We start from the raw sequence: 72,089 nt of genomic DNA on the forward strand, positions 1-72,089 counted from the left end.
ACTACTTCTTTTCCATTGTGCACAGTGGAGTTTTATCTCCTAAAATTGGCATTCCACCTGTTAAACTCCAAATTAAACAGTTGTTATTGCATATGAACTCCAGCCTTAACCAAAAAGAGGGCTGTCCACACCTGCTCACCAATAATATCAACCCTGGGATAGGACTGGTGCAATGCCACCACTTGGCCTGAAGCTCCCTGCTACCCAGTGGTTATAGTGACAAACTAGACCACTGCAAAAGGCAGCCAAAATTTTGTCCCAGTGAAACAAGAGCAGAGGCCACAAAGGATTCTTCTGTCTGCTTAGCACAGAAGGAGAAGATGCAGATACTGCAGAAGGAAGTAGAACTCAAGATCACTTTGCTGGATGTAAAGAGGTGCTGAGGCAGAAACCGCATGTGGTATCAGTAAAAAAAAAAACAACAAAAAAACCTACACAACTGCTTTAGCCAAGTACAGACAAGGACAACTCACAGACTTTTAGACTGCTCCAAAGGCATAGATCAGTGCGGAGTGTTAGACTTTGAGCAGCACTTCTTTCTTCTGTGGACAGCAGGGGCATCTGACTAAAACAAGATTGCCTACAGTTCACTCTTGGAAACTTTAGAAGCTGTAAGAGTCCTCTTTATTCCCAGAGAGCCTGGGATAACCATTTTAACAGATGACACGCTCATAGTAGACTATGGTCATGTGAAAAAAATGGCAGATTTCTTCCCCAGAAGTAGTTCAGAATCAAATGTCCCTTTCACTGACTCCACTATCCGAGCCATTTTAAATGTACTTGTCAGTTTTTGGTCAGCCATCCTTCTCAGAAGCCTTCCCGTTTCCCTAAACATAGGACTTTCAAGTGGCAGCCCTGTTTGTCTCCATCCCTTGAGTGGGATCAAATGGATTATCCTCTTATGACCCCTTCCCAGAGCTCCTCTCTGGAACAATCCTGGTTCTGATCAGGATACCAAAGGGGTCTCAGCACTCCAAATGGTTCGACCCCCTCAGAGCCTGTCAGTAAAACTGTGGAGACAAGAAACAGCACTTTCAAAAGACAAGTTTTAGCCCTTTGCCAAAGAATACACGATTTAGGAAAATAGGTCCAAAGCACAGAACAGCATTATCTAAATATTTCATTACCTCAGCGTAACCACTTTATTCCAAATGGAGAAGGATCCAGCTCATTCCTGCCTCTCCTGGAAGACACAGCTGTCTTCCTTACAGTGTTCTCCCTCTCTGCACGTGTCTGCCTGTTCAACCTGCTGACAAAGCCTTATTCTCTTTAATGTAAAGATTAGGATTGAGGCAAAATAAATCTAGTCCAGTTAAAAGATTTTTCTTAGGTCAGGTCGATATATGCCATAGGTATTCACGAATTAATATCTTCCCCATTGTGTACTCAAGGAGCATTAGTATTATCTAGGATGGATTCTTATCTGTGACTTTTTCTTGGCCCCTTTGTTTCTTTCAGAATCTCTTTAATTAGCTATGCTGGCTAATAGATAATCAAGAAGGTCTTTTATTAGTCAAAAGTAAAGCTTATGGCTCTCTTACACTCCTTAGAGCCATATTAGAGTTTAGGGTGTATTTCATTAATAACTTATAAACTGAATGCTTCACAGGCTACAAGTTTCACATACAGACACAAATGTCATACATTTGTCAAAGGTACACCCTACTAGAGAATAGATTTCTGCCTTGATTTTGGCGTGGAGCAGTAAAGTCATCATTCGTTTTCTATTTGCTTCTCTTGGCCACTGGATTGTATAAGCAAGAAAACCCCTTTTGCGTGGATTATTCTGACAGCAACTCACAAGAGCCCCTAAAGAGCTAAAAGGAAAACAAAGAGTTTTGGGTGTTCAGCGTGGGTGGCAAGTAGGACTGCACAGTGTCTTGCCCTACTCTACACCCTCCCAGCATAGTAGGGTATGGCCTACAGAACATATGTATAGCCAAATTATTCAGATCTCATACATGGGAAACATATGCACAACAGGAGTGGGAACCCTATATCTGAAGAGTAAGGAAAGAGACATTTATTTATCAGCACAGTGCACCAGAAAACACTTCCATCATTCATACTTTTCATGAAGTAGTGCTTGGAGTTAAGAGCTTGACAGGGAAAAAAGGGAGCTAGAGCAGCTCCCTCATGCCTGGGTTTGCATGTGATTGTTCAGATTAGAATTTGTCACGCATTTTACTCTCATGTAGGAGCTAAAGCAGAACAAACAGCTAGAAAAGATACAAAATGTCATCTACCCTGTGTCCTAGCAAGGGAACAATTGTCCTTAAAACATCTGTATTAGATACTTCTTTGTTCCTAAAGAGCTTTAACGGTGGGTATTCCATAGCCTCCTGATAGCTTATTCTAGTGATTTTCACACTACAACATCAACATCCCTCATTATTAGGAAGTTTTTAAAATATCTAACCCGCATCATCTTTAAACCTAGTCTGCCCTATTCTTCACAGATATGGAGAGCAACTAATTTCTTTTCTTTTTATAGCAGCTATTTCTTTACAGGTGCCTTAGTATGCTTACATGAACACACACACACAGACTTCAGTAGCATTTTATTTCGGCTAAATCACTCCTATTCCAACCAATCCTTACAGGTCACAACTTCTAAAAACTCTCACTACTCTGCTCTGGACCACCTCTGTTTGGTCCACAATTTATTTGAAGTAGATTGTCCAAAACTGGAAACAATAGTCCTGCTTAGACCTTGCTGCTGCTTAATATAGCATTTTTCCTCATGTTTATACCCTAGTGCATCGTTTGAAATTTTTGCAAGAGCTCACCAGTTTTTACTTGTTTCTGACCTGTGGCCCACTGTGACCACCAACACCATTTTCTCCAAAACTTATTTTGCCAGTACTCTCCAGGTAGTTTACATGTATTTGTAAACCCAATGTCTCACTCCCCATTGGGAAGTCTTCTTAGTTTGGTGGCATCTGCAATTTAATAACCTACTCTCTAGTCCATCAGTTAAGGCCATTAACGAAAGCAAAAATAATATCAGATCCAGAACAGAAACCTTTGGATGCTCACCCAACATATATTTTGGTAGCGAAACATTGTTACCTACTTGTTCTGTACATATCTATATATTTTACTGTCTTTCCAGCAATTGGAATAAAGCTGGGTGTTCTAGAAATTCCTCACTTTTCCCAATCTTTATACATAATTACTACATTTGCATTTTCTAGCATCTAGGTAACTTGTCTGTTCTTTGGAAGTTCCTCCAGATAACTCTTAAAGGCTCAGAGTTCATCAACGAGCCCATTAAATACCAAGGACAAAGTTCACCTGCTCAGCTAGCATGAAAACATTACATACTATGTAACCTGTTTCTTCTTTATTCATACCTGTTGGTGCTGATATTAGGTGCCCTTATTGCAGCTGACCTTTATATTGAAAGCTGACACAAAAGGCATGACGCTTCAGCCCTTCCACTGGCCTTCCCTCTCTCTTGAATAGCTTATACGATTTATATGCTTGCAGTTGGCCTTAGTGAGCTGACCTAGTTTCTACTTTGTGCAATCTTCCTTTTTACGTTTGAAGTATGTGAAGAGCTCTTGATTTAGCCAACTCGGGCTCTTACTGTGTTTCCTGTCTTTCTTCCTCAATGCATCATTTGCACTGCACCCTTAGTAGGGTGCACACCTTAAGGAACTGCTAGGTCCCTTCTTACTTTCTCACATAGACCAGCCTCCTAGCACCCCTGTCTCTACTGTGCATACAGTAGACATATTTAGATTAATATTATTATCAATAAGGACATCAAGGATCACAAAAAATCAGGTTTGTGCTGCTATGATTTCTTATTTCAGATGGTTACTGAACTGTTGGATAAACAGATTTTTCACTTCACCCAGCAGCGGCAAATTCATCTACACTCTTCCACATCTAAACAGCAGATTTTCTTTCAGCAATTTTAAACTGATTGATATGGAATTGATTTACAAATGAAAGATTCAAATAGTCACTAGTCATGACCTCCAGTAAAAATAATGTGCAGATACTTACAGGTGAAAGCTATGCAACTTATTTTTCTTCAGATGCTAGTCTAATGATTCCAGTCTCACTTTTCTTGGGTATCTTTGCCTCCAACCCAATTCAATCTGTTTCCTTGAAGTCATTGTGGTCAATATTGTAAGCTTCGGTAATACACTGTTCCCAAGATTTCTAAGCATCTGTAGCATCTTTTAGCATTGCTACACAAATAACAGCACAAAGAGCAAGAAACATGGTGTACTACAAAACTGGAGCATAAGTCAATCTCTTAGATCTGCATCCATTGAGTTCTGGGTTTTAGGGGCTTGTTACTGCTTTTGACATTTTCATTCAACTGCTTTTGATGGAGTTACCAAGGTTTGGACTCCCTTCACTTTGATGTGATCCCAAGCTCTTCACTTGAAGTGAGTGCAATTTCTTTTAGACCAAACATGAAAGTGTGAGAATTTTCAGTGCATAATACAAGCTGAGAAAAAAAATTCCCAAACTATCCAATAATAGTGATTTTAAGAGCAGGAGGGACCAAGGATTGATCCTTATGATCTATAAAGGTTATAATGAAAGAATAAGAAGAGAATTAAACCATCTCAACTTTTCAGGATAACCTAAGTAATTTAAGAGCGTCTATGCCATTGATTTATGCTCTTGTTATTTAGCCACCTTTTAAAATCCCTGTTCTGTACTACCAAATTATTAGTGCTCTCTGTCTCTAACATTACTGAAATAAAAGCATAGCTTGCCTGGAATTGAGCTGCTATTTATAATGCAAATTAGTAAGCATTTTTTCGCCCCATAAAAAATGATTAATTTACAATGTTTAGCAAGTTTACATTCTGGACCAGACAAGATAAATCGTTCACACAAAATTATACTGAAACCCAGTCAACATATCTTTGGTAAATATGCTTTGAAGTCAGAAATGAGAAAGCTGGCAATTTTTAATTCCTCCCCCCAAACTCTTAAAAGAACAATACCTGTATATACCAACTCTTCCAAAAATACCGTTTTCAAAGAGGTCACAGGGTAAACATATTTTAGAACACCTTGATCACAAGTGACACAAGCGATAGTTGAAAATGAGCTTTATACTAACAAAAATATTCAGTACTTCAACTATTCAGAGTTCAAGACCTGAAATTATTTCACCCAATTGACATTCTAACATCAAGGCAGAGCTAGAAAAGAGAAAAAGCTACAGATAGGAATGCAATTACTTTAAACCACTGCATAGGGATTGAAAAATATGGATTACCTTCATAAGACAAGCTACCATCTGGTTCATAATTTGCAGATGACCTAATAACGATGCAAATATCTGTATTTCTCACAAACCTATAGTTATGAAAAACTTTTCTTTTAATTATTTACAATCATATGCGTGTATTCAACTTATCTTGAGATGCAGCAGATATCCTCAATATGCTGTGCCATTCTGCAAATAGACGGTGGTACATATGTTTGATGGACCAATTTGTCCCAAATCTTATATTCTGTCCTGAAAGAGCAGCAACTCATAACCACACCTACTCAACACCCAAGAATCAACTGTGACTCAAAGCAACAGCTTATGTACCATTTTCTCATTCTTCTGTGGAGACAAGGGGGAAGGGGAGGGAAAATTTGACTTTAACACAAAAAAGTCCTGGTGAGCAGAGGGAATAGCACCTGCTTTACTTTTACTTGGTCTTATTTCATCCCCACAGAGAAAAAAAGAAGCCAATCCCATATATATTCTCCCTATAATTTGACTGATAATTTGATATGGGCAAGGGGAGAAAAAAAAAAAAAAAAAAAAAAAAGAGGGTACTCATTTACCCCCATTGCTAAGTGATACAGATAAAGGTGCATATTACCTTGCACAATGCATACATACACTGCACAATACTGTGTAAAGCAGTGATAACATTTTAACAGTGATGTGTCTAGTAAAACTAATCTGATGAACATTTGCATCATGTTCATTGTAAATTATCGAAGGTGATTAATAACCAGAGACACCAGACACTATACATAATGCAGCTTTTACATATTAAATCTAAAAATCTGTGTTCTTTACTAAGAACATAGGCAATGTGACTTTTCCTAGACTTCCTGCCATCACCAGGACAAGAGGCTTGGAGTTACTCTCTACTTATTCCTCTGGCCTCTTCTGGCCACCACTGGTCCAAGGGCTCAGCAACGACAGTGTGAGAAATGGCGTTAAGGGCAGGAGTTACAATAGCAATGCTGCAACATTTTCACAATGTAAATCTGGTAGTCCAGCCTACAGATGTTGAATTTGTCTTGGCAACTACTCTATCCTAAATGTGTTCTTCTGTTACTAGTATATAGCTATACACTGCACTGCAAAGAGAGGAGGAAGAGGGCTTTAGGCAGGGATGTGCTCCACACAGAAACCAGTGGCTTCTTTGGTGATCAGGGAACCCAGACCAGTCCCTTCTAGCCCTATTCCCATGCTATGTGCAGCACTGGGATAAACTACTGCAGCTCAATTTTAGAGCCTGGGCTGGCAATGGAAACTTTTTGGAAGGCTGTCTAAAGACTAGAGAAATCCATTATTTATTTACACAATTCATCACTTTAAAACTGGATTTTTCTTTCTGATTAATTTTATCGATAGAAGTAACTTGTATTATTCCCCCATAAAAGTTAATAAAGAGCAACACATGGTACTTGAATTCATGCCACTGGCAATACTACAAAATGTTAATTGAAACAGCAACAAGCCACTAGCTTATAGCAATGACTGGCAGACACACTGGACTTACTAAATTTGGTGAATTAATGTGCCCAGGAACGAACAGTACAGTAAGAAAAAATAAGGCCTGAAGCAGGATAGTTCAGAGTGCAGTGGGAGAGTTGATATTTTTCTTCTTTCTTGTGCAGAAAGTATTGGGATACTTGCTTATTAGACACAGATTATGCCACACTTAGGTGGTTTAGCTGTACATACCAGAAGAGGCAAAAGCTGAAAATGAATTCCTGCCAATTTCTTGCCTCTACCCACTCATTTATTCTGCAAAAAACATCCATAGATAAATCACCTGTTCCAGATCTTCTGGCCCTCAAAGCTTTAAAAGACTGTTGGTTATTCAGATCCATGAGTCACCTCTTCATCAGCAAATCCTGATGTAACTTGTTTTAAGAGCTAGATTCTGAGAACTTTCTCTAGCAGCAGTTACTCAGAGAACAATCTCCTTGACATTAACAGAAGAAATTCTTAAATAATCTATTTCTTGGTGTGAATAAAATCGAGCTCTTGATTATTAGTGGTAATCCTGCATGCTACACCACTTTCATACAGTTTAACAATCAATTTTGCAGGAGTCAGGCATCACTATTCCCTTCCAGATGTAATTCAGTCTTTACTGAAAAAAGGAAATGCATTGTGACTTTGTATGCAAATTCTGAGGGAAAAAAATTATAAACTATAAACCACATTTTTAAGGGCTAACCACATGAATTTGCTTTTATAAAAATCATCCAAATGAAACAAAACACAAGAGAACATCAGGAGGATTTCCTTTCATACCCTATTTTCAGGAAAATAACATTCAGAAATTAAATACTTGTCTATAAACCAGTTTTATTGAGAGATGATTTAAAAAAAAAATATGAGAGTTTGAATATCATCCTTGTTAATGCCATACCCTGTTTGTAAGCAAAAAAATCCTTCTTCTTGAGTTTACTTGTCAGATGAAGTCTTCGTGGATAGATGACTCGTATAGAACTAGATAAAGATGACATACTCTTTCAAAAAAGCAAATCTTTTCAGAATTTGCCAGGCACTGTTTCTATTCTTCATTTTTTGATTTATGATAATAAATGTTGGTTGTCTGCTTAATTGAGAACTGTCCTGGATAAGACCTACTTGACATTCTTAATCTTTTCTTCCTGAAGTCCCCAGAAAACGAGGCAGCGTCTTTTGCTGTCCCTTTGCCAAGCCTTACAACTCTGTATCTCTATACGGCATGAAAGACTCCAGATCTAAAGATACTCAAGACCACATGACTGAAGAGCGAGCCAATTGTATGCGGATCTAGAATCCAACACTGTAAGGTTAATGCCTCCTTGTTGAAAGCGTATAATCATTTTGAAGTACCTTCTTTGTTTTGTTTTGTGGTTTTGTTGGTTGGTTGTTTTTTTGGTTTGGTTTTTTCGAAGAATGACAAAAAAAAAGAAAAAGAAAAAACCCAAAACAAAACAAAACAAAAAACCCAGAGCCTAATTTTATGTGCCTGGGAGTAGCTATCTAAGCTTCAGGCAATACAAACGCTGCTATTACTGGGGAGTAAAAGCTCTGCATAATTAACAAACATCATCAGCCTTACAGTTCCTGTAGAATGTAGTAAGTTCCTTGCCTGAAGGCTGCTCTCAGCCTAGTAAGTCTGTTTACCCTGTCCAAGATTAGATTAGTTTAATTATTATGAAAAAGACTGCTAAGATCTTACAGCCTAATTATGCAAATGTTTCTAAATGTTCACAAAAGTAATTTATTTATTTGGAGATAAATGAATCTGTTTTGTCATAAACCAGATTGCAGTCCTGGCAATGTACAAGCAGGGTTATGTGCCCTTAGGCATATCTTTCACCACAAATATCAGTGGGACCCCTGGATTACAACATTTATAAATACATAAATGTTTTTTAGCAGGTTTTTATTGTTTTTGTAAATTATAGTAATCCCAGAAAGAACTATCACAGGTTTAATACTCACCAACCTTGTTATGAAAACAGGGTTTCTCAGCAGAAGCATTTAAAAGATGCTAACAGCTAAAACATTCCTGGTAGAGCTATTAAGATGCACCTGTTTTATTATGCTTTGGAACTGGTATCTTCAAAAGAGTTCCCCCTTCCTAGTAGAGACTTGCTGCTAAAAAACCCTGCATCAATAAAGTACTATTATTCTAAATAAGATGACTGTGTTCTTCTCAAGGCATACAGTGCTAACCTTAACTGGAAGCAACCCCTTTCACATTAGGAATTCTGTTGGTTTTCCTCATAAACCTCATTGCAGCTTAGAGATTTAATTCTTCATCTATTTGTAATTACATGACAACACATGAAATAGATGCAGAAAAACTGTTCTATATTTAGCTGCTGCTCTAGTTTCATTGCTATTATCATGGAGATAACCCCTAGGCAGCAGACTGCTGCCTTCTGTGAACTCATGCACATTCAAGACAGAGTATTTAAATTTTGGAATGTTAGACACTTAAAATGTGATCTTGACCAAAAAGAAAACTGAAAAGTTTAACATGCTGCATAGCTCTGGAAAATGAAGTGTGACATAAACCCAAAAGAAAACTGGCCTTTAAAGAGTTCAAATCTTTTCTTAATGAGACAACTCATCTGTAGGCAAGGGCTATTTTGTGCACTGCAGAGCATACATCCCTGACTCTCACAGGCATTAACTTCAGAGGGAACTAAACTACAGGTGCCTTTAAAATGAAAAACGTGAAAAGTTTGGCTGAACGTTGGTAGCAAAGCAAGTGAAACACAATTCGCGTTTCTATTAAACTGGGACATTTTGAGCCAAGTTCATTTAAACTATAATGTCAATTTGATGCTGTAATGCCTTCTGCCATCGTTTATTTTCTAGTTGAGACAATAGCATGACATTTTACCGGAAACATATTGCATTAAAATCAATGCAGAGTGACTTCTCGATCTGTTTATAAATTAACCACTCCTTAAATAAGCAGGGCAATAGCTCTGTATGGGAATTATACCCACAGTTCTCCTGTGTATTAAATAGAAAATGTGAGCGATGATTTTAACTGGCTGCTGACATCACCATTATCATGGATATTCAAGACATTAGAAGCTGCTTGCTGTCAGTTAAATGATCACATCTCAAGTGCACCTGCTTTATAATTATTCATTTGGAGCAGGATCATTAACATATTCCTTAAGTCATTTACAGGCAATTTGACTCTACAGTAATGATTTTTTCCCTCTTTGTAAGAAATTAATGAGATATATATAAATACGCGAGTACAAATGAAATTCACACAATTCATATCGTAATTAGTGTATACCAAAGGTCTAACTTGCATTTTTCCTGTGGTAAGCAGCTATTCTCCAGCCACTTAACAGCTACAGCATTATATATGATTCTTTCAGAAGAAAGATACCTGTCAATATACGTTCAATGGTGACAACAAGGTTAGTCGTCATGTTAGCTACTGGCACTTTGGAAGTAACATTTGTGGTCCAGGCTCAAGAGTTTAAATGCTGAAAGTCAAAAAGCAAAGAAGCTAGAGATTTATTATCTATTCAACTACATAAATAACAGTTACTTGTCCAGTATCACAAATGTAATGAACATGCACCAGTCTCAAATACGTACAGTTGCTGCCGGCTAGCCAGCTTTGAGAATCACATGGTTAATTGATAAGTGTGTACAAACACAAAGGAGCATGTCCACACATCTGCAATACATCTTAAATATTGGTAACTCGTTTTAGGATTTTCTGCGGTTTTCATGCTGACAGAACTTCCCTAAAACTGTAAAATCTCCGTCATTAGTGCAAGATAGTGCTGATCTCATCTTGGCTTGCATACAACGCTCTTTATAGAGGATATTACTGCTGGGGTGAAGGATGTTGCAAGACTGTCAGAAAACTGCAGTGCATACTCATTTTGGCCCAAAGAAACCTCTATCCTTTAACACCTGAGATTCAATAATTGCCTACTCTAGGCAATCTTTTCCTCACTCACAAGATGCAGTGGCCTGCAAAAATGCACAGCCGCATTTGCACAGATCATTCCTATGTACTGTTTCCCCTTAGCTTGTCATTAGTTGATATCATTGGATTTCTGCAGAGAGGCAGAGTGAGAAACAAGGGAATTAAATCAATTGTTTTACTTTATTGTAAAACAATTGCCTCAATCATATGCAAGAGAGAGGCAGAACGGCTTGGTGAACTATTGGGTTGAAATGTCTATACAGAGCAGGTCTACCTTGCCCCCAGCTGCCTCCAGCAGTCCCGTTTGTCACACTGACAATGTGCCAGCCAGCAGATGCTCTTTTGCAGGCACAGAGTGAAGAGAGACAGTGGGATGGGAGCATTTCTTTAGCTAACTGCCCCTCCCCCCTCCCAAAAAAAACCCCCAAAAAACCAAAAAAACCCCAACCCAAAAACCCCACCAAACAAAAAACCCCACCAACTTTGGTAAACACCTGCCATTTGGGGAATTTCTTCTCTTACAAAACTGCTCTTTAGGAGTGACTTGGGAGTATCTGGAGGCGGGTGTGGGGGTAAATGTTTCCACCTTTTTCGGCTTGATGGTGGAGGATCCTCAGGGTGCTAGAAAAGCCCTGAATGCGTCTGCAGCAGTGGTATCACCTCTGCCATGGCTGAGCAATCTCTTTTGGACAAGTTCATAAGAGGAACTAGAAGTGGCCTTGGAAAGAGCAGCTACACGTGAGCATACGGAGCTCTGAGGTAGCAGTTTATAATTCAAAGAATGAGACCAAGGCATTCTGGATTATACACATGACCCTGTATGACTAACAGATGCAGGAAGACTCCCAGATTTGTCTGCAATTATTTCTGTGCTAGGCTTCCATTCGGAAATCCTGGCTTTAAGACGACAGGATTTTTCCATTCACTTCTGCCACAGTCAAGATGTCAGACAGTGATGGTGAACCAATGGCATATGAGAAACTTATTAACGTGATGCAAATATCCCTGAGCTTTTGTGATCTGCTTCCCAATTATCCTGGGGAAATTGCAACACTCTTTATCGAATAAGAGCATTATAAAAATAACAGTTTGTTCAATAGTTATCAAATTCTCTGGTTACAATGCCAACATAACAGGTGCATAAAAAATTAAATTGACTTATTAATTTCATTGGTAGGTGAAGGCACTATCATTATTACAAATGTTACAGAAAGCTGAAGAATGTTACCTACAAAATGTCACACCAGTTATAAAAATCAAAGCACAAAGACACTGGAGTAGAAGCAAAAAGAAGCTGAATCTTCAGTATTTTGGGGGGATATAAGCTTCTCTTACTTAGATAATCTTAGAATATAACAATACCTACTGTGCAATATGTATCCTTCCCAAATATTAATTAGAAACAGAGATTCAAAAAGACTGCTTAGACCTTTGAATTTTACACTCAGTCTATCAGGGTAATTTACTGTTTTTAATATACAACTGAAATGCTACAGAAAACAAAATGTTGGATTATAATTTATTTTGCATTACTGAAAAGCACTCCCTCCAACAGTCTATTCCTCATCATTGAAAACTGAGCATTTGCCCTCCCTGTTCTCTTGGTGCAGCTCATGTCACCATTACTGGACCGTATGGCTCTGCTTCACAGTCCTTTCTCAGCATGATATTTACAACGTGGCACTGGCAAGGCCTTGGGGTTTTACCTCTCCCCAAATGAAAGCCGACAACTCACCAGCTCCCATATCAGCACGCTGGTTGCACATCCTTGCATTCTAGCCATGATCATCTATCCTCTAGCCAAGCAAGCCAGGACGGGCTTCACACAGGATTTATCCTGTGCTGCACCACAACAGCAACAATTTAAAGCAATTCACAAGCAAAAGAAAGCATTTGCTATTCTTTCACCCAGTGATGGAAAGCGTCAGTGTCATGATAGAAAGCCAAAGCAGAGTTCCGTACATATATTCTCCTGCTTGTCCAGCCTGGGATAAAACATCAAGCCCTCAGCCAGCGATGTCTTGGTGCCCTGATTCTTCTCAGGGTCTGTGCCACACTTTCTCTCTCCCCTCTTCTAACTTTAAAGAGCATTTTAAAGACTTCCTTGACATAAAGCTGCATTCACTCTGGCAGCAATGCACAAGTTTGAAGAAACCCACAATACGCATCAGAATAATGCAGAGAGCTCATCATGACTCATTCTTACTTTCTCCTTATTCACTGAAAGCGGTTTTACGTTTGTGAACTGCATGATACCACTGAACAGTACCTGAGTGCCTTCTCTGGGTGACAAAACTTACTACTGCCAATTTGCTGGACTTATATTCAGAGCAGAGCAGTATCCATCCAATTCTTTTCCCCAGGCCCACCCAGCACCAGTCCCCCATCCTCAGCCTCCAGGCAGCAGGCACCCCACCGAGCACTCCTTTCAACCTCCCTGAGCCCTCCTAGCCACCATCACTGGCTCACCACAGCATGCAGCCCCTTTTTTAAGATGACAAAAGGGAGGGAGACGGACCCTGTTTGCTCTGAATCATTGGGGTGTGCAAGTGAGGCAGAGACCCCTCTTAGCCTCCATCATTGCTATAGTTCTGCTTGGATCAACTACTAGTGTGTCAACTGAAAATATGTGCCACAGTAAAGCAGTTATCTTTAAGACATTAACATTTACCAGTAATTCAGGTACCTTGACATATGACAAAAAGTAAGGAAATATTATGGCATCTGTATGTCGCACAGGCAAATAACCAAACTTAAATCAAATGTTACACCATTTTTCATCTCTGACTATCCAAGTGAAAAATAAAATAAAGCAAAAGCAGGCTACACAGCATGTCACATTCAGAACAGAATTATTTCATGTTACTGAGGCTTTCTGTTCACTCATCACTGAGGTATCCAGAAAGAAAGTTTTGCTTATAAGAACAATAGTGGGTAAATTTCTCAACCTGAAATATTAATGAGAAATAGGTAACAACATTTACAGTTTAGCACACACACTTTGGGCTTCTAATGAAAGATCAGAAAAAGCCAGAGTGCAAAATAGCATGTTCCTTTTTTTTTTTTTTTGACTAATCTGGAAGAGTCATTCTACACAGAGAAACAGCTAGCAGAGTTGGGGTATTTCCAGTTACAGCAACTATCATCTGGGAGGAGACCTGTGGCTAAAGGACAGAGGTTCTATTAGCATTGCTGAGGAACTCTTACAGAGCAGTAGCCCATCAAGTAGAAGGGAATGTTGTTTCCAAAAACAATGCTACTGATGGAGCAGGTCTGCTCAGGGTTGACTTATCTATTATCATATATTGGTAAATAACCCTCCTTTCCACTTGATATAGGTTGTTTGGGTTTTTTTCAGTTTGACTTTTCTAAGAAAGGAAAATGTTATCATTTGGTAGAGAAAGTTTCTTTCAAATGAGTGGCTAATTTATGTTTTGAGATAGAAGAGTAATAGTCTGCCAGTGTTATGGCTGATTTAATTTTTACATCAACATTATCACATCGTTACAGATTTGCGATCTCTATGCAGCAATTATTCAGTTATTATTTCAGATTCCATACTTCTCAAACATATATTCTTGCTAATACTTACGCAATTCATTCTAGTTTCCCAAACCTTGGACACAGCATACCATAGATACACATCTTTCATATAGAATTGAGTATGCAAACACTAAAATACAACAAACTACTGGTGGGGAAAACCAAAAGATCAAAACCCCAAGCACTATGTTCATTTCTGCATCAGAATTAAAGGTATGCTGTGATTCTGAATGCCAAACAAAAATATCCCTTAATGTGTATTATTGATCTATCTAATGATCACATTAGACTGAATTTAAATTTGATCCCTCCCCATTTCACAGCTCATGAATCCTTTGCAAAATAAGGCAGAAAAAAATCTGACATCTCTAAGGAACTCTGCTAAATCAAAGCTAAGTTTCCCATTGGTAATGAAATCAAGCACATTGAAAAGGGATCAACAACTTTGATTAACAGGAATTTCAATACACTCAGAGCACCGGTTGACTACAGCATTTAAGGTACTAGCTAGTCTTGTGCTAATCACTGTTTAGATAGATGACTGACCAGAAGAACATGTAATAAGGTAACTTGCATACGTTCAACCTGCCCCCTCTGCTTTCACAAGGCATTTCAGTGACCCAGCACCACTCTTGTTGCCTCAAACAGGGGCAGAAAAGCATAGCTCATCCCCTTAACTTGGGAGGGGAAGCTAGAACGCTAGGCACCACTTTCATTTTCCCTTTTTTGAGATCTCAGACCTTCCTAGACCCACATATCTGCTCTTGCCAGAAAGATGCCCTCTGCTTTTTTTCTTCTGCTTGAAGCCGGAGCCTCTGTCTGCTACACAATCTTGTCACTCTGTTTTCACGTGGTTTGCAGCTTCATTAGGAGCATTTTGCACATCTCAGGCTGGAACCTGTAGATGAGAACAGCTTTTTAATGTTTGCTGTAGTCTGGAAGAATTGTGCATTTATTCAACTGAAAGCAGTAATGATGAAGGGAAAAATATTATTTTCAACTCTACTTCCACTGCACATTTCCAAGATGAGGCAGTGAAGCTTCATTTGCAGTCTGTTACAAAGCAAATCAAGACATATATTTAATATCTAAATTGTGCACAGCAGCAATATGGAAAGAAGAGAAGAAACTGCTGATTATGTAGTTCAAGATGGGGCGAAAGATATGTGTGAACAGCATGTTCAAGTGCCAGCAGCCAAATGCTGGAGCAGTATCATTCCCTGCTCACTTAACGTGCCTTTGTGCAGAAACTGACACATCTATATAAATATTACAGGATGCTCATTTGTAATTGAGGTCTCTCATCACAAAAATAAGGTCTACAGAATTAAGAGCTTCTGAAGTGCCTGGCATCTAAAACTGGAAGATATTAAAGCAGTCTTCCACAAGATGGCTCTCTCTCTCCCTCTCTCTTTCTATTACTGACTCAAACCTATGCAGAGAGAACATAACTAATATTCAGGACAAAAATGCGATTACAGTTTGGAGGAGTAAGAGTGCCTCCACATGGGAACAGAGATGCTTCACTGAATTAGGGCAGCCTATGCGACAGTGGAGAACCACACGCCATCCATTTTCTACAGACTGTAAAGTGGCCAGAGGGTTTTGCAGGGTGTTTTGAAATTATGTCTTCGAAAGGCACCTGCTTGCTCCACCTGCACTCCAAGCTGGTGGGTTCCAATGCAGTTTCATTTCATCAGCCACATACCTAAGGGTGAGCACCTAAACTAATAAGCCCTGCCTTTCAGGGCTAACAGCCATGCTCAGCTTCTGGACTCAATTTGAACAGATAGCTCCTGGCCTGCTATAAGCATGAGCAGCGACGCATCTTTGGAAATGTAAATTCATACTGGCACTTCAAACTTCAGAAAAAATGAAGGAAAAATAATAATACAAAAATTTCTACCAATATTTTTTTTAGACATAACTTCAAGTCCTCTCTTATATGAAAGCTATGGAAAAATCTTTGTGACATCTGAAAGCATGCAATTTTGTGAAGCTTTAAAACCTATTGGACACACAGAGCCCTTTTACCCATATTTATTCTGGACCATGATGTACCTTTATTTTCAGTGAAATGTAACATTACTGTACATTGTACTGTTTAATGTGCTTACTGGAGCCTTGGGAATCAGACTTATGCTTGGGAAAGTGTGTTACAGCTTTATTTATGAAGTGTTCATTTAGGTCTACAGAAAATTCAGAAATGAAGTAACAATGCAAAATACATTTGACTGAAAGAGAAATGCTAAGATCTCACCTAATTTCACCAATAACTTCACGTTAACCGATTATCTGTCTGTATAGATATTTGTCATTATAAAGTGTGCATTCCTCCTATGTCCAGTATTTGAAGTGGCTCGTCCTTAAGCAGCTCCATTAGGTGGATTCAGGACAGTTGCGTTATCAAACAACTGCCATACTGAGCAAGAGAGAAACAAACACACATCAAAATGGGAGAGTGGGAACATTTTTCACACTGTCATTTCCTTCATCGCCAAACAGTATGCTGGGGCAGGGACGGATGCAGGGAAAAACTCCCTATCCCCCAACCTCTATTTGCTGCAGAAAGCGGGAAAGGTCTGTGAAGGAAGTCTCCAGTTCTGTGGGATTCCTGGCACAGCTTGGAGGTGCTGCCATACCGCAGGTGATGTGTGAGCTTCCTTAAGTATATTGTGAGAAAAAGCTGGGACACCCTCACACCACATGGTTTATCTAAGGCAGCTTACAGCTTCAGGCTACCTCACTTTTTCCACAGCAGCAGAGTATATCACTGGCAGCTGCAGTAGGGCAGCTGGGACACTGAAATTACAGTATAGCTTACTCTCATGTGCCCATGCTCATTGCTCCTGGAATATAACATCCTCAGTTGGCCCCATTTTGACAGATGATATGTGCAGTGTGGTAGGCAGGGATCTTCTTTCTTCTCACATCATTGTTACATTGTCTCTGCAGAGCTGTAAGAGGGTACCAGAAGTGTAGACCCACATTTGGCTTGATAATAGCCAGCAGAGAGTTCTCCTACCACAGGGGGACTCCTCAGTGAGCATTTGCAGCTAGATTACATCTCTTCTTCATAGTCTGAGCACAGAAACTGCCTACAGGGTCCCCCAAGAATATGGTCTATTAAAATTAGCAAAACCAGGATTAGGTTTAATGCTTAAAAGGAATGAGAAAACAGCATTTCCTACACGTTACAAGTGAATGCTGCTTTTATGCAACTAGAACTGGCCATTGACCACCTGTTCCTTACCACACATGCTGAACCCCAGCTCATCAGCCAGCATCCTTGCATGCACACAATACCCTTTTCCAAAACTGTGGTTGCCTTTGTATCATTTTCCCAGCAAGAGAAAGGACCTCTGCTCTCTGTTTTATCCCACACGCACTAAGTAAATCACATTTTGGTCCGTATTACAAGATGATGGAGAAATCTGTGCTCCAAGAGCTGCTGCTACTCTCTTGTAGCTACTACCTGTCACAAGTAGGGCATGTAGCTAAGAGATACCAAGGAAAATGACAGACATACCCAAACTCCAGTCCTTGCTTATGACGCCACTTACACTAGCTTTCCACTGAGGCAACTCCACTGTTTTCTGCGTGGTTAAGATAATATTTGCCAGCAGAACACAATTACATTCACATGCATGCACAACTATGTTCAGCACATCACAGGATCTCATCACCAGTTCTGTCTCCATCTCCCATCATAAATGGTGATCATACCTTAGGGTTTATAGCAAGCTTCTGGCACTCATTTCATACACAGCCTTAAAATTAAGCAAAAAGGAAAAAGATTTATTTTCTTCTAAGTTCTGGTAAGATATGCCAGTCATTAGTTTTACTTGCTTCTTCATAACTGCATCGCTTCCTAGACACATTAGACAAAGTCGGCCCACAGTGCTACCTCACAGCCCGGGTAATGACCATCTCCTTTGAAACACTGGCCGCCCCCTCAGAAAACATTCCTGCTTTCAAGTCATGAACATAGGTGGCAGCACTAGTGAATGGAGTCCGATTATGACTTGGTAAGCTGTACACAGTAAAGTAGCTGCTTCTTCTGTCGGGATAGGAAAAAAAAAAAAAAAAAAAAAAAGGTGGTTGTAATTCACAATGAATATAAAGGCTGTCCTGGCAGCAATATGACTTATCTGCATGCTGACAAAAAGTAAGGAAGATTTTTGGAAAGAAACACAATGATATATCCCTCACAGGCGTTCAGCCTGTGTTAATTAAGTTATTTAGTTTTACTGTCAGTGAAGTTTAGGCATGTTACTGAAACCTCTAAGATCCAATTCTGACGCCATACTGACTTGAATCACTTGTAATAATCTTATTTTATAGAAACAAACACAAGGTATTCTGAAAAGAAGAGGAAAAATGAACTAACATTTTTTGCTTGCAGCCTTGTAATTTCCTTGAATCATGCTGTGTTGTTGACTTTTAACCAAAGTATTGAAATCCACTGGAAGTTGTGTTCAAGAACTGGTGGCAAGATATGGGCCATTGACTTCAGTATAATTACTCCAAGTTGTACTGCAGAAGTCTGAGAAACAAGTCCTGAGTCTTTCACATAAGCTTAAGCATCCTTAAGATACATTTTAAAAATAATAGACATTGAACAGAGAAAACATATACAGGAGTCCTGTGGAACCTGTATGGACCTCTTTTCTTTTGGCTTTGCTTCTGTGAAGATAGACTCAATGTAAAGGCAGCTCATTTTCCTTGCATATAAAGGTTTACATGAAAATTTCTGTCATTGCATTACAGATTACTTTATACCTTTTTTAATTTTTATGATGTTTTAGAAGAATGCCTGCCTCTTTATCATTGTCAAAATTATTTAAGAAATTGCATTAAAATCCCAAGAAGGTCACTGAAATGTAAATAGAATTGTTTAATTTTCCTCAGCTAGGATGTTTCAATATTTTGGCAATATTTTATGTCCCCAGAGACCCAAAAGGCAAGTCATTTGAAAAGCAGTGTGTATACAGAAAATTATCATAATGCCTTGTGGGACCAGTCTGAGCCCATCAAAATCCACTGGAGTCTGTCTACTGACTTCAGAGAGTTTCAGCAATAGTCCCCAATGCACGTTTTCTAAATCTGAAGAATCATTAGGCCTTCCAAAGCCCCTTTGGTTACCACCCGCACTTTAACAGATTCAAGAAACTCCCAGAACAACATAGAACTAAAGGCGGATGCTGTACTGCCCCATGGACTGTCCAATCCTACTTTCTTTCCATGCTGCTGACCATGAGAGGTGCCGTACATATGCACTGCAGCAACAGAATAAATTGCAGAGACCGAGAAGTGTTGAGTGCTGACAAGTTGAAGACCTGAGGGCAGCCACCACCCTAAAAGGAGATTCGTTACTGTGAAATAACGCCAAAGGCAGGTTTAGCCAACAAAGAGAAGTATTTAGTACTTATAAAGTGGTGTTTGACACTTGGAATGCAGACCAGCAATACTTCAGGAATTTTCACTGAATACCAAAAAGTTTCCAGAATGCTAACAGTCTGTGCAACCAAGGCCCCCAGGTTAGGGACTCAACACCTGAAATCAGACTGCCACAGGTGAGATCCATAGAAATCACCATTGCAGGAATTACACTGAAATGAAAAATAAAGAGACTGCTAAAATGAATTCTAAAATCCATGGAGAATGTACTTGGTTTCCCTGGAGTCTGGAGCTCTTTATGCCCTGAGCAAAGCAGCAAAACCCACTTTCCTACCAAGCAGTATCAGCATTGTTTTAGCATCCAATGTATATTTACTCTGCTATAAGGAAAATCAGTTGCATGTTTTTGCATAATTTGTATTAAGCTTGTTCATATAGGCATTGCTGTAAAAATTTTTTTAAAAAACAGAAAACATTAGGTAGAAGTACCACATGATCCGAAAACTGACCTACTGTTTCGGCTGTTAGTTAATACAGTTTTACACTTACATCTGTTTTTGGTGCAGATGAATGCTGGACAAACTCTGTATTTGAATAGTAAAAAATGTAAATTGCTTAACTATATTACTGACTCCTATAAAAATTGAGCATACATAATTTTATTCATGAGGTCTTCTAAAGGTAGGATGCATTGTGAATACCTGTGCAAATACTCGTTAATGTTACGGCTGCACACAAGTGGTTTACCAAGCTGTATTTAGAGTGGCCAAACATCTTTCTCAGCTGAGACCAGGGAATCTCACACCGAGGCAGAGGTACCACGAGGACATACACCTCCCTTGGGCACAGCAGCAAAGCTAGGTGCACACGGTCTGGAGAAGTTAACCACGTGTTTGCAGGTACGCTCACCGCCAGAAGCTGCTGCTTGCACAGCTGAGGTTACATGAGCAAACGGGGCTTGAGAACCCATCCTGGGTCTTGTGTATACTGAACAACTACCCTTACCCAAGAAGCACAAGCCAAGCTGTTGCCTTACAACAAAATCAATTTATGTAGTTTGGAAATTGAACCTAGGTGTTCCAATCTCAGTATTAAGTATTTGGAAAGCTTTTATCTGTACACCTGTAGTGTACACTTTGAAAGAGAAGAACATTTCTCATCTGAAATAAAGGAATCCATTTAGATCTCAGTCAAACTATTTACATTTTCTCAGTTAACTTTAGGTCAAGATTCCCTTTTCCTTATCTAATTCTTTCTATTTTCTATCTGTTAAGGAATTACACATGTTCCCACTCCAATTTTTCCCCACCCACCCAAACAAGAATATGAGAAAACTGGTAATACTTGTGAAAAGTATGAAAACCCTTTTATACAATAAGAAACCTCCCCAAGTGCTTGGAGTTCCTGTAAAGTATTTCTTCCTGGAGCATGGATGCAGGAAGATGGCTTTGACCCTTTATACAAAAGTCTGACAATATTCTTAACAAATATCTCCAAGCTATAGCTGCTGTAGCAGCTAACACATATTTATGTGTGAGATGGCTCAGAATAATTGATTAGGTTTGCTAAGGTTCCAGTTAAGAAACTGCAACTACAATCTCTTCCCCCGCATCCCTTACTGTTTTCCTGCATAACATTTTTTTCCTTATCATTGCTTATTTTCATGCAGAGCATGTTTGATTATTTGCTATGGTCAATAGACACTTTATTTTAATTACTTCAAAGGTAAACACATTTGAAGAGATTTGGCTTTCATTCCAGGTAAGAAAAAATAATTAATATAATGGTTTTAGAACTGCATAGGAAAAATTGTCAAAAATATGAGCTGCCAACACCCAAAAAACCATATACGTTAATAAATACACTGTTTGCTTTGCCTTTGCCTAAACCTTTTTCTAATGAACATAGTAGTGGCAGCAAGTTAACTTATTTGCTACCTAAGTCTTATCAAAGGTTACTGTGTGGTTATTTATCAACTGCAAACCTACAACTTCATTACTATAATTATGTAGTAACCATCCAATTAACTCCTGGGGTAAATGCATGTTGCTCTTCCTGCTCCAATACACATTTAGCTTTAAATTTCTGTTGTTACTGTATGTGTGACACTGTAGCACTTACAAGACTGTTTAGAGATCAGATTCCCACTGTTATTGACACTGGGCCATCAAATAACGTAAGAAATGCATGCACAGCTTTAAGAAGTTGTTGTTGCTATGCACGAGATACATTTGTTGTAAAACAAAATCAAAGCAAGGCAGAGAACTCCTATATGCTGTAGACTTTCCCTGCCCATTCCAAGATGGACAGCAGGAACTAGATCATAAGCTAGCATCAATCACTGTCATTTCATTTAAATCCACTAAGTATCACCAACCCACAATAAAACCACCTCTCTTTCCATAACACATGATGTAGATTAAAAAAAAGTGGAACCTCAATAAGGAAAGTAATAGGAGAGGGATACTGATATAGTCTATCCATACAGGTACAGATGCTGTTCTATTTTGACAGATGCAAAATTCACTATGGTCCAAAACAACTGCTACAGATATTTTACATAAAATTGAATCAATAGCTCAGTAAATTGAGGCACTAAACAGCTGAATCACTTCTGAGCATCTCTACCTCCAAAGAGACACCAGCACTGAGCCTCCTAACTTCAGCTCCTGATGGACAGCATGCAGACGATGCTCCCTGCACCCCCAGGGCCAGCACGCAGAGCCGCACGGCCGTGCTGCCACACAACACGGCCAGTCTGCAGGCACAGCCAGTGTTCCAGATGCAGTTCAAGCACAGAAAGAGAAACTTCGCTATTCAGCCTTGTAATAACATCCTTTTTATTATGGAAATGTGAATAAATTGGATAGAAATTCCTTTCCAGACACAGGTCAAAGAGAAACACTTTTGAGAAATGTGCAAAAGATGTAACAGGGTCCCTCCTGATGATTCGCAGCCAATAGTATTGTCCTGAATTCCAGCACAGATGAGTCTGTTCCTTCCCTCAAAACCACTTCTGGGAATACATTTATTGCCCTCATCCTCTCTCAGATTCCCCAGTCTCTTCAAGGGCATGTGAAAAGAATTGCTCGGCAAATAGAATTTAATTGCATTAAATAGCAAATTAATCTTTTCCCCCTAGATATCCTACATTGTCTCGCCACACCAGAAAACAACTGAAAATATAGCCACGCACTGACTGGAGTCTCATTGTAAAAAGTTATTCCAGGATATTGGCTTCTATCCAAAAGGTAAGAGTAACGGAGGTAATTTAAATATGCTTGAACACAGGAACAAATGCCTAAGCTCTGTTGCTCTCTTTGTCAAAACCCATTCTTTCAGAAAATCATTTTCTTTACCCATTGGACAACAAAATGCATTGTCAAGAAATTTTATAGCAATAATTATAAAAGATGTCCATTTGAACCCATTGAGGTCTTACTGATTTTATAACACCCAGCAGACCTCCCTGCAGGAGAACGCTATATTTATGTTAGCAATATATGCGAGAATTGAGATCGTAAAATTAAATGACCACATAGAATTGTCATTTATATGATGAGCGCCTACATATGTGAAGGCTGGTTTATCTTACAAGATAGGGTAATACTAAATGGTCCACTCTCAGTGAATGCTTTTAATCACGCATTTCTTCACTGTTTCTGCAATATTACACTTGAAGGACTGGTAAGCAGTTTGCTATGAAATGTTAAATGGCTACTGGCAGTACAAGCCCGATGGAAGTGCTCACTAAAATAGAAGTACAGTACATATTGTATGCAATTGTTTTATGAGACACATTATGGTTACTAGAATAACATTTCACCATTACCCACTGCTGAGAGAAAAGTCATTAAGATATTTGGCAAGCCAGTGTAATTTTTCAGCAGAACTACAGTACAAGACCTCAGAATAGCTTCTGTACAAAAAGGCTAGCTGTCTCAAGAAAACAACTTAAGTTTTTGGTGTCATTTTATGAATAGGGGTTTATTTTCAGATTTCAATGAGAAAGTTATTGCTGCCAGAGAGTGAACAATTGAGCCTTAACCCTTATAACAACGGTGCAATTTCAGAACCACTATAATAAATCTTGCGGCAGCGTTTCCATTAAAAATCTCTTTTCTAAAGAGCTTTTATGGTGTGCAGTTTCATTCAGAGACTTTTATGAGAGATTTCTTTAAATTATGATTTTAAAACTATAGAGAGATTAACCAAGTGTTTAAGTGTTGTTAAATGCCGAGATCGAAACAAACGAAGCTCATCACTGTTGTGACCTCAGCCTCCTCGTATGTTTTTGCAAATAGTGCAGCAGTAATGAAAATTCATGCCCTTCACAAAAATAGCAGGGTCCATGCTGGACAGAGCCCCCCTCACCACCTTATCAACAAAGCCAACAACTACACATTTTTCATATTGCCATAAACATATTAAAGACTGACTCAAATGCACACATGTCATTCCATCCCGATCGTTTCAAGTAAATATGCTTTTCCTCTTTCTAGAACTGTACTTTAATGATGTGACGAGGCATTGCAGCTTCAAGGTGCAAACATTTTCAACAGAAACAGCCACTATGCATCACCTGACTAAATCCTTTTCTCTATAACAAGAACAGTAATGACCTATTACAGTATTATCACAAGGTAACAAAACATAAGTAATGAGGCCCAGTGCAACCAAACACTTCTACTTGTCAATGTTTCCAATGGAAACAATGACTTCTGGTTAATGTGAGCTGACAGGAGATCTCATGAAAGCCCTGTAAACGATGCAGGCCAGCATTAAACAAGCTGCTATTTATTCCTGTTTCTTTCTGCAAGTCTGACCATGACAATCTCTAAATGGTGAGTGGTTTCAACAGGATTTGCTATTTATCTGATTTGGAAGAAGGCAATTCTTTTGATTTATTTTTTTTTTTTTTAAATCTGATACTGTATACTTCCCACATACATATTTAACAACAGAAATTAAAATACACCAACTAGATTCAAGCTTAAAGAAACATTTATTGGCTGATCCATTAACAGAAAAACAGGTGAGTAGAAGCTCTATCAAATGCAGTGCAATTATTTGATATTACAGAAGAAAGGAATTGCACTGAGGAATACTAGTCCACAAAACTTGTACAAACGCCTGTATCCTGCAGTGTCTACAGAAGAAAGCAGCTCACATGAACAGAAGTTTTCCAGTTATTCATTGTTGTCACCTGAGTTCAGAGAACTCTATTCTAAAAAAGCCCATTCTAATCTGATAGCTCCCACATTCTGAATAGCAGTAAAGTATGGTAGTTCCCATGTCTGCAGCTTTCAATAACAACTAAACACCTTACTGCAGAAACGAAAATTCAATAGAAACTTGGTTGGTTACTTGCCTGTATCTCAGATCATCTCTGACTCAGTCCCTCCCTCCTGTAAGGGTTCATGTACATGTACAGGTACCTGGAATACTCCCAAGGGCAGTAGCTTGCTGAAGTTCTCTGAAACTAACTGTTGCCAAGACTAAAACAGGGCAGAATGAAAAATCCTAGTTTATTTGATAATTGTGAGAGGTAAACCCAGAAAGGAAATATGCATCAAAGAAAGCGATGGTGGAAATTAACTTAATCTCCAGCAAAACCACACGAATGCCATCTGAATTACAATTTCTGGCCAAAGTCATTCTGTTCAGAAAGACAGGGCTCCCGTTCCTAAATGCATTTCTAAACTTGCATCATTGAAGTTCTGATTTTGCAAAAAAAATCATATTGAATTTGATTTTGCCATTATGAGTAATTCCTACTGGTCTTGCCCTAGAACAGAGATAACTCCCAAAAGTGTGCACTCACCTGAAGAGGTGCTTAAGTTACTTTCAGTTTTCATGCTCATGTCCACCACTTCTTTCTGCACATATTAGGACAACTCCTCATGATTACCAAGTGATTTCTGATCAACTGTAGTTCATTCATGCATTAAATTTATGGCAGGTATTGATAGCAGGGCAAAAATTTTAGAAGTATGGACCTAGACTTCTAGAGCCACCACAGGAAGTAAAAGGAATTTAAAGACTGGAAAGGTAAAAATATTTTCTAGAACTCAACCGCTGATCTCCACAACTCTAATGTTATTAACATAGGGTTTTTTTAATAACACATTTAAAAAGCAAACTTCTTTTTCTTACAAATAACAGCCAAGAACTCCAAGTAACTGCCATTGTATCGTGAAATTACTCCTCGTTCATCAGAAAACTAATTTTCAGAACTTTATTCTGCAAATTAGCTGCAACTGTATACACAGAAGTGTCAACCTCTGTATTTAATTCTCATATTCATTTAAATGCCACAAAATTAATAACTGCACTTATTAAAGATATATTTTTACTTTCCTGTCTCCTAATTTAACGACTTTGCTTGTGTTAGAACCAGACAACCAAATCAGATTATAGATCCATGCACTGAAAAGAAGTGTTTTCCCTTTGGTCTTAACAATGAATAAATTTTGCCTCTATTTTGAAATTAATTTAACTTTTTTTTCATGAAAAAAATCATTCTTTTTCTTAAGACTTTAAGAATAATTGTGAACATACACACAGATAAACACAAACAAATGTTTTATCTTTAAAGCTCATCTGTTCTGCCAGAAGGATGTGCTCTTCATCAATTTAGAATGTTAATTCTACAGAATGTGAGAATTTAGACATAGCTCTTCACAGTCTCTATTCCCATTAGAGTTCCCTTTGAAAAGTTAATAACATTAACAGTTTTTCTATTCATTTAATTTGACTTTTCACTGGTTTTTTTTAGGGCCCCACAATAAAGGAAAAATTCCTAAACTTACAAGATTTATATAGAAGTTCCTAAAATTTAGCTCATTAAACCGAAAATAACAGAGCAACTAAAGGCTTTACCAGGTTTCTAAAAATTCGCCATCATTTCAATATCACTTAGCTAAAAAATTATGAAATTAGGCCTAAAACCTAATGGCGCAGATTTATATAAATGAATCTAACTTCAGACACAAGTAGTTCCATTAGCTGTCCCACTGTTTGTATTTAGAACTGCAGTTCTTTCTTATTTTCTTATGCAACTTCCAGTGCAAGTGCCCCAGTTATTAACACCTTTATCATTTAAAAACTTTAAAATTTTCAAATGAAATATGAAGGAAGACAGTGTTGGCTCCTACACCATTTACAGATTTTTCTCTATAAAGATACTCTTGTTGTAGCTGTAAAATCTGGAGTGTAGTTCTTCAAACTGGCCACATAATACTACTTTTTTTTTTCTTTCTTTTTTATGAAAGCAGTTCTTAGTATAATTATAATGCTGAATAGCACTAGTGCAATAGAATTTAAGAAAATATACACTTCAGCCCAAAAGTGGAGCTGGAATAATCTGATGAGTAAACAGGATTACTTGTTTAAGCAGTCAAAGTTTGCCAGGCATGCATACCCTAAGGAAAACTTAATTAAAATCAATAAAGAGGAAGGGAAAGCACAGAAAAATTAAGTAATAAAATCTGTGCAAAGCAAAATATGAACTGATCAGTTATCAGTGCCTGTGGGATAGTTTTGCAAATGTAAGTCTTCAGCCTACAGCATGCTGGGATGGATTCTGAGCCTTCTGTGCTTATCACATACAGACCCCACTTAAGCCAATAAAGTTCTGCTGGATTTATGGTGCTAAAACTGAGGCAGGATTTTGCCTATTTGAACAAAGCAATGATTTCTGCCATACCCTCCTGAAGACTTAAAAGAAAAAAATGAATCTTCTGCAGATTCATTTCAGTTATGCAGAATTTAGCTATTATGAAGATCTGGGACTCTATTCTACTCTTTGCTCTAGAAATGCAATGCTGATGAAAGTGCCTATAAGTCCACTGATAAGCAGTGAATATTTATTGATACATAATGTGTCATAATCAGGTTCTTAACTTATCAACTCATTTTCTTGTTATATTTCTTCTTTATGTTATGTACTTTCGAGCATCACTCAGCCAACATTCAAAAGCTTTCAGGTATTGCCAGATATTTATCAACAACCTAGCAGAGACTGAAAGGGCTTTTCTGACACGAATTCTCTAGACTCTGAGAAGCTTTCTGTAAAAATGGGAAAAGACAGACACAGATGCTCAGCATTTTCTATAAAAACTGCAGCAAGCAGCAGCAGTCTCTCCTCCCTGTCAGTCCCTCTTATGAGCCATCAGGTCAGCATCCCTCCTTTGGAAACTACAAAGCCTCTGTGGAGCTATGGAAATTTCACAGCTTTTTACCTCTGCAGATAGGCACTCTTGTATAGGGAAAATAAAAATCTATATTCCTTTCAACAATCTATTGCTGTAGTAATCCAGTTGTGCACTCAGCCACTTGCTGCAACTTTGCTGCTCTAACTTTATTGCTGACTCCTGAAAGGGCGAAGGTCTGCATTCCCACTGCCTCAGCAGCATCACTCAGCATTTTGCATGGGTTGGGTTGCCATCAGTCCTCAGGCTGTTGGCCACAACCAAGATCAAAAAGTGCTGTTCAGGCTGCCAAAATACCAAAGTTCTCTGGATTTTAACAGGCTTGTTCAACAGTGTTTGCAGCACTAGCCAGCACACAACAGTTCTGTGTATGTCAGACTCAGATTGAATGTAATAACACGTCACTTAGTTTGAAGCTTTTAATTTCAGTTTAAACTACAGCAAACTGCTGCAAATCCCAGAGGAACAAATCTCTCATGGCAAAACAGCAACTGGCTGGTATCCCAAGGGGGATTCAAGCACAACTCCCCTTTCAAAGGAACAGTTTGGGGTGAGGAAGGAATTTCTTTTCTCATACAACTGACATGGCAATAGGCATGTGATCACCAGCATCACTACCCATTTTTTTAATTAAGCAGAATAAGGACAGGAATTTAAAACCAGGAAACAACAAAAAATAATCAAATGTTGTGGCAAATCAAAGGTTAAAAGAGCTCAGTTTTTCAAAATGAAGGAAAGACTTGATATTACTTGTAGGAGAAAGGGAAGCCACTAGAGTTTTACAGAGCAAGATACCTCACAGAGGTGTCACCATTCCCTCTCGCAGATGATCTGAAGGAAAACACATACAAGAGTTAGGTTAAAAAGAATAAAGCCAAGCCTCACTTTCTACAAGGTATGCTGGGAGAGACCCACAAGACCTATTTAAGTGACCTTTGTAGATACTTGGGATAACAGCAGTTGACTCCACTGTTTCATATGACAAATAAAGTTTTAAAATAACATTTAAAACAAAGGCATCAGAAAGAATGTGTTAAATGAGTTACTTAGGAACCACCATGTTTAACTTAGCAAGGTATTAGACTTAAATTATTTGCCTCCGGTGACCCTTGAAAAAGGCTTATTTTTGCAGTTTGAATATAAAAAGCTTAGAAGTGCTAATCATTCCATCTGGAAACCAAAATCATAAACTGTTAGTTAATTAATGTTACAAGTAGCTCTTGCAGAACAGTAAAGACATTGTTAGCAATTTGTTTTGACAAAAGTGATTAGAATATTTATTTTTGCTAACACTTCTACATGTGGACTTGGGAAAATGAAACTTGTTTGTATAATTCAGTAATACAGAAATCTTTATTAAAAACTCTGAATGTCGCTAAGTTAATTATGTGATATTACCAAGAAAAGGGATAATCAAGAAACCCTCCATGAGTTCATAATCTGAAAGGCAAACAATGCTTCATGGTCTGATCTGAAGCACCACTTAGAGCTATTTTAAATGGAATTGGTAGTTTTTACTATTTTTTATTAAAACTAAAAAAGGAAAAGCAGAACTGCTGATTATAGTTTCTTCTGATCATAAGGAATGCAACACAACAGCACCTAAACCATCATGTTTGGTTTAGATCACACTGACTGCAAATAGTGCCTCATGAATGAGAGGGAGGAAATGTGGAGGCTGTTTGTGTGATCTGTGCTGCTTCTCTTTATTCTGGTACAGATGATACTAGCTCAGAAGCCTAGAAAGAGCATGTTTTCTTTGAGGGAAAAAAAATAATACTGTTTTTTAACTACACTGAAATTATTTTTTTTAAAAAAAGGAAATCTTAGAAGTTGTAACACACTAAAATCTCAACAAAGTGAACTGTAGGACTTCCCTCCCATTTTGCTTGCAAAATAGTCACTAGTGCAGAAAAGGGGCAAAAATTAATAGTAACTATTCACAGATTCCTAGTTCAGTAGGAACCATGTTGCGTGGGGCTTCTAGCACAGCATAAGGGTGTAACAGTGATTTCTATCTCAAGCCCCCTTACTTGTGGCTGAGGTATGGAAAGACATTCCACCCTGATTACAAGCAATAGAGAATCTTAACCTCCTTCACTTCCAGTGATTAATTACTCTCACTTTATAAACCAATTTTGTCTGCCTTCAGTTTCCGCCAACACAGTTTTATTATGCCTTTCTCTGCTAAAGAGTCCGTCTAGCATCAGAGAGCTTTCTTCTGCAGGAATAATGATAGGCTACATATATCACAGTTTAGATGAACAATTCCTCTTATGTTTGATCCCAAATGCAAATTCCAGCCCTGCGCCGGGATTCTCCCGTTGGTTCCTCCTGGGTGGATCAGACTAGCAGGAGCCTACAGGCCCTAAAGCATCTCTGCACCCTGTAAAACCTCGGCAGCCGAGGGGTTGACTCTTCCTGCAATGAGTGGGAGCTTCAGTTCGATTCTGGGTATGAACAAGGCCCAAAGTCTGAATACAGCCTTCTGTCGCGTAAAATACAGTCTGCTCATTTCAGAGCAAAATCCACTTTTCATTTAGCCTTAGTTTTAGAAAATTGTCTTCCAAGAAAGTCTGTGGTGGTAGGGAGGGGAGGAGGAGGAAGAGGAAAGCAGCAGCAGCTCTGGAGAAGTTAAAGGGATATGATGTTTTGAATTAAAGTTTTCACATCTCCAGTGATAAGCTGATAGCGTTAGTAAACGTGCATATTTTGCTGTGCACATTAGGCAGGATTTCCTCTGCAACATGACCTGCGCTCCTTCATTCACAGCTGCTCTGATCAATTGCAAGGCAACCGCTAAATTGAGGTGAAGGGCAGGCTCTAAATAACCGTGCTGTTACGAGGAAAGTACAGTTGTGCCTGGTCACATCTGTGACTCAGCTAGAGGAATCCACCCTTATGTAGTTGTAACCTTAGTCCAGTAGTGGTGGCCTATTGTAGACAGAAAAGAGGAAAGTGGGAAAGTACCAGTACAGGGAGGACCTGTACAAAACTGAGAATTAAGGCAGCCCCCATCTCCTCATTCATTTGGCATGATTCTGTTTTTGTTATCAGTGTTGGTTTGAATCTGCTAACCAATGTCACCACCTTCTCCAGGCAAACAGCTGCCTCTGAAACATTCAGAACCATCTCTTGGCAGCAGCCTTTCTAGCAGTACATCAGTGAAGCATTGCCTCTCTAAAAAGCAGCAGCTGCTAATTCTGGTGTGGTACATAACAGCACGCTGCCACATCAGGTTGGGTCCTGCAAGAAAATGAATTTCTCTGGCCTAGATCATTTGACAATTGCTACTGTATGAATAATTCAATCCACAAAACCTAGCAAATGCAAGCAGCGAATAAAACAGCAAGCTGTGTACTGCATGGCCAGAAACAGCACCAGTTCAGCCAAAGGGTGTGACAGCTGCTTGCTGATAGTGATGGCTGGCCACTGCACACTGACTAATCGTCGAACCAGCGGGAGGCTTCCCGGGAAGACAGTTCCATGTTTCAGACTGTATGGCTTGCCATCCCCGTCTCTTTGATTTGAGTTCATAAAATTAGGGTTTAAACCTATAAAAATATGCTCATCATATTTCCTCCTCTGGATTAACTAACTCGATTTAAAAGCATGCATTTAACTAAACCTGTGCAATTTTGTCATGTCTGAAAAGTCTTTAGCTTTGTCTTAGCTTCCCTTGGCTTCTGGGCCCAAAATTCTGTACAAGGAGAGTAAGCATCACACATTTTATTCAAAAATGCTTATCCAGCTTTAACTTTAGAAATATGTACAGGAAATATATGTTAATTGAAACATATCATGCTTCCTTCTCCATCCTTCAATTTGTTTTCCTGCCCTTGTCTCATCCACTTCAAAGAGAACTTTGCTGTTTCTCAGATGAATTTATTCTGCTCATCAATTCTGAAATACTCCAAAAGAGGAGGTGACCACAGCTCTGGCCCAGGCTGCCTGGTGGGCTGTCTCACACCTCTGGCAGTCCACCTGCCCTGGCTCACAGGCAGTAGCGTGGAAGTCTGGGAGCCCCAGACCCAGGGTAGCCCACCTGGCAGAACAGCCAAACAACCTCCACATCCTTTGCATCTCACTTTGTAGCTGGCGTGCTTCCAGCAAGCTGCACGGGTGAACCAGCAGGAAACCAGGCTGAAACTCTACATGTTTCCAGAAAGAAGTTTGTCATATTGAACTATTTGCATGGACTATTTGGATGAACTAGCAGTCCCACCATTGGAAGTTTTCTGACTGAACCTGCTCCGTTTGATGCTTAATTGACACAGTAGTCAGTAAGTGGCTCAATGTTTGGGTAGGTTATTCATACAAGAACAGGAAAAAAAAACTATAACGACAAAACCTGACTGTATAACCGCAGTTGTTAGGGATATGTTCCAGGTTAGAAGCATTTATAACAGTTGCCATTAAAGCTTTCGACACTCAGGTTCACATTGCCTCTTTTATGTTCTTCTGCTCCCCCACAATCACTCTGTCATATACTGCATCACTGACTCCTATTTTCCTACCCTGAGTAGATGCCTCTAGTCAGGGACACTATTCACCTTTGGCTACTTTGTTCTTCAAACATCACTCTACCCACAGCAAAAAAAAAAAAACGTAGCAGGCTATCAACTGAAACACTTGACAGTATTCTTTATACAGGAATTCTGCCTGAAATGGTAGTTTTGTATCATTCTATTCACTCAGATAAATGAACAGAGGACATTTATTGTGATTGACCTTGCCTTGATAACTACTGACAACACCTGACAGGACTTGACTTACCTGTGTATAGAGGTGAAGTAGATTATTTTTCCTAGTTTAGTCAGTGTGAGGTTTCTTGAATAACCAACATCTGCACGTACAACTTGACTTGGACAAAGACGTTAAGTAATAATCCTGTGGTACTCGGGGCCATTAATTTGCTTCTCTGTGAGCTTGAACGATTCAGAAACATTTAGCCAGCCTCTCTTCTGGGGAATTAGTAGGGTTAGCTTGATCACAAATGGCTAACTAAAAATCTCACATACTCTGGCTGTCCACCTCTCTGGTACCCACATCTCTGTGTGTGGCCAACACACAAGAAGCCGCCTCTAGTACTTGCTAGGGTAACACGGATTAAAGGTACGAGGAATGGAGTGACTGGGAAATTATAATGATGAAGTCTGTGGCTATCCAGCAAAACAAAACAATCCCTTTTCCTTATCCCAGTGGCCCACAGAACTAACTCACAGAGGTCATTTCATCTCACGTTTCCAATTCATTAGCTAGGGTTGGCTGACAACAGGGACCCTCTATTGCATCAAGAGGAAGGCGAAAAGCATTTACAAACAAGAGACCTAATCATCCAAATGAAAATAAAGCAGACCAGAAGAGATCAGCAGGTAAGCAGAGTCAAGCTTTGATGAAAAGAGTACTTTCAACAAGAGATAAACCTGCCACCATAACAAACAAAAGGAAAAAAGATGCTGACACTTTAAAGCAAACCGGAAAATGGTTTTGCCCTCAAGAGGGAGGGGAGGAAGGTGGGAGAGAGGGAAGGCAGGCATCTATAGAAACAAGAAAAAACTTCTAACGCAGAAATAAAAGTTCAATGAGCGTAGCGAGGGACAGAAGTTATGCAGGTGAATCTTGCTGAGAATTTAGCAACATTAAACAAATTTGTTCTAAAATGCGTACAGATTCATTACATTTAGGACTACTGACTCTCCTTTGACAGATTTGTGTCACACAAGGCAATTACACTATTTCTGCTAAAATTTGAGGGTTTTTTCTCCACATCTCAGCCTGTCCAGAAGCTGGTTTTGCAGCTCCTCACTGATCATGGTCTCTGCTGAGCAGGGGACTGAACAGGTTACTGGACCTGATGAATAGGACATGTTACCCAGCCTTCATTTTCTCTAACCACCGTCTGCTAAGCAAAGTCACCCGCACATCCCCGTGACATGCATGCACAGTCTTTGCAGCTAGCTCTGTCTGATAGAGCTGTGTACACACACTTCCCCAGTCGGTCCTAGCAGTACTTTCACATCCTCCTTCTCCCACATGCATCGGGCTCACTTTCTGCACAGCTCCCACTTGAGCACATATTCACAGCTTGTGCCAATGCTAAAAGTACCACAGAGCACAGGCACATTTCAGAGGAGACTTACACAGCCCTCTGAAATCACCATCCTTTTAGGTAAATAAGTCTCTGACGACCCATGCTGTATGTGTGGCATTATGCTGCATTTACGATTCAGATGACCGCTTCAAATCTAGAGCACACATACTGTACTACAGAACTTGCAACATAAAAGAAGTATAAAAGTGGAGCTGATTCACACTCTTAACTGCAATCAAACTACCAGAGGATGCCGAATGATTCCCTCTGTTCTGGTTTTGGATGTCATTATCTGACCTCATTTCTTGCTTGTGACATTTTCTTGGGCAGCTCAGTGCTCACATATTATCATTCAAGCCAGCAGCACTCAAAGTCATACAAATGTGAGTGTATGTGTATGTCTCTGAAGGGGGATAAGGGGTGGGATAAATTAAAGGCTTTTAAGTATTACTGATTGAGAAAGAGAGAAAACAACATTTAAAAGCTTTTTAAATTGCTATTCCTTCCTTTTGATCTGAAATTTCTCTTTGTTTTGTTCTATGCAGCTGGCTGAATGATGACAGAGTGGCTTGCAATTATCTGGATGACATTAGATGCCAGCTGAAATGGACACTAAAGGAAGAATCCAACATCCTGCATTTATAATTCCTACTTCATTTGGCATGGAACCAAGTCAACAAATATTCATTCCTTCCTGCACCATCCCCAGTAAATCCCATGGCCAGCCAATGCTGCTACGGTAACAAAATCCTGGGAAGAGGGAAGAGCTTGGGTATAAAGCAGAGTTTATAAAGTGCTGGAGAAGAGTTTTAGGTTCAGAATGGCATACACCTGTAGGTAACTCCCACATGCTCTGCACACTGAACACTTACGTGTACACCACAGATCTGGGCTTCCAATGCCTACAGCATTCTGAAGGGCTCTAATTAATCTAGTGGCTGTCATTTTCAGTCATTGTATGGCTTATTCAAATCACAGGTACTTCTCTGCCAGTTCTGTGAGGCTTACTAAAATAGACCTTAGAAACCAAGCACACCTGTCAAAATAATGGTATTGTATTCCTGAATCTGTTTCAAAGAGAGTTACTCCAGAGAAACTTAAAAGTTATATTCCTTTATTAGCACACTAAGTAGTTCATAGCAGTTCAGTAAATCAAATATTCCATACTGCTAGCTTAATAAGATGGGGAGTCATGCATGAAATGACTGCCAGGTTAATGACACAGGGAGCCATGCATGGCACATATTTGCATATAATAGCAGAGAATGTTCCCCTAAACCCTTTAAATTACTCATCAGTTCTTAAATAGGCGTTTAACTGAGCCTTCATCCAGAGTCAAAGAGAAAGAGCGAGCCACCTACATTTGAAAAGAATGATAGGTAAGGACTAAGCAAAACTTAAAATGCCAGCCTGTAGGAAAAGCTGAAAATCTGCACATGCAAACGAATCCAACCATGCCATAATGTCTACAGATAAAAGCAAATGGATAAAATTTATTTCTTTATAGTAACTATTGAAGAAAACTAAGGAGTGGTTTTCTATCAGGTGTTGCATTATGGAAAGATGACAGAGAAAACACCAAAAGGCTTGAAACCAAGCCTGGAGCAACTTGTAGCAGGGATGAGAGGAACAGCATTTGTGCCTGTTATTTTCCTGATGACTTATAGAGTCAGCCTGAGAGACTGTCCAAGGTGAAGATTTTTGTTTGGTTTACTCTTGCAGAGGCCCTTCCAGACTGCCATACATAGACTCCTTCATGCTGTGTCTCTTGTTTTGGACTCCATTTGTAGGAGCAGCTGAAGAAACAGAACACTAAAACCTGAGCTACAGAGGGGAAGTCAGAGTAAAGAGAGAAAGTCTAGACCCTTCTCCTTGGAAAACAGTTTAGGGGAGGTGGGTTATTGTGCCAAGCCACACTTCGAATCAGGAAAGTTGTTTCAGCTCTACATATTGCTTTTTATTTCCTGTTGCCTGTTATAACTGCTCAGATGGCCGGCTGTTCCGGGCAAGGACCTGTTTTCAACATGTTTGCAAACAGGCCTTCAAGGATGCTCAGAGCTTTTCATGTCATTGCAATATAACAGACCAACGCGCGTGTTACTTAAACACCTTCAGGCCCCAATACCTGTAACACACAGAGGACAAAATACTAGCTGGAAAAGTTTTTGCCTTGCTTCAGCAAGTAGTAGCTCATGTAAACACACTATCACCATACATGCTGTACTATGCAGAACAGAAGCATTTTCTTCTGGATGATGACATTTTCTTCCCTCCAATTACACAGAGGAAACCATCCTCAAGATCCTGCTCCCAGTATAATTTTTTATATAGCTGGATTTAAATGTCCAGTACTCCAACCTACAAATTACTTGTAAATGCAAGTCACAAATTTCTATAATTGAAGTTTCTGAATCTTACCGAAAGATATATCATTCCAACGTGCTAGAAGATATGTTTATTAGTCACTATGTTTGGATATGAAAAGCGATTAAACTAATTCAAATTAAGCAAGCATGAAATGGTGAGCCTTGAACTTTCACACCATGGCTGGAAAAGGTATGTCAGAAAAATAATATTCACCAGCTGCTTTTCCTATGACCCACTTGAGTACTACTAGGGAATAAGAACAAACAATAAGTTTTCTGTAAAGAAAAGTGTTAAGATACATCCATTGTCTCATAAGCTAAGACCTTTTCAATCAGGAAAAGGGTCCCTGACTAGAAAATAGCAGTGAAAAATATGAACTCATTTCTCTCCCTCACGTCCCATCCACTTCACTGAAGTATCACTTTCAAAGCCTAAGCAAAACTGGTTGAAACATTATTAAACTCAAGCTTTCCCTTACTACTTCATAAAATAAAAACATGCAGATGTTGTGTTATTGTTGCTTCAGGTATACCAGCTTATAATTAAAAAAAAAAGAATCAGGATAGAAATGATAAGGTTCCATAAACATACTAACTCATTCTTTTTGTAAATCACAAAATACCGATCTCTATTTGTCTCATTAAAGACCAGGTACTGTTGTAAGGCGAGAGACTGACCATGGTTCACTTACAACTACCCAGGGAGGAAAGCCAAATGATATAGCAGCAATATACTTTAAAGACACAGGAGAATCCTAGTGTCCAAATAAAATGGCTTTCCACTGTGAGAAATAGAGGAAGATAAGTAGTACTCGCTCCTTGAACTAGGTGAAGCATACCGGTACACGACATGGCCACTCTTTTATGCAAATAGCAGATAAAGATTTTTGGAAGAGTTTGCCCTAGGCCACTCGTTGATTAATATGTTGCTTTGAGTATGTAAAATATATTAAAAGGAACGCATAAATAGATACTATTCAACACCAACAGAAAGAGTGCCACTGTCTATACATAATGTCAAATGCACTGAGTAAAAGAGAAAATACCACTGCTTTCACCTAGAACAGCTGCAGACACAGTACCTAAATGCTTTCTAAGACAGACAGTTTTACATTAATGAAATTTCTGTCCTTTCTACAGAAGATTTGCAATTTGTTTTCAATAACTGGATATCAGTAATTCATTCTATGATTCTGTGTTTTTAGATATCAAGATGTAACCCCTCTCAGTTGTAAGCAACTACAGTAACAGCTTATATTTTATTTGCAAATAAATATTTCTTCTTTTTCCTCAGAATATAGCATGTTATAAACTATATTCTCATTTCTCTTGGGCTAATGCTTGAGCTATTACATGTACTGTAGGAAATGCTTTTACTTGTAAGTATGGTCTTTTGTGTTAAGAAAGATAAATGTCAGACTCATTAATTATGTATCTATAATTAGATACTGCTGAAAATGAGCTGAAACTTGTTTTGACATCTTCTTTGAAGAATGTATTTGTACATTGCATGTAACACTGCATATATGCATTTGCAAAACCTGAACTAGCTGAATGGCAGCTATATACAAAAGCCAGTAAGCTTTGACAGAGTAAACAAAATCAAAGAAAAGCATAGCTGAAGAGTTAATAAGCACCGACTTACAGGAGGGAAATTCACATGAGACAGCTTGCTCAGAGAAAGCTAAATGGTCATCAAGAGGAAAAGAAGTCTCTGACCAGGAACACACGATGAAAGCTGTACTTTGTTGATTGCAGAAAGTTTTCTTTTAAATACACCCTTCTAAGTGTTTAACTAATTTCCAAGAGGCTTGATTGTACTTCACTCAACTTCAGGGTTTTTTTTCCCCTACTAATTTGGAGATAGATTGTACCTTAAGGCAGAGCCAGGAACATGGGGTGTGTGCTTAAGCGGCAGGAACCCAAGAGTAAGCGTGGGAGGCATTGTGCTTCAGCAGCAAAACATCACTCCCTTCCTCCACAGAGGCAAAGGAGACAATCAACCTTACTGTTAACTGTGAATTTAAGTATAAAAACCAGCAGTATGCAAAACATACTGCAGGATGGAAGCAAACTCTCTTCTGCCTTTTTCACAATCTAGGAATTTAAAGAGGTAATGCCAGCAACCTTTCCGTGTGAGTGGTACCAGGTATGAGGAAACCACATGTGAACTTAATAACAGTAATAATAATAGTAGGAGTATTTAAGGAAGATTCTGGAAGAACTGTCTATGTTATTATTGCAGGATAATGATAAACAGTTTGACAATGCTGTTTCTGGGACTGAATAAACCATTCAGCCTTATCACAGCTGTTGGACTTCAACACCCAGCATTTAAGTGCTGTTATGGTCAGAAAAGTGACTCTGTAAAAATAATACCTTCTTACTCAAGAGAGCTGCTGCTTCTATATTTTCTGAGTTATCTCTGATACCTTTACTGACAAAACAAGTTGTTACTAATGATAGCATGGCAGCGCTAATCCAGCTCTAAGAGGGGAGGCTGGATCCTAGTTTGCCTCACCATGATGCGGGTCTGACTGTGGCACATAGCCCAGGTCTCCGCTAGAGATGCGATTGCGGGAGCATGGCAGAAGAACCATTCCCAAATACGTGGGATCAGGCACAGTCACTACATTTCTCTTAGGGACAAACATTCACCTTCCAAACAAGCTAACCACCTTGCTGAAATGGAAACAAGAAGAGGCGTTTGCCCTGAAGGCACCTTCCATCTCACAGTATATCTTCCATAAGTCCACGACACTGCAGAAGATAAGCAGTCACTGCAACTAACCTTATAATGATGTCACCCCTTCCAGATCAGCGTTAAGACAATTCTAAGAGATTCTAAAGCAGAGGGAACTACTAGTCATGCCCTTAGCTTTGTGCATTTCAGAAACACAGTAACCTTCAGTTGGGATAAATCGGCAGAGCTACACAGGTTTCTTTGGTGTCAGTAACTTTACTGATTGTCTCACACTTCATAAACTGTCCCCAAAAAGGAGTAATTCCTTTGCTGCTGATCCCAAAGCCTACTATGGCAGGTACAGCTTGGCAGCACCTCGCAAGTATGGTGTTGGCAGTGCTTGCCGGTTTGGTTTATCCCTGTGCTGCCTCACATCCTCCACAGGTAAGAAGCTATTACATCACCAGCGTGCAAATAGGCACATGATGTATGAACACAAAATGGTCAGTGGGAATCTCGCATAGCAGGTGTACATTAAAATGAAAAGTTTCTATAAAACTGCGAAAGGTAAACACCTCATTTTTGGTATTAATTTTAGAGTTCACTTCAAAACTGAAAAGGAACAGGAAAATTACATTATTTCTTTCCAAAGCTCTAGCAAATAAGAAATTTGAGTGAAGAAGGAAAGAAAAATTATGATACATTTTAACTTTAGACAATTTCAGTGTTTGTGCATACCTAAGAGACCACAGTATAACAGTTCTATTTTATGCCAATAGTGATCACTTGAAAGGACATAACCATCAGAAAGGCAAGTTTTTCTTTTGTAAAGCTTTCCTCAAATGCTATCAATGCAGCAGTGGTTTCAAACCTGCTCACTGAATTCAAAACAACTTGAAACACAGTTGTGGACACTGCTCTCTGTCTTGTGCAAATCAGGGAAGGGAAGAAGCGCATTACCTGATTAGCAATTCCTCAGTGGTACTGGTGGGGAGGGAGAACCTGCCTACAAAAATGTTAGCTGTTTGGAAATATCAGTCTGTCTATAAACAGATGGCTACTCCTCATGGGATACTGTCCTCTCCAGGAACACTGCACTAAGTCCTGAACCTCTTCCAATGCAGCCCTGAGCAGGCTGTGCTCCTAGCAAAGGTGAGGAAAGTTAGAAATGGAACAGAGCCAATCTGTGCATATAAAAGCTCTAAATTCATTACTCTCAATTAAAATGAATGAGGATAAGAATCGCTTCCAAGTACATCAATCAAAGAAAGTACTTGCTGCAGGAAAACAGAAGACACTGGTGTATACACGAAGGAATTTATTCACTTATTAACAAAATACATGCAGGCAAAAGTACACGAAACTGGTAGCTTATTTTTCACTTGACAAGTTGTGACTATCTAGGAATGATGGGTAAAAAAATCTAGTTATCTGGTTTTATTTTTTTAAAAAAGCCAGTTTCTGAAAGAAATACTTCTATGCCTGCACACCTGATTTTATAAATATAAAAGGGTGACTCAAACCAGAGTATTTCATGCAGTACAGACAGGAATACGATGCTTAGCCAACAAGTACAAATTTGCCTCCAAAGTAATTTGTTCTGTTAACTGTTCTATTAACTTTGGAGCACTGTAAGTACCCTTAACTCTTACTGAAATCAACAGCCAGAGAAACTGCTGAGCACTGCAGAATTAGCTCTTGAGGGGAAGCAAAAATCTTCAAACAAAATCTAATGCTTCTTATTCTTGACAAAAATACAGTCCTTTACAGAAGTGGTTTATTTTTCATTGTGATTTTGCTTCACTTTTTTTTTTTCCCCTGTTTCTTTGCTGCAAGTTGAACAAAGCAAATATTTGGGGCAAGAGAAATAGCTATAAATTGACTAAGAGTAGGACGGATTAATTTGCTTTGTAGCTGCTAGATGCTCTTGACAACTTACCTTTGCTGGCGTGTTCTTCATCTCCTCTAAAGAAGCTATTCGGTCCAAAAGACTTTCAAATGTACCTCTGCCTGCAACTTTTGCAAGTTTATCTCTGCAAAAGCCTGAGAACTTCAAGATAGTCCACTATCTACCATACACTTAGAAATGTTTCAAAATATCACCATAGCTATAGAACTTAAGAATTTAGGATATCAAAGAGTATTGCAGAGGGAGCGGTAAAGATAGGGCTTGGAGTGCTTGAGCTGAAATTTGGAAAAGGACACCAACCACTTTGTGTCTGTCTCAGTTTAGCTAATCTTGCCTACCTCAAAACCAGTATTGGTAATCCATGTTCATTATTTGTAAATGAGTAACTGATTTTTCTGTATGCAGGAGGCCTATAGAATCAAGCCTTCCATTAATGGAGGTGTGTCAAGGGCCTGTCATTTTTAAAGCTATAATTTCACCAACCTATACCACAAAACACAAGAAACATGCTTATTTCATTAGGCATTCATTAGGCACACTTCATGTGGTGAAAAGGGGCAACCTATTTTTGTTGCATCCCTGTAATTTGGCTTCCACAAAAAAAAAATAATCTGAAGCAGCTGTGATGCATCAAAATAAGCCAAGTGCCTTTCTCAGACCCAAATGACACATGCAGTCCTGCCCTGGGTGAAAACCTCTTAGTGAGCCTAAGGGACAATTATCAGGTACAAAAAAGTTAGAACTTCACCTGCAATACAGCACAAGGATTTTGGATTCTCACAGAGTAACTTTCAGTACAGATCCTTTTTTTTAGGATCACATAACTAGCCACCTTTAGCAGGTCATAATGCTGTCAGAAACTAAGATTACATTACATTTTCTCATACTAACTTCATCACAGGATAGCTCTTTTTGGAAAGGGCTGGCACAAGATTTGTGGGACAGGATGAACAAAACAGAAATCAACCTATGGCCACAGTATTAAAGGATCAAGAAGGATGTATGGGTTATAATGACACTGTACCTGATCTGACCAGGCCAGGGAAGCTGGGTCTAAAGCTGATGTGTCTCCCACCTTCACATATTTGTTAACTGTTTCAGGGAAACTGGGCTTCCAGCTGCTGACATCCCCACTGTATAAGCACAGCCCACTTGCAGGTTGCAAACCCCAGTTGCCCTTGTATTTATACCTCTAAGCTTTTCTCACAAGGGTAGACAGCATGTGTGGTGGGCATCCGTCCCATTTGCACCGTCGAACATATACAGCTACGCTGTGCAGGTTGCATTTTTCTGTCTAGTATTCCACTGGATCTATGATGTGAAATTCATTGAAGGGTGTTAAACATATACACACATACAATTGAAACAAGCAGTTGTACACAGACTGCATCCAGCTTCAAGGTAGGAAGAGCTGCTTCTTCAAGCTGTGGTATAAGGCTTTCTTGTCTACAGGGATTTCCATGACTCCAAAAATCATCAAAAAATATGACCAAAAAGCTCATAATACCAGACCTAAGTCTCAGTGGTATCCCTGCTAGGACAGATACCAGTCTATAAGGAGAAACTCATTCTATCAAAGAAAAAAGGGAAATGAAAAATGAGGAAGACAAAAAAAAGAGAAGGTGCAAAAGTATAAGAAAAGAGCATCACAGAAAAGGCTCCATGTGGTAGAAAACAATATTCCTTCAAAAATACTTAGGACTTCCAAAAAAATAAGTCCTTGGCTTTTTTCTTTGTATACCAGCTAAGCTCTTCAGAAAATTCAGTCCTAGTAAAATACAACAAAAACCTAGACATATGCCATAAAGAGATTTATAAGAAAAAGGAGGTACAATGAGATCTTTTATGTAGTCACAGAAGCTATCTCCCCTATGGCCGTTTTTAACATACAATTAAACATAACTATATATACTTGCTGTAGTACCACGGGTCTCACTGACAGCTGTTCGGGTAGAGCTGTGAATTGAGCCATACGGACAGTATACCAGAGGGCAGGGTTTAAAGACAAAGACTTCAAGAAATGTGAACAACTGAAGACTTAATACTATACACAGAACTCCCCAAATCGAATTTGTCAGTGAATATACCATTCACTAAAACATCTTTAAGGCAGTATTAAGACTTGTATGATAGTTTGGATCTGACACAGTAATCAAAAGTAAGACGGGTCTGCACAGACTTTTGCATCTGGTTTAAGGCTTGGAACCAGGAGATTAGTTTGTGTTCCTAGTTTAAACGCAAGCTGCTTTTGTCCTAAGAAAAACCATTGCATTGCTTTCTACCCCGGTCTACATCAGTAATAGGGAATTATATTAATTTTCTCCCCCCTTTCTGCACTAGGAGCAACCAGTAACAGCTCAAATGTGCACCAAAATTCATTAGCGATACACTCAGTCTCCTGCACTCCTACCTCACACCCTGCACGATGGAGCTCAAGTCTTCACAGGGACTGCTAAGTGCTACTGAGATATAAATAGCATCTCTTACAACAACACTATAATTAAAACACATATGTTTGTGCACAAGCATATGTCCTGAAACAGTCCACTTCATTAACACATTTACAGTTCTTTCCTATACACCAAAAAATTCACCAGTTAGTCCCACTGGACTTTTCAAAATTGATTTAACAGCACAGCCCTCTTGGGAACTCTTAGGAGAATTCACTAAACTCATGGAATATTTACTTTGGTAGGTACCAGTACTTCATTCTTATATTCTCCATAAGATATTTTCAGATAAAATTCTCAAATCAGAATCTATTCATCTGTCATCCATTCACGTTCTTAGCCACGTTATCTTGAATTAGGATATGCGTATATGCACTGCTCGTAACTTCTTGTCTGAAATTTACTGTTTTACCATGAGTCCCTCCCTCCCTGAAAAAAGGTGGAAATTTCGAGTTTAAATGAACTTTTCTGTTCCAAATAAACATAAGCATTTTACCAACATTGCTTAAGCAAAAAGAAGGGTGGATGGAAGCTACAAGACAGTTCCCATAAGTGTGTCTGATGCCATAAAGGTATGGGAACACTAGATGGCAATAACTACTACACATTTATCTTTAAATACAAATTTTCTTTTACTCCTGTTATGATATTGTCTATCATGCAGCTTCTAAGGCAATATTATTTAGAAGGCATCCTATTCCATTACTATAAAAAAACCAAACACCGAAACCAAAACACACACACACACACATAACCCAATAAAAAACTAGACAGCTGTGGGTTAGGTTTTTGTTTTGTTGTTTTAAACCTAGACAGACTTCCTCAAATGATTAGTCTTCAATTCAGCTTTCTGCAGCATTTCACAGTGAACTCTGATTCATTATGGATCAAGTTGGTATCTTTGTTTTCAGGAATAAAAGTTACTGTACTAGAAAAAGGAAAGAGGGCAAAAATTATGACACATTGCTTTATGTGCCAAAAGGTAAAATAAATATTTAACTAGGGATGAGAACACTTTAGCAAAGGCATAGAATGCACAAACATCACAAAATAATCATACATTTTTGTGAGGATAATACCCTGTAAAGACATTAATTAAAAAAAAAAAAAAAAAAAGAAGGCTTTACTATTTTGTTATTCATCACCAGGGAATCCAAGACACTTCCTAAGTATCAGGTAATGAAGATCATTCAGGAATCTGTACAAAAAAGTTTGAATAATTCAAAATCCCATGGCAAATTGCTTGAAGAAATAGAATCAGACTACAAGTATCATGAAAAACAGAAAAGTCTCTATACTGGCTTGAAACGTAGAAGCATTAAAACGCAGAAACTCATGTCAGTGTAGTGAAGACTGTAACCCCAAGTCAGTTAATTGCTATTTGTGTGCTCACAGTATTTAGGAAGCCTGTCCATGGATCAGGGTCCATGAAAGGAGAAGTCAGTCCAGCTACCAAAGGAGAAAGCCTCTGGCCAAAAGTCTTTACAGTCTAGTCACTATGGTTAGCGTTTATCTTGCTTTACTTCAGCTTTTCAAAGTTATTGATTTCAGCTGTTCACCTGTCCAGTCCAAGTTGTTCATGCTTTTTCTGAAGCTGACTACAGCATTTCCAGAGAGTAATTTAACCCAGTAGCTGGGTTACCTGGAAAGAGCCACAGTTACCGCACAGAGGAAATGTATAGAATGTTAACTGCCTAGATACTGCACATCTAAAGATGCATCTCACCCTAGTTTCGTTTGGAGTATCCTCCAGCAGCACAGCGACCATTCTATAGGGAAACAGGGCTGGAAGGGACAGTGCAGGAAGGCACTAAAGGTAGTTCTCATCGGTCGCAAGTCACAGCACAACCGGATCCCTGGCGTGCCACTCCTCCTTGGTACCATCACCTGCACAGCCAGGAAAGAACGGGACTCTGAGGTCCAAATAAATAAATAATAAAAAAAAAAAACCAAAAAAAACCCCCCAAACAAACACACACAACCGAGTAGCGAGGGTATTTCTGGTACTAGAGGCAAGTGTCAAGCGTATGTGCCGTCGCCCACCTCTGGGCTCAAGCGCCGCGCGTGAGTGTAACGCGAGGTCGCGGCTGCCCTGCGCGGAGTCGCTGCCCTGCAGAGACACCTACTGACAGCAGAGCAGCGGAGCAGCCGCATCCCGCCTGCTCGGGCCACGGGAGGCGGGGGGGGGGGGGCGAGCCCCGCGGCTCCAGGGGGACAGTAGGGACCCCCGGCACCCCCCGGCCCGGCCCGCCCGCACCCCGCACCCTCCAGGGGCTCGGCGGGCCGTGGGCTCCGGCAGGGACTCCGCCGCCGCTGCTACAAAGCAAACTGTTTCCGGAACAGTGAGAATACTTCACGTTGTCCCTACGTTAATGGGTATTTTTCCTTTTCCCAAATGACCTTTCTTTTCTCCCGCCAGTACTGACGCTCCTCTACAAACTCTGCATCCTAACATACCCTTTTCTTGGGAACCAAAATCGGCTTCAATTTCTTCCATGTAGATTGTGTTGAATGACCCCAAAATATTTTTTTAAAAACAAAACAAAAAAGTAAAAAATAATTTGAAACTTGCAGAATTTCCTGTGAAAATTAAAATATTCTAATTTCTACATCGATCTGATCAAATCAGGTAGTTTCCTCAACTGCCTCAACAACACAGAACATGTTTGAATACTTCTATTTAATTAGAAGAGGATACCTAACAATAAGAGCTCTTGTTTTCAACTTTTATTTTCCCCACTCTTTTACAAAAATCTCAAGAACCAATTAGTCTTCAGTTTAAAGAATTTTCAGCCCTAGAAAACAAAGCCTATTATAATCATTCAAGTTATGATTAAGGAAAACTGCCTTTTAATCACAGATAGAGATTAAATGTGTATGTAACACCTCTACTGAAAAATGGCTGGATTAAATACAAGCATATACGCTTTCTAGCCACCTACAGCCATCGTACAGTTATGTTTATAGGCAGCTACCTCGGTTTGACTAAACCAAGGAGCTCAGAAAAGCCTGATTAACTTCTTTGGCTCAGAACCCCCAAGGCAGACATCTCCACTGCGATCTGTTTTCTGCAGAAATTCCATCTCCCTGTTCCACACCACCACATGCTCACGAGCAAACCGGAGCAAATGCACAAACTTTCCCATTTGATGTGGCAGGGAAGGAGGCAGAGTTTGATCTAACCTTACCTTTTCAGAGAAACATTAAGCTCATAAGCTATAATTTTCTTTTTCTAAGTAGTAATTTATAAGAACCTATTAAATCTCATCACTTTCAGCTGGCTGCTCTTCTCTTCTAAAAGAGGCAGGAAAACCAAACCTGAATACTCTTAGAAGTGTAGGGGAGAAAAAAGAAAAGGGAAGGGGGATGGTGGGGTGGGTAGAAAGCAAAGAGTTGTCCGTTTGCTAGACCAGTGAAGTTCCTCATAAATATTAGGTTCAGTTTAATAAAAAGTTTACTCTGGGGCAGTGGATGAAATTGGGTGGGTTTTACTTGCAAACTGCTTGCCTTTTTTTTTTTTTTTTTCTTAAATTATGGGAAAAACATCTTTCTGTTCTGTTCCTTCCCTCACACCACTCAACCCCCCCAAAAAACCCAGCAGAACAGGTCTGCATTAGAAAAAAGAACAGACATTTAGATTGCAGTCTATAAAGCAAAATTTCACAATTGGTCAGTAACTCAAGAGGAGGAAATTAGCACAGAAATATTTAGATGGCTGTTCTGACAAAATTTTGGGATATATCTTCCTGTAATACAGACCTAGAAAAAGATTAAAAATGCAAATAAATAAGCACTGCAGAAATAAAGATATCCTAGAGTAAGCATACTCAAAAATGTATTATACAACACCAAATGAGTTCCATATGTTGCTGTCTACAGATGTTAGAACCACGACAAGTCTAATTTGAGCAGTCTGTCTGCAGTCCCACACAGCTGAGTTCAACTGTCGCATACAGGGTATAGACCTCATCAGACAGAAGACCTGTCACCATCCACGATGGGACAAGGGAGCAGGGCTTTCCCAGCTCACGAGCGGTACCTGGCTGGCAGGGAATGGACAGTTCAGACTGATTGAGGTCTGTGGCAGCGGCACTCACAGTTCACTCCTTACTGTGTCTGTGTGTTCAGATCCAAGCCTTCATTTGACAAGGAAAAGAGTATTTTCTGCTAACTCAGTCTAGGTCTGAAAGTCAGCAGGGTTTGACATTACCATAATGAAAGCATAGTTAACAGTGCCTATATTAACAGTAATGGAAACCAGCTCTCCTTCCAGTACCTGTAGGTGCTGCAGTCTGGAAGAAATTATAAAGCAATATGTAAAAGTACACGAATAGAGGAAAATAGGTAGTTCTTAGAATACAAGTGTTGAACAGTTTCCCTGAAGAAAAAAGAACTTTCTTGCTCTAAGTTTGCTATCACACAAGGATTTTAGAAACGGGGAAAGTAAGATGATTATCTCCATACTTCCTGATATGTGACATTAGTGACCTGTTAGACAAACATAAAAGCCTTTGATAGCGTAAGAAAAATGACAGCAAGAACAACTGTAATTTCCAGAGTTCCTGTGCTGTTCACATCTACAGCAGGAACTCTGATGAAGCATTCTATCATGTCTGTGCTTTCAAAATAACTTCACTATTCTTACTTCCAAAAATTTTTCTCCAGGAAATAGCGTTGCTCAGAGAAACCAAACATTATTTTTTTTAAATGACCAGACACAGGAATTCTCCTGCTAAATCACCATGATAAGGTGTCTCCCCTCTTCTCAGAACTTCCTCTTGGAAGTCGTCAAATCAGGTGAGACAAGACAGTGGGAGAGGGGCACAGAACGCTTCTCCTATTCACAGAAACCCAAGTTCTTTTCAGCTGGGGGGAAGAAACCTTGGGAGAATGATTGGGGTAGGTTGGCTTTGTATCTCTGTCCTAGGCTTTTTCTATATTTTCAGAAGGGTCAAAGATACTTCTGGGGAAAATTGCTGGGATAAGAGCCTCACAACCTTTCCTCTGTATTTTTCATTTCTTGATTTACCTACAGCACATCTGTATTTACAGAAATAGCATCACCTTACATGTTCTGGTTTGGGAAGCATATATCAGTATTACTTAAGCACAGAAAATGGCTCCAAATTAAAGCCTCTCTCAATCACGAAGCAGTTAAAATCGGCTGAAAGTAAAGCATTGCTGAGCAGCAGGCAACTCTGGCGAGCACAATGGAACCGAGACCAGAGCATGCACCTCACTATCTGTCAACCACCCTTTCTAGCATCAGATTAAAGAGACCCACTGAAGTCAATGAAAAGGTTTCCATGGAAATCAATGAGGTCTCAGTAAGGCTGTAAAGATGCATCATTAATTTTTTCAGCCTCGCTTTCACACACATCCATTCCCTCTCTAATATCAGTTCTTATACTATTTATATAACTCAGGATCTAATCAAGACATGTACTCCTACTTGCTGGGAGCTGAAAAGATCATGCTGATTTGTTACTTCTCTTTTAATATTTAGGAGGTACTTGGTTACACTGGTGACATAGGCTCTATGAAAGCCTGTACAGTGATGTTGAGAAGTACTATGGACATCTGTATACAGGTGCTTTTACATCTGAAGACATCACAGTCACTGAAGCAGAAATCGCTCAAAACCTAGCTCAACAGAGTTTAAATATTGCAATCACTGTATTATTAATAGTCAGAGTAAGACCTAGTTTTTTGCTGGCTAATATAACTCTTAAATAAAAAAAAAAGAGCATTGGTAATTAAGCATTATATAATTAAAAACCTATTCCAAATCTCCTCTTTTCTGCCTATACAACATTGCTTTGTCAAAAAAAAAAAAAAAGTTTCTCAAGCAGATGTCCTTAAAGTTGTTGGTTTATCGCTTCTGCTTCTTTCTTAATTCACAGTTGCTAGTATATATGAAAGAGCTGAGAGGCATGGAAATTACTGACTGCAGAAGCTGTGAGATACTAATGACATTGTATTTCACAAGACTAAAATGCAGGCAACAGATTATATTAGTATTGTGATGTACAGTGCAAATGACAAGAAAAGATTTTAAATTATTTACCTTTCTACTTCAGCACAAATGTCCTATAGCCAATTATCATGAGATATTGCCTAGAAATTAACCAGTCATCTTGTGTTTCCATCTCCAGATTTACAATTAGTAATGCTATTAATGTGGATCCTGTACTTAGCATCACTAATTACATTGCTATGAACTAATGGTGTTAAAAATAGCAATAGCCATCAACTACCAATTAATGCTTAATGAGAGCGTATAAACCCTGGCATTGTAATGAATTTCCAAATTATTGTTTCTTGTGTGTCTCTTGAAATCATACAAAAATGGGTGTAACGCATGAAGACAGAAGGTGACTGAAAGCACATTTATCACAAAATTTTCGACAGGAACAATAGGAAATGTTTAACAATTAGTCTACACCTTTCAGACAAGTAAATAATTAAATACAGATACACTTCTACAGGGAATGTCTCAAATGTTTTTACAAAGGTATGAAAGATGGTCGTTATTGAGTTGTTTAACTGTTGACAATCTTGGGCACAGCAGGACAAGAGCCTAAAATGAAGGGAGGACTCTGAATGCTGTATAATAGCATTAATAAACTGCGTGTGTGTTGAGCTGTTGTAACACCAGTTTTCCACATCCAAATTGGTTTTGTTCCTCTAAAGACTATGGAAGACAAGCCCCCATCACCTGCATCATAAATTATAGCAGGTGCCATTTACTCCAGCAACTTTCAGAACCAGAAGCTACCGTGTGTTAAGTCAGAAAACCTGGATCTGTTGCGCATGGGTGGAAGGAAATGAGAGTCCAACACAGGTCTGGTCTCTGGGAAAAAATATAAGATCAGATGCATGCAGAGCTGGAAGGTAAAGGCAAAGAAAACAAAGGGAAATAGCAGGCAGGAATAAGAAGAAAGCAATGTTGAAAGCACGTGGGAAGTTCTGATTATTTGGGAGAGTCAAAAGAGATCCTTGCTTAGCAGGACAAACTAAATCAGGTAACACTAGATATCTATACACATAGCCTCAACGTTGTGGATTTACTGCTCTTCCCTAATTGGTTAGCCCATCACTGTGAACCTCAGTATACTAATTGCAGTTACAATGAAGCATTAGCATTGCAAGCAACAACAGGTAAGAAAACACATACTGCTAAAACAGGGAAGGTTACCTTTCTGGGAAGGAGCCAGTAGGGTAAAACCCCTGGAATGAAAGACGACCTTTGGGACCAAAGCCCTGCAACAAGATGTCATCCTTAATGCAAACTCTGGGAGTCAGGAGAGGTGAGAGGAGTGCCAGAACATGGACTGCAGAGAACACACAATTAAACTGCTTTCCTGTCCCAAATATGTAAGCATAGGCAGAGGATAAAGGAAGAAAAAACTTGCTGCGCCACAGCCAACCCGACCAGCCCTAGCCTGCCACTGAGGAGCCCAACAGCTCCCTCCTTGCCAATGCCTGTGTGCAAAGCCACCAGAGGAGCACATGGCTGAGTTCTCCCATGCTCTGTGGGGTAAATGCAGCCTGGGGACACCATAAGCAGCTCTTCCCTTCATGGAGCAGTGTAGCAGGGAGATCCAGCCTCACAGCTCCACATGGCAAGTGTGCCGAGCTGGGGGAGCAGCCCAGGTGACATGCTCTGTCAGCGCAAGCTTTCCCGGGGGATACTCTTCCAAGCGTTCTATTGTTCACCAGACAATGTTATTTTTCTCATCTTCGCTCACTAAGCTCTGCGCACAGCTTTGATCAGAAATAAATCCCAGAAATTCCAGATACCTCCCTAGCTGTGCTCTATCATGAACACATGCTGGGACAACTGTAAAAAGACAACAGTTGCCACTGGGAAGAAGCTCCATGTTTCCCGCGTGTTTGTGCATGTCTCTGCAAGGAACAGGAGATACACGATTCCACACAAGGAAGGCATTAGCCATTGCTTGCATTCCTCATTTACTTATGACATAAAATTGAGTAGTGGAAGACATCCTACACAGAGTTGCATGGGAAGTGGATTTTCCCCCCCTTACGTTTAACTTTTGTTGAAACACGTTCTTCCTCTATACTGGGTCTTTCACAATGCTTTTTCCTGAACAAATGTACCACCAGAGGGAAGCAGGGGGGGAGACAAGAAGAGATAAAGTAAGAGGAGGTATTCCCTAGGGATGCTGGAGGTCAGCACACTCCCTGCTCTTTGCTCTCTCCTGCTGTGAGCAGAAAATGAATTCCTGTCTCCTACATGCCACAGAAATGCTGTAGCCACCTTACTACACTCTCGTTCAGACTCTGACCATCCTAGACCTGATAAACTTTTTAGAAAGGAAACCTGCGATACATTTAGCTAATGAAAAACTTCCTCCCCCTCCCCCCCCCCCCCCTTAAATATCCAAAAAGCTCTAATTTGAGTTTACCTTCGATACGTGCTATTTACATTTCTCATACTGGAAAGAACTGCTCAGTACAAACTTCAGGACATATAGGACAGCATTATAACTTATTTTACTTATTGGGAGAAAAAATATCCTGCTTTTAATTCATATACATATATATATTAAAAATATAGGGGTTTCTGGTTTGAATTTTCTTTTACTTTCAAAACCAAGGCAGGAGGAGGTTAGTTTAGCCTTTTCTACTCATAGCATGGCCTCTTACAGTATTTAGAGCCCATCAGCTTTTATATCCATCTTTTCCAGTTTCCCTACTAGCAGGATACTGTCTCAGTAGCCTAACAAACATTTGAACATTACACAGTTATGGTAGGATTTTTATGCTCCTCCTCTTTGAACCTTTACAGCATATAGCTGTGAACAGTTCTGGAAAATAAGATGCCTTTTCTCATCTTTCTCTATCAACAGCAGCAAGTTCTAGAACACTAGAGGTACTCCAGTACTAAAGCAAACAAGTAAAATGAGGGGTTTAATTTTATTTTTTTTTTATGGACGCCAATTGATTTTGATCTGAAATAATTCTAAAATATTGGAGTGGAAATGTTTTCTTACACCTTGGCTCTTCACAAGTTTTTGACCTAAAGCAATCTTATTAAGCCAATGTCTGTTTCAACTACTTCTCTGAAAACAGGCATCTATGACACCCTTGCACAGGAAATTCAAATGCACCTGTCAGAGATGATGTTTTGCACAAGACACTTGGATTTCCTGCACTTTTAAAGACACAGCCATGATAACTTTAAGTCAGGCACCAGAAATGACTATGAATTCTCAGGCAAACCTGCAGCATCTCTGTCTACTTTCACCAAAAGCATCAATCTACTGTGCCTCCATGGTGGGAAAACAGGCTTTATCTGATGTATTACAAAGGATTCAGAGCAGAACTGATAGCATACAGCTGGGATATTCTGGGAACACATGTTGGGAGCACATGCTGGGATTCTGGGAACAGCAGGGAACACACATGTAGACTGACAACCACTGTGGTTAGTTTATATGGTTCAGGGCAAATACTCAATGCAAGGGTTTTATAACTATATACAGATACAGACTATATGCATGCAGTATTCACTGCTGGGCACCATGTTGTATTTCATGTCTCCATCCCTGAGATCAAATAATTAATGCTGAACTTTAGCTACCCTTTTAAAGTATTTGAAAAGTATGTTAAAGCTTAAACATCTACATCTCTAGCATAGTTCTTGGAAGTAGAGTTGTGTGTTTTTCATTCACACTACATGTATTTGTTTTGTTCATAGGGAAATATTTTTAATGCAAATACATTAAACTCCTCTTTGCTTCTTTCAGTTCTTTCTCTTCAGAGACCTATTTTTCCTTGGTTTTCTGTTTTCCCATTTATAATGCAATTGCAGTTTGGAGTCAGGCATTTGTATTCAAAGTAAGAAACGCAGAGATTTGTTCTTTGTTTTCTACTGGCTCCATCATATGGTGACCCTTTTGTCCAGGCTTATTTTCATGCTGGAAGATCTAAGTTCCCTTCAGAAAAGCCCCTAATGAGAACACAGGTTCATCTGTAAAAAGACTTCACAGAAAGTAAATATTATCTGTACAAAATGAGAATATTATGAGTTAAGGTCCTGCAGGAAATTGTGAATAAAGTCGCTGCAACATTTGTCATCACACACAAAACAAAACTGGCCCTGATAATTTGGCTGTAAGAATATTCTGCTTCACAAAAAAAATTAACCACGATCAATTTCGCCTTGTATAAAAGCTAACAGATGAGATCTCAAACTCTTCCTTGTCTCCACAACAAGACAAGTTTAAGGAAATGAAGTTTAAATAGCAATGCAAACAGATGAGCTTCATTCAAATTGATTAACTCAAGATTGGTAAGTGAGATGAAATGCATCCATCCACGGTCAGGCAACCCGAAAGTTCTACTAAGCTTACATACTCATGTATATCACCTTTATTCAATGCCTTAACAAAATATTACTGGGAACGCTCCCCCTAGCTTGTTTGCCAAGACTGAGATAATGTGCAATATATATCTGTATTGTTCTTGCATCAGCAAAGAGAAACTGTTTTTGTTTGTTGTGGTGCTAATAAAGAATAAATTAGCACTATTAAAGCCAGGGTTGGTTTTTTTCTCCAATAATGATGAGTTAAATACACCCAAAAATCTCAAATTTTAAGAAGTATTTAAAAGATGCTGAAAACATGACTCCCAGCTGCTTAGCTCTTGACTCCAAAGCCACAAAATTGCCTCCTGCTTATTTTTCTTCAGGTCACCAAAGAACGTAGAAGAACTCAGTGTAGAACCTGGGTTTACTGATACATTTAAAACTTTTTTTTCTTTGATGCAAAACAACTTTCTATGCTGTATTATAATTGTGAATTCCACAACCTGAAACTTATTTATACATTAAAGAAAGGAATTACTCAATCTTATCCCACCCTTATGGGAATATATATAATCAAATATTAGGAAGGTTTAGTTTTCATGAGCACGAAATCATAATATGTATTAGCTGCAAACAGTCTAAATAAGTTCTCCACGAATATACTACCTGAACCATAAATCAATAAAGTATAAAAAACAGAAAAGCTTCCATATAAATTAATGGTAAAATAACCTCAAATAATTATCTCTTCAGATCCACAAATACTCATCCTAATTACTATGGATAGATTTGAGATACTTTCTTAACTTCTGATTTGGTGAAGACATTGCAAAACACTTAGCCCATGGGAGCCAGCACTCTGTATGTGTACACAGCAAAGTCTCATAGTACAGCGGTCATCCTCATTACTGCTTACTAGAGACGTGCATTCGTTCTACTACCTCTCAAAATGGGTACTGCATATACTTTAATTTTGTTTAGTGAAGAAGCTTTTATGAAGAGCATCAGATCCCACAAACTTGAATTTTGTATAAGAATTTGAGTTTTGTATAAGAATTTGAGTTTTATATAAAAATTTGAATTCAGAATAAACCCAGCGTTCTGTTAGTACACACACGGACACAAAAGTTTTGGATATCAAATCACGTATCCAGCTCTCTATCGCTACACTTGCAACTTTTTTCTTTCTTGGCTTTCTACAGCAAAAGCATAAAACCACTATGTGAGAAAAAAGTGCATGTTTATTCTTCAAGTTCAACCAACTGTATGATAAAATGTTTACCGCATTACAAGGTATAGTGATTTACTAACACAAGGTGGTGCTCTCTTCTTAGTAAAGAGCTTTAACTCTGCTTTACGTGTTGAAAAGAACCATCTCTTTTGAGAACTCCTATAAGTTTTCATTTTTTCCCCCAGAAGAACCAGAATTTCTATGTCAGAAATTTAAATAAGTACTAAGCACTTTTTTCCCCCTAACGTTGTTTCACCAAATGAAATGAAACACCTTGCTGCACTTACCAATTCTCCTGTCATAGCTCTGCCTCCAGATCTTCCATTCCATCACCCAGTTTCTCTCTAGCTGTTTCCTCTCATCTGTCCCACCAGCTGAATGTCATCAGGACTAAGGTTTTCAGCTGGAAGGGAGATACACAAGCTCCTTTCTCTGAGACTGCTAAAACCCAAATAAATCTACTTTCTAGCTTTGTATCGAGTGGTAAGAGAGGATCCCTCAGAGATGGTTTATGAACAAGGTTTCCTCAGTGCACTCAGTTTCTGTGAATTAGAGTCTAAACATTTGATATAACTCCAAGCCTAATACCATATTAAATACTGAATTGTGGTTCATTTCATATTGGTGTTACTAACAATAAGTGTCAGCATTACAGATTTTGCATTTCCCTCCCAGGAAAGCAATTGCTGGGCCTTCAAATTGCCAGAACTTCCACATCAACCCCCAAAATATCAATCACGATACTGTCCATCAGAACCAGTGCATGTGCAGGACCTCCAGACAAAAAAAAAAAACCAAAAAAACCCACACCACCAAAAAACCAGAACAAAGCAATTCAATTTGCTTGTTTCAAAAAGTTTTCTTTCAGATGAAAAGAAATATTCAGAGCTATTCTGACCATGCATTTCTTCCAGGTTTTGGGTTTTCTAAGATTATATATTTGTACAACAGCAACAAAATCAACACACTAGTAATAAGTCAATTAGACAGCACTCTGATAAATTTTTGGTTTTCAGTGCATTTCAGATACACGGAAACCTTTGCACTGCCTTGGAGAACTTGCAGCCCTTAAGCTTAGTAAGTGCAAAATCATAGGGATTTTCATAAGTGAAAAAACTAGTCTCTAGCCTTACAGGCCATTCTGACCTTCTTGTGAATACTGGGCACCTGCAGAAGCCCTCTCAGAAATGCATGCTGTAAGATTACAGAGGTACACCTTGTTAACTATAAGAAGATCAGTGCATCTAATCCCTTATGCAGATATCAGTGGTGCAAATTTCCTACTAAAACTTGGATTCTTGCCCTGTTCGAAAGCGTATGCTACCAAGCAGCTGACTACCTTACAATCACCTCCATAAATTCCATGACAAACTAGAGACAGTGGAAATCCCAAAACATGAAATGAGCAAGATGAACATTTCTCATCTCTCCCTTAAAACTAAAATGCATCACAAGAATAGTAAGCATATGGGAAATCAGCTAACTTTTAAAGACCTGTGTTACATAAACATCTCTTTAATCAGATTACTCTGGTGCCATGGGATTGTGCCATGTTTTATTTCCTCAAAGAACACGCTGTTCAGTTACTATAGCATTTCTATATCTGGATTAATTAGAAACGGAAATGTGGATACAATTAAGTTTGAAATTAAACACACTTTGTATCAGGGAAGATAATCACTGCTTTAGAATGATCTGGCTGCTCCAACCTGTGAAGTATCAAGCTATTCTCTCAATTAATTGGAACAGCACTGTGTGTTCTTGAGGCCAGCTAACCGTGACATTGTGTGGCGTATCTGTGGACATAATGTTTCCCTGACCTATTATTTGACAATGATAATAATAATAATGATGATTAATGTCCTTACACAATTCTCAATGACAAGCATAGAACTTAGACTTTTAAATGATTTTGCTCTATTCCACCTCTCCTTCTGGATGTCCTTGATTTGCACCTCCCACCATGTTCATCAGCACATCCTGAACAAGGAAACCAAAGTGTCACTGAATTCAGGTAGAGTTCTCCCCTGTGAGCCGGAGTAGAAATGATTATCAATTTTCATTTCCATGAAGAAGGGTCTTCACAAATAGGAGGGTGTCTCAAAACAGGAAAAAGACAAGTGTTCCCCAGTCCTGCCTCATACTGGAAAAGAATGAAAAGTTCACATGTGCAAAAAGTGATGAAGTTTTAAGACCATAGGGAGTAGGTTAGTATAAATGTAATTCTGTGCTCATTAATATAAATTAATCTCTCAAGATAGCAGGGTAAACTTTACACTTTATTCTAACAAGAGGATGCACAACATTCTTGGGGCTGCAGCTCTAAGAATTTTACAACTTGGGAGAGACATCTGCAATACCTGGGAAATCCTAGCTCCATTTCTCATGATCCACTACATAGGCCAAGACGACATGGAACTTCCGACTCTGCAGAAGGTCTTAAAATAACCTAAATAAGTTGCTTCCCTTTTACCTTCCGGCCATCTGTGACAGTGAGGAGCTTACATTCTTCCTACTTCCAAGTATAGTGGAAAAGAACAGATATATAGGCTTGAGGGAGCTCACCAAGATACGGGCTAGGTACAGACTGCATAGTCTTCAGATTCAAGGCAGTATGCCAAAGCCTTCCCTTCCCGATAAGGCCGGTGTAGATACTCAGACTAAAACGCACAAGAAAAGTAGAGTTCTTCAAATGAACCCTGGCAGCAGCAGGCCGTTGGGAAATTCAGAACCATGAGAGCAAAGAGCATTTCTTCCTGTGCACAGAGATCTGCTCAGTTCAGCAGGTTGAGAACAGAAGTCTCTATACGTGCATTACTATTGAAACACCTGGGCAGGTGAGGAAAAAAGGGAGAATGAAAAATAAAAAAGAAAAAAATTTATATAAGTTCTCCATAGACAGGTTTCATGCAGAATTATAGGTAACTCAATGTTTAAATCTGATTTTCATGTTTTAAATTATCCATTGTGCACACGTGAATAAAATAAACAATAAAGACAATGGAAAATTATCTAAACTGCATAATTAGAACATCATGATCATCTTATTGCCAAGCCCTTGGCTTTAACTACTGGACCACATGGCTCACTTCCTAATTAATGGAGCAATTCAATGTTATAAAAATTTCCAAATCTTCTTTTCTTTTTTTAAGCCCGAGACGGAGATTTCCAGTGTCAAGCAATTAGAAGTGTCTTAATCCACTCAGATACCTCCTGCAAAGCTTAGCATGAGGCAAGAACATTTTGCCAGTCTTGCTTTTTGGCTTCGTTGCTCTTATTTCTATTTATTTCTTAACTTCTATCGTGAAGTTTTTCGCATTTTGTGATCTTAGTCACAAGCCATCTTCACTGAGAATAGGAAAGGATCTTGTGGTCTCCTACAAAGCTACAGTGTAAATGAAGCAGAAATGCTATTACAAGCCTAAGATAGCTATGTTTTAGTGGGATTTTTTAAATGCATCTAGTATGTAAACAGTCTTGGGAACCTGCTGAATGAGGAAACCTATGGTAGGGGACTGTAGCATATTCCCCACTAGATGTTTAACAGTTATTTGTAAACATAAAAATGACAGGAATAATAATGATAGACAAAGAGGATTTAAATATCATCATGGAAATACACAAATACTACAGAAAGACAAAAAACTTCTGTGCATATTTGTCATAACATTGTATTCTGATATTCTCATGTGTAAGTGCTTTTAGAACACAGAATAAGAACAAAGTAGAACAAGCTTCTGAAAGCATAAAGTATATTATCAAGTCTATGGAATTATGTAGAGTCCATGAACAGTTTCCTTTTTAATCCTGACATCCCTTTCGAAGCCCCTGGTTTTGTTGCAAAAATTTCCAGTATATCAGAAGACTCTTATATTGGCCATTAATCTACACCGAGCATTTTTCTTTTAAAGTTCAAGCATGATTAGGCAACCTGGGTTTCTTTAAACAGAAAAAAAACCCTGATATGGATTCATATATGCCAACTCAAAACAAGCACATTTTTAATAATAACTAGAAGCCTTTCTTAGACAAAGCTTCTCCCCCCAAAAAATTGCAAAGGCATATTAGTTTCATGTGATGAGTTGCAGGAGAAACTTGGTGGACATTATCAGAATGTGGAAAATGACCGTGGATCTTGCAAAAAAGCTCCTAAAATGTACCTGTGTGGTGTTGACCAGTGGTGCTTGCAGTAGGCTCCACATGTTTCTCCATCAGTACTCTTCCTATAAAGTTCAAAAAACTTTTACACCTAATTTTCACAGGGCTCACTACGACACTTGAGGAAAATCACTTTTTCCAAATGGAAAAATGCAAATTTCCTAAACGGAAAATTCAGCAAGTCCAAGGAGTTCATAAACTTAAGGCCCTATCATGCTTCTGAAATTCCTGCTCCCTATGCTTCTGTTTTCCTGCCTCTAAAATAATAGCATAGTAAACACAGAAATACTGGCTGAAGCTAGTTGTGAGCTCTTTCATAAATCCCATGTTTACTGTTCCCCAAGGTCACCACGGAATTATAATAGATGCTCTAAGAAACAGCTCCTACTTTGGGCACAAAATCTCTGCAAACAGCTGTTCTCAGGACAGCAATGAGAAAAAAAATCAGGAATCTTCAACTCAAAGATCTTTTAACATATAGCTGTATTTGAAGTTAAAAAAAAAATCATTTTATTGAATACAGCACAATCGATTCTGTAATCATTTTGGTATCTAACTTCACCGTTATTGTCATGATATATAAACCACGTCACTAATGCATTCTGAAGATGTGGGATTTGGAGTGGCTCTACTGTTTGCTACTCAGTTATCTTGGTTTTGGATAAAAACAGGAAATGTGTTATAGAACTCTTTAACATATAATTCTCACGATCAGAAGACAGCAGATACAAACAGATCCACTCACACAGGGCTGAGAAATGAAGGAACATTTCAGACCTAAAGCACAGCAGGCACCATTTTCCTGCTGACCTTTTCTTTGCAGCAAAGTGATGGCCCTGGTAAATAAATGACCAATCTTGGTCTTTTTTCGTTAAACTGATTTTTGCCATTTTGGGGCTCCAGACTGTCCCTTTCTCCCTGGGAAGGCCTGTCTCTGCTGTGAGCAGCTCTCTTGGTCAGCAGCAGGAGGTAAGGCTGGTGGCAGCTGCCTGAAGAGAGAATACAACAACCTATTACTGCTTCATACAGGAACAGCAGCCGCCTCCAATTGTGTGAAGAAAGAAGGAACACTTGTTTTGCCCTTAGCAATCTCTCCTATTTCATCCCTACCTATAAAAGGTATTCACACAGCTCCTACTGAGGCCATGCAATCTCCAGTGTCCTTACAACACTTCTGCATTACAAAAAAGCAGATTGTATCTTTGTACACATCAAAAATTGAAGCATAGAAAAATCAACTTGCTCAAGATAAAGTTTTCAGTCCAGAAGAAACACTTCATATTTGGAGAAAACCTCTTAAAAAGAGCTTACTGTTTATACAAACTCCCCAGAAAATTGCTAGTAACAGAAAAGTTAATCAGTGTACAAAAAAATCCAGTTCCTACACTTCTCTTTCTTCAGACACTGTACTAGTAGAACTTCATCTGTGCCTTCATCTTAAAACACTTGTAAAGCCAAGCTGAAGAATCAGCCAGTCATCTTGCAGTAGATCAGACACATATCAAGGGTGGACTTTAAGACTGAGCTTCCTCCACAAAAAAACCTGGACAAAACCGTTCTACAACTTCAACCTGCTCCATGGTGGGAAAATCCAAGCCTTTGAACACTTTCTGAAGAGACAGAGCTGTGAATGCACCAGTATCTCAATGCAAAGTGCGGAAGACAGGGGGTGGAGTAAGAAGTTGTAAGAGTTTCTTACAAATGAAAACCTGTCTGAAACACCCCAGGGTGACAGCTTCCAGAAAATAAATGGGTTTCAAGTGCAATTTCTTATCCCCTCCCTCTTCTCCCCCAGGTTGCCTGTTAATTCACCATGGTAATTTGGGGTAACATGTAGAGACAGTAGCTGCTTGATGGAATTGTCAAATGTGAACTCCGGAATCTCTGAAGAATCAGGGCAGATAAGTCACGTAATTTTGATGTTACTGTGCAATGAAAGACAAGTTGTGGCTTTCTTTAACTTAGCCACTACTGAAAATATATGGTAGGAAATACTGTCTTTATTTGATCCGCACAATGCATTTCAGCTCTACTTAAAGCAGAATGACTCATTTTGGCTTGATGTTACTGTCATTCCATATGATAATGATACTAGCAACTCTGACCTTCAGCATTAGAACAATATGCCCAATAGATACAAAGTTTCACGAACCAGATTTAAAATAATTACTATAGGTGAAGATCATTAAAGGTTTTTAATTTTGCATGACTGCTTTATTTAAGATCATTCTTTGGGGTCATCTTATGGCAAGTATTTTTTTTGTCTTGGCAAAATGTGTGTGAAAAGTTAAGACACATGTGCAGTGTGAAAGTCAAGATGCATGTGTCCCAAATAAATGAAAATCAAGCATTTTCTGGCTTTGTTGTTACCAGTTTCCTGGTAATATCTTTGGAGAGAATATTATGCAAAGTGTGGAATTTATTATTTATTTTAAAGTTATATTTAGTACATAAAAAGCTAAACCACATTTGTTCAACTACTGTATATACTGTAATTGCACATCCTAATTTTGTGCTTTTGGTCATGCAGTTAGCATAAGTAGTTGTAATTACACTTTTAAGGTATGTAATCATGTAATAATTAAGATGCACAATTCAATTATATAATTATGGTATGCAAATACATAGGACTATCCTGTGACATTGATTTTAAGTAGATTACCCCATTATTTCTGAGGGGAGTTCTACTTAAAAACTCATTGCACAATACAAGTTGCAAAGAATTATACAGACAGGAAAAAACCCTTGTCATGCTTGTTTGGATATCTGCCTGAAATGTAAAAAACTCAAAACACTTAAGCAAAAAAATAAAAAACAAGATTATTGACCTCGGTATCAATGTACAACATTTTTGCTAATGCTTTTAATAATTTTTTCCACTCTTTTGTTCTCACAATAAAAAAAGACACACCTAAAACTAGAAGGGCTTTGTGCAGAGCACCACAATAATTGATGGCTCATTCAAGGAGGTTTCTCTCCAAAAGTAGGAAGTGGCAGAAGCAAGAAAGCCGCTGCCAGAGCATGGGGACAAAGTAGTTGTCCTGCTCCATGCACACTCATCATTAGCAAATCGCATTAAGACAGGAATTTCAAAAAGCTAACAACATCCTGGCATGAGCTCCAGCATAGAGCAGATTCACCTTCCCCTATAAGTTCACCTTGATGTGACTTGAAGAACAGGCATGAAGACCTGAGAAGTGGCTCTCCCCCAAGTAAAGCAATAAGGAAAAAACATGATCTGTATGATACAACCTGCCCCCCACCCCCCAAGTTTGGTTAATAATAACATTACAGTAACAATGTGTTGGAAGAAACATGTCAAATTAAGGAAAACATGTCTGAGCACATCCAAGCTAGAAGAACAAACCAAAATATCATGTTATAATTCTCCTTTTACGCCACATTCCCTCTGCCCTTCATAACACTTTCTTGCACATAATTTTATGATTAGCTGTAAGGCTGTGCTGGGGAAGCAGCTCTCGGTTACAAATTGAAGCAGGCATATCACAATGGGACCCTGACTGGTGCTCAGTAATCCTCAAAATGTTGCAATGAATAACTGCTAATTGCTGGTCGCTCATCATTACACATGACAGATTCATACTCATTCCAGAAATAGGCAGAGAAGAAAAAAAAAAATATCTTAAATTATTTTCATTTAGGTTCTTTAGTAGCTTTTTCCTCTGAGAAAAAGATGTCAATACCCTGAATGTTCTCTGGCTTAAAGATATAAAACAAAGTTAACAGATGTTCATCAGTATGTGTGATAACAAAATCAGATATTCAGTGACCAGACTTCCCCTCAGATGTCAGAACAGCTTTAAAGGTCCTACTTAGAATTTTCATAGGATCTGGGGTGAAAGTATTTTTTTTTTTTTTTACCAAGTTTAATACACATTATTATTCATTTGAAAGATACAGGAACACATTCATAGTTCAGCATCTTAGAACTGATTTAAGGATGAAAAACACTTAATTGCCTATTTTGAGTTTAAATAAGTAACTGTAAGTGCATACAGACACGCAAGAAACTGAATTCTGCCAAGAGAACATACCCAGGCAAAGTTATTTACATTGCTAGGTACTGAAGGTCAGGAACAGATACACCCCAGCTATCTCCACAGGACTGGGAAAACCCCACACTTCTCCAGTAGATAGCTCTGAACCAGATCCTATTTCAGCATCAACTAGGACAACATGAATCTGATCTTCAGTGGTGTTTCTATTGCAGTCTTTGCCACTCTACAACTAACAAATACCATTTATAACCTGGTGAGCAATGCCTCTGCAGGTGATCTCAGCTATTTTCAAAGTATTCTTTTCTATTATTGCTGAGGAATAGCATAGCTAGGCTTGAAGAGGAATTCATCTCTCTTTGAAGGGCTACCAATAGCATTCTCTGGTGGCAGTATTTCAAAGAGAAACTACTTCTTTTCTTTAGGGCCCTGCAGCTCTTTGAAGAAGGGGAGGCTACTCTGAAGTACTGTAATGCAGAAGCATACAGTGTTCTGTCTGAAAAAATCAAGCCGAACTGAGGGGTCTTGATGGATGTCCTGAAAATAGGATGGCATACTTGTCTTCCTCCAAATTTTCCATCTTCTCTTCACACAGCACAACTGACATAAGTCTGTTTCCTCTAATTTCAGAGAATTTTGCCATGTAATATTGGAATTTGGAAGCTGCTGCTGCAAGACATTTTCCTTCTCCCACAAACCATAAATGGAAGCTGACAGTGAATTTCTTTATTCACCTTCATTTGCTGCTAACACCTTGTGCTTTACACAATTTAGTTTATCAGCTTAGTTTTAGCCTTTCTGCAACGATGGAAGGTAGCATCATAGATTTGAAAGATAGTACACGTAGCTTGGACAGACCTGTGAAAGTTCATAGCCCATATCCTTCCAGTTTGTCCTCTGGCCTTTCCCTGATTTCCAGCATCAGCTTACACAGAGCATTTCTAACTAGACAGGTGTTAGCAAGTCCTTAGAATGGTTACCTTTCCTTTCAATGATTGCTGTACTGACCTACTTCAATTTCAATTCATCTGGTTTTAGAGAACTGGTTTTAAAGAAACCCCAAAACATAACAAAATAAAACCAAAACAAAACACTAAAGCTCAAAAAACCCCAACAGCTATTTTCATGTGTGCCTTTCTTGGCAGATGACAACTAAGTATATCTCTTTTCCAACTGCCTTAAAGCAGGCAAAGGGGTTCCCTTTTTCTTTGATTTTTTTTCTGATATTGATGGAAGAAACTCTAGCTCTCTGAAGCCTATTCTCTCATGAACACATTCTCTGCTTACACACATTCGTGACTCTTTCTCTGCATATTAAACATTTAGGTAAACAGGTTGGATTTTAAAGGCTTGGTTCAAAAACAGGAGCTCCTAGGTGGAGCTAGTCTTCAGCTCTAACTTAATGGGTCAAAGATTATCCCAGAGGCATACACTCACATTTTATCACGCTGTTCTTATGCTGCTGTCATGGCAATTGACCACTGCAAACAGGAAAATCCTGAAAATCATTAGATGTCATATAAGGATTCTATAGCTGTAGGAATGTCAAGCACTAGACTAACATATAGCAAATATCCTCGAGCATAGAGGCCAACACATTGCATGGAACTGACTGCAAATTTTCATATGGTCTTTTACAAGAGTTTGAAAAACAAAACATACACACAAAAACCAGTGCCAGTTTGAAGTCTGTTTTGGTAGATGTGGGTAGTCTTGATGTAAAAATCAATGATGTTAAAGATGACTTGCGTTATAATGTAAAATTTATTACAAAGTAGTATAAAGAGGGAAAACATTTTCACACTGAATGCAGAAAATTTATTTCTAATGAGATATTATGGGTCTAGTATGGTAACCTAGTATACGAACCTCTTTACCATCTTCTGTGGAGCCCCTTGCTGCAGTACATGCCATGCCTTCCAAACAAGGACATTTTGGTGCATCTATACAATTTCTATGTCATTCACAACACTGCAGCCCAACCCCTTTTTCCGTCCATCCCTCACCATTGCTGTCTCACAGACAGACCGGGATGAAAGAAAAGACGACTGTGTGTAACATAGCTCACATTTAACATACACAGGTCACCAGCATCCTCAAGAGCCTGCCTGCAAAGCAGCATTGACCACCACAGACAGGCTCCATTTCTCCCCACCAAGATCCCCCAGCACATCCATAACACCATGAATATTTGAAACTCAAGAATACCAAGAGCTGCTAACAAACAATGAGAAAAAGCCTGATCAATGATGGTATCACAAGGATATTGACCACCAGTGACCTTAACCTGTAACTATCTAACAATTTCTACACTGACCAGCATGGTCTGTACACTTTTCAGTTACTGGAAGATGGTCTCAGCTGCTTTAAAACTGTTGACCACAATTTGGTAAGAGGAAGACACTCCTGTATATGCTTTAAAGTGACACCAACATCAAGATGTATTCAATTAAGGTGTCATGTCTCATCTCAAGTGGAAAAAGAGAAATGAAGTAGTACAATAGCATTTAACAGCTGATAATAGTGTTTCTGCCTGACTTGCTCTAATTACAGATTGAACAGGCTCAGTGTTACAGGCAACCATTAATTACCTGCTCTATACCCCAAGTGTATATTTTTCTCCAGTTTTAAAGCTAAGGTCAAAATTCTTTTCATATAAGAATTGCATACAGAAGTTTAAGTAATCCAGTAACTCTCCTTCCACACCAAAAAACTCTACTTTCAACTTCATTTAGCGCAGACATTTAAATTTCACTGCTAGTATACTTAAAAGTGACTAAATTATTCCTCAAGAGAAACTCCCAATGAAATACCAGATTCATATCAGAGCATTTGCCAACCACATATTTTAAATTACATCATAAGTTGTTTCATGGCATGACTGTTGCTTTTCACGTTGATTAGTAGATATTTTTTGCTTATATTAAATTATTCAAGGGCAGAATGCATCAAGACAAGAATTTAATTTCAGAAAGTTTACCTCATCACATTTTGTAGTCCCTGTGAAAATCATATGTAATATAGTTAACATTATTCATTCTTTTTTTTTTTAATTTCCCTCCCCCTCTTTAAATTTTGAGAAGGAATTGAAATTAATGCAGATGCTCAACTGTTTCTTACTACTTATTTGTGATAACCATTTATGTCTCTAGAGCACATAGCTACTTTTCTCTGAGAGTGATTTTAGCAGAAGTAGCAGACTTGTGGATTTGCCTTACAAAAAGCATGAATTCCCATTACATTTATGGAGCTCTGATGAATGCAAAGCTAGAGCTACTTAAAACAAGACTATGCAAACACAGTCCTTTAAAAGGGAAGGAATATTTTGGACCCCTTACTCATGATAGAGGACCATGAATAATTATGGTTAGACAGCAGAAATAATACTACATGAAACACTTCTGAAAGCCTTTTTACAAAAATGTACATTCATTTACTCAGAGCGAAGAGCTAACTGTAAAAGCAAATAAAGAGCAACCCAGTTAATCTGGAATTTGGCTTTGAAATAATTTCATGATTTAGCTTAAAGCTTTCTCTTGCTTATACAGGCATTTTGGAAACTAAATCCCTGATCTTCAGCAGGAGCGCAGGCTACACACGGTCCCTTAATGTAAATGGCTGAGGCCAAACTCGTGTTACCCACAATGCTGGATTTGAGTGTCTCCCTACTTCTCCAAAAGGAATTGTCTTTTAAAACAGACATTGTGATATGCCAAGATTTAAAGTGATCACAATCTGGCAACATTACAACCTGAAGATAAAAAAAGCATATGCAAACACTGTTAAAAAAAATAATCTAAACCCCCACATTATGACAGCACTAGAGTGACAACTAAATGTGAAATTATAAGAACGTTACAAACAAGAAAATAAAGACTTCATGGCAACTTCAGCCTAACAATAACCTCAGTGTAAAGATATTGAGACAAGAAGTCTACACCGAAAATTTCAACTAAATGTATTGACAGAAACTACGTATTTCATTGCAATTCTGATAAAGGCATATTCCAGCTATGACAGCTCAGGACCCCTCCTGAAGCTATTTATTTTTAAAATTCACAATGTGAGTCTTCTATTTTTTGTCTCTTCTTGTTCCATTTATTACATGCTGAAGCCATTCCATGTTTTGGGTAATGGGAATATGTTAAATGAGAGAAACAGTGTCAAGCAACAGGAAAAACTAACCATTTAACTCTGGGAAAGGACACTTTTTTTTAAGCCTTTCAATCAAGGGTTTAAGGTAGGTTGCAAGGTTTCTATCACATAACCAGTAATTCTAATTCAGTTTGATATTCTGAATCTTTAGTCATCATCACTGTCAAAATAACCCCACACAAAGAGAAATAACATGAGGAAAGTAAAATGGGGATGATTTTACCAAAACCTGTTTCCTCCTGTGAGAGTGAGGAACCCCTTGATGGCTCTTCCTCTTTCCTCCTGTTTCTCTTTACAGGAGATGAAAGCAACTTGGAGGTTTTTATGCTTCCTAGACTTCATTTTGCTGCAGGAATGAAGACTTTGCCCCTCATCAACACAAAACAGACATAAGCCTTGGCAACTTCTGCTGAAGGATTTTGTTTCTACCCTGATGATCCACTCTCTTTAAAGTGTGCTCAAGCAAACAACGTGATGTTGTGCATTGCTGACAGAGGTTCCAGTACTACTCATACAGCTCCAAACTGGCCTCCTTTCAGCCTGAAATCTGAGCTCCTCAACATTTCTTAGCCACACTATGGTTTGAATGCACTGCATATTCTTGTAGATTAATTGAAATAATTGAAAAGGGAAGGAAATACTTTACTCAAGATTCTCTTTGCAAATCACACTCATGTTTATATAAAAGGTCACAGTCCCAATTCTCTAGGGTCTCAAGTACTTCTAAAGTTTGCTCTCTTCCTTTTTTTCCTTATCTCACCTAGTATTATTCATCTTTAAAGATTAATGATTCTTTGCTCACCAGTTTTTTCCTTAGTAACCTTCAACAAGCACAAAGTCACTCCATTTCCACATACAATCAGGTAAGGTTCGAGTATCTTAATAAAAAGGGATGAAACAGTATCTCACTGCTTCTACCTCAGTTATGTCACCTAACAGAAAACAACATTCTTCAGCTCACATCTGTGTAAACAACTTAATTTCATCATACAGATTTACTTTCTTTTGCAACAAAAGAGCAAAGATGCTGCACATTTCTGCAAAAACTCATGGAAATGCCTTTCTGGAGGCCCTCTTGGGCTTGCTGTAACCTTACAGATAGAGGTTTTCCATCTGATAAGACTGAAAACACAACATTCCCTTCCAAACAGCCTGTCCTCTTCTACCTAATTGCCAGGGTACGTATGTACATCTTACAAGCACATCTACTCTAACCAAATACAGAGGAAAAACCTGTGATCCACAGGCAATAGGAGTTATCTGCCTCCCTAGGGAGATACTTCTTACTAGTCACTAACTGCTTTTTCTTAGTAACAAAATCCTGTCAATCTTCTCAGGCAATGTAGCTCCCAGAGGCTCTCCATGACATTGTGTCCCTTAGCTCCGCACTTGTAGTCCTATACAGATGTAACATAAGAGCCTGGAGTCCTTTAAAGTCTCCCTCAGAGTAATTCTTAACTAGTCAACTATATAGAGAAAAAGAGCTGTTTATTGCTTGTAATGATAGAAACAGAACTCTTTACTGGATTGTGTAAAGAATTGAAAAAATACTGCCTCTTTTCCCAGTAAACTACTCTGCCAGCTGTTGTTTATATTGTGCTAGTTAATACTCAAAAATACATTCTTTGGTTTAATCTGTGTTAAGAATATATATGCTTAGAGAGAGAAGGGTTGGTTGTTCAATTATATGTGACATCTTCATTTAATTTAAGCCAATATAAATTTATAGTAGGTACCACAATCACTAGGCCTGATTCTCAGCTTCTCTATAACTAGAAATTACCTATGGGTAATAATGTTTATCCCATTTTCCTGCTAGAGTTTGTGTTTGTTGCTGGTGCACCTGTCAAAGCAATGTATACTGTCTGAAGACATAAAGCAAGAGTCTACCATTCTCACTGTTTGCTGGTTTCCATGAAAACTGCAATGTTCTCTTGTTTGTTTTAAAACAAGAATCTCTTTATTTTCAGTTGAATTTTTCCTGATCCAGCTTCCAAGCATTGTTCCAAATTTCTCCATGTGATTTAAAGTCTTTTAAGTTGCTCTTATCTGGCTGTGAAAGACTCAGCACTTTGCGTTCCTGTCATTTAAAAAACTTGGATTGACTCTGGTACCCTTCAACATAATAACATATCTACAGCCGAGAAATCTTTCTAGTTCTTCTGCTGACATTGTCCAGTTCTTCATATCTTTTGAAGATGTTGACCTCACAAAGAGCTGGAGAGTTCTAGTGTTTTTTAATTACTCAAATCCCACTTGGGAATAATTTTGTATTTGCACCAAAAAAGAATAAAGTCTACACAACCACTTGTACCCCCACTTAATGCATCATCTTTCATTAATAGTACTGCAATAATCACAAGGCTTAATTGCTTACTCTGTCAGCTAAGCCCTTTGTAGGAAAGTGTCAATTCACAATTCACTGCTTTCGAACCCAATTTCAACAAGGGATATTTATTCTTCCCTTTTGTCACATTAAAACTTCAGGTAAACTGGATACAATTGTCTATGGCATTGCAGAATCCAGTTCTGTTGTATATAGCTACAGGCCATAGTAACCATTATCACAGTGTAATTAACTAACCACTTCATCTACATCCAAATAGCACAGCACTATTTTTCTAGCACAGCAGAGTCCAGTAATCCCTGACATGTCTGAGTGCACATTATATTCAAAAATATGAAACATAAACCTCAAGTATATTAATAATTACAATTAAAAATAGATATTTCAGTCATTCCACTTGCTCAGAGGCAAAATGATATGTTTGAAGAGCTAAATAAAGAAAACCACTGAAATATGCTTCCACATGCCAAACACTCAAAGCTGCAGTCTTGTTAACATTAAACATGTATATTTCAAAAAAAATACTCTTGAAATATGATCTTTAATTTTTCTTGTGTTACTGTTTTCACGTGCCTCACTGAATTCATCTAAGTGTAAGTCTGAATTACAACCTTGGCACAGAAATGCAGTCTTCCCAGAAAGTCAGTGATGGCCATATAAATGTTGAAGTAAGGACTATTTAACATCAATTGGGCCAGCAAGGGCTAGTTAAACATCAAACATGCTCAACTTATGCAGTCAGTCCCATACAAATTCCTACCTGACTTTTCTAATAACAACAGCAAAAAATAAAATTGTTCATTATTCCTGATATCTGCTTACATAGTTATAATTTATCCAAGTCTTGTTTTGTTACTGCTTTTCTAGATGAAAATCAGTTGAAATGATGCAATTCTGTTACTGATGGCAAATTTTTAAGCAGTACCCTGTCTGATCTGCAGATTATAAGGGAACATTTTCATTGCTCGATTTGATAAAATATCTAAAGCAGACAGCCAGAGGCTGGTAGTCACTACGCTGGCTACGTTCTTACGTTCCTTCACAAAGTCTCCTCTCCTGGCCACAAAGGCAGCATATCAGCACTAGACAGACAGTGGGCTGATTCTATATGGCCATTTTGAAGCACACATGAAATTAAGTGCATCAAATAATATTGTCTTAAATTAGTCACATTTTACACTGACAACTTACTTCTAATACTGAGCCACTATGCTGACATTTGGAAATCTGAAATAGATAGGCATATGAAATTTGTTATTTTGTATTTCAGCCATAAATAGTATTGCAAAATAAAGCAAATTATAGTATTAATGAAAGCCAGTCACAGTGACTTCTATAGTTTTAAGATGAGGACATTGAAAGACGTGTCTTCTTGACATTTGCAGAGGAAGGTGTGTAGACGAATCATGTAACTGATTGATACCCTTGTTTCAAAAAGACAGCTTTTCTGCAAAGTCATGTTCATTTTTATCTAATCCAATTAAGGAAACATAACGCAATCTAGCTTACTACATTTCCTATAACAAATACCCATTTGAAACATGTTCATTCATAGCCGCATACACAACAAACTCCAGAAGGAACAGTTCAGTGTTATGTATTGCTACCAGGAAAAGGGCAAGTCTAGCCTCTATAAAATCCACATTTTTGTTCATCCAAGAGGGTCCTGTTTGCAGCATAATACCAAGAAACAATACTTTGTTAGCATTAAACACGATAGTGTCACCCCAACAGAAACAAAAGCAACAGCACAGAGAGAAACATTTACCACAGCAGATGCTGTTTCTTTCAATCTCTGATAATATCTAGGGTTTTTTAATACAAAGATATTAAAAATTAATTATGCTGTCAGTCAGTAACATAAAAGTGTTACTGTATGTGATGAACTCAGCTCTAGATGTGAAGGAAGTAATGAAAATAAAAGCAATAACCTAATTGCTTGATCTGAATTATAACAGTGCCAGATGATGTAAGACATGCTTTTAACAAGAAAAGACTTGTTCAAGACCAAAATTGTTCTGTGCGTTATAAATTACTTTTTTAGAAGACTATGGGTACATCATGCTACAGAATGAAAATCTAATATGTGCAGACATGCAATTTCAAAACAGTCCTCAAGACCAGAACGGGACATTCACACAAAGACAAAAGACCCATAAATTTACCAGCTGTTGCCTGATACCCTAGAGGCATACAATACTTCACACAACTCAAAAGATAAACAACAGGCAACTGTGGGCAACATTCAGCTTTAGCAGTGGTCAGAGGCTAAGAATAACAAAGAACACTGCATCTCTCAACAGCAATAAAATCTACCCAGCATCTCAGTATCTGGCTTTAAAAAACCCTGTTAATGACTGGGGCAGAGCACTGCTCCCATTGAAGCCAACGAAGCTTGAATTGGAGAAGCCAGCATTCATATCTTTTCATTTACATGATCATTGAAAACAAGGAATGGATAGATATATTTAGTAAGAACAAACTGCTTGAC

Source organism: Falco cherrug, chromosome 11 (genome assembly GCF_023634085.1).
Source record: "Falco cherrug isolate bFalChe1 chromosome 11, bFalChe1.pri, whole genome shotgun sequence".
Lineage (NCBI taxonomy): Eukaryota > Metazoa > Chordata > Aves > Falconiformes > Falconidae > Falco > Falco cherrug.